Here is a 72,089-nt window from a genome sequence, read left to right as displayed (position 1 = left end):
CCAAGGCGATGGTTGAGGATGAGTGTGAAAAGTTCGTGCCGAGGAGATCGATGAGGACGAGCGCAAAGTGTTCATGTTGTGTGATGCATGGAAAATGGAGTAAATAAATATGCATTCATTGTTCGTTCTCCATGCGTCACTGGTCATGCGTTGTACTAATGGATATGCAATATGCGTCTAAGGATCTATGTGATGACCATGCATTCCTGCCACAAGTTTTCTTGCTCTCTCGCCAAGTATAACGAGATCGCAAGTTTCTACGGGTGATTCGAAGTCGAACTCAGGGATTTGTAGCTAAATATTTTGAAGTAATGTGTTAAGGCGAAGAATAAAAGAATATTGAAGTTTAAGGGCTATGCGTTACTCCTACTCCTAACTAAATAGATTAAGCAATGGAAGTATGATTATAAGAGTTAGAGACATGGCAACTGTTAACGCGTAATAAGATGTATGAAAAAATAGATAAAATGGTGGAGGGGATGACTTCATCGCATCAATAAGCTTGATCGCAAGGGTAACCCCAGCTAGCACAAGTTATGCAATTATGCTACACATAATTGACTAAGACGCATGCAATGCATATGTGATAATGTCGATAGGACTTATGTCTAAGTCTATTCTTGCTCACGCGTTCCCACACATAAACAAAATGACCGCATACCACCGTATTCTACTTTTAGACGTATGCGATGTGACCGTATACTATCATATCCTATCTATAGGGTGCATACGCTGTGTAATAGAAACAGAACTTATTCCTAAGCCTCTATTCTTGCTTATGTGATCTAATCTGACTCTCCCAAGTCTAGATTTTGTTATTAGACTACTCTCTCAAGTATGCCCAAATAATGAATGATGCACTCATAAGACAAGGTAATCACATAAAGCATGGTTGACATAAGATTATTCCTATCCCTAGAAACACTACTTACTTCGCTTAGTGAGTTCAACTACTTACCCTCTCAGGTAGTTAGTTGCTGCTGATTCTGCTCATAGACAAGTGTTACTACAAAATCACACTAAGTAAAGAGGATTTTCTCACAACACGCGCGCAACGCACACCTTTTGATGGTTTGCTGGATGCTTCATATGTCTATGCCGCATGATTAAATATGCGACACTCTAGCAATCTTATTTATTCGTTGCAATGAAAGTAAAGGATAATAAAGTAGAGGTAAATGAAGATGGAATCGAAGGAAATAGAGAAATTCATTAATCATAAAATGTATTAATGTCTTAAGCCAAAATGTAGTACAATACAGAGATAGAAGAGAAATGGAGGGCCAGATGGGCAATGTCTTGCTTCCATCAGATGTGTGTCAAGGTTGTCGGGGGTGCCATGGATGGGCGGTAGAGTAGTCTTTCTCGAGATCTATCTCCAGCGAAGCTCCGGTCGTCACTCGGAATGGTTGGAGGAATGAAGAACTCTCAAAGAATGTCTTCTCATGCTTTTGTCTATGATCACAAGGATCTGCCCTGCGGCAGAAACCTCGGATGATTTCAAGTTGGGCTCTAAGGCTTCTATTTATAAAGCTTGATCGCCGACAACATTAATGGTCCTTCTCTGAATTTCTACTGGTAACGGCATGATGGACCTGCTCTGAATCTCTACTACTAACAGCGTGGTAGGTGAAATATCAACATCAACTTTTGATACTCCCAAGGTATGCGTTCATGCTTGGTTTCCAAAGTATCATCGCATTCCACCACCCTTGCAATAATCCCTCTATTATTGTTATTACTCTGTAGTCGCAACCTCTATGCGATGGATGCATGCGGTTAATGGCCGCAACATCCATGCGTCGAACGTATGCAATCGCCTCTGCGATGGTGAAATTCACCACATGCGATCGATTCCTGCGATAGCTTTAAAAATAGACAATTGGACGCAAAATAACGCTTAATAGTGGGTTAGCTGAGATTTTACATGCTGATCGATGCAAGCTCACTTTTCACATGAATTCTTAGTATAATCATCGCACATTCTATTTATCAGCCCTCATAATTCTAAATAAAAGGCCTATAATAACGTGCATTTCTGCCGTCATCACTGTGTTCGTTGCTGTGTTGCAGTCATGTAGATCGGGCGTTCGAGGTTGCTGTTGTTTGAGCGTTTGCGCGGAGATGTTTCTGCTTATGTGCATAGAGTTTTTCTCATTGTTCATTTGAGATTTTCATGCTGTAATTTCTGTATAATTTGCATAACTGCTTATTTGAAGTCGACTGTAAATATATGTTCATTCATGATTGTAATTTGGAATAGTCTTGTTCCGCTGCTCATGGAAATCTCAATTCCGATTTTCTTCAATTATAATTATGAGATTTGGCAAATGGATGTCAAGACGGCCTTTCTGAATGACAATCTTGAGGAGACCATTTACATGGTGCAACCCGAGGGATTCATAGCCCAAGATCAAGAGTAAAAGGTTTGCAAATTGAATCGGTCCATTTATGGACTGAAACAGACATCTCGATCTTGGAATATACGATTTGATACTGCGATCAAGTCGTATGCCTTTGACCAAAACATTAATGAACCTTGTGTCTACAAGAAGATCATCAACGCTTCAGTAGTCTTCTTAGTGTTGTATGTAGACGATATCCTACTCATTGGGAATGATGTACATCTACTGACTGCAGTTAAGAACTGGTTAGTGACCCAATTCTAAATGAAATATTTGGGAGAGGCTCAGTTTGTTCTAGGTATACAGATCATTTGGGATCGTAAGAACAAAGTGCTAGCACTGTCTTAGACATTGTACATTGACAAGATGTTACTCAAGTACTCGATGCAGGACTCCAAGAGAGGCCTACTGCTGTTCAGGCATGGAGTCACTTTGTCTACGGACATGTGTTCTAAGACGCCTCAAGAGGTTGAGGAGATGAGATGGATCAGTCTAACCCAGACCATTTTAATATTGCTGACCCGTTTACGACGGCTCTCATGTTGGGTTTATGTCCTAAAATCTCACAGTTTGTAAAATGATAAACATTTTCTATTATCAATATACTAGTTATTGATCTCATAAATTGTATGAAAGTCTAAATCCAATAAACTAAGACCCATGACTATTGTATGAGTACTTGAACTTTATGTGGAGACATAAGTGTGAATCGGGTTCGAGTAAATAGTCAAAATGATCTATGGTACATGAATGAGGTTGGGTACCTTATTCTGGTAACGCCATTGGATGTGCCTACTTTGTAGTTGTTACAAAGAGTCGTAAAATAGTACATACGATGTGATCTTAATTTGTACATGTTATGACATATGGAGTGGGGCGTCCTATGCAATGGGTTTGCATAAGATTAGGACCAAGAAATAAGTCACTCTTACATTATAACGCTGTTTACTGTTTAAGACTAACTATTTCACCTAAATGACATAGGTAACTCGATCTTAATCCTGAGCTAACTATGAACTCTTTTTTATTCGGGATTGCTCTTAGATTTGCATAGTTGAAGGTTGGTTCAACAACGCCGGCTCAATAAGTCTCCCATTTCAGGGGTAAGACTCGATAGATAGCTGGGGACATAGAGTGCAAGACGGAGTTCACACCTACCCGATTAAGGGATAGGAGAAAGGTTGTTCTCTCAAGTACTGAATCCAGGTCTTGAACAAGGGACCTCACTCTCTCACTGGGCTGAGAGAGTTTGGTTTGGTGATTGGATCACAAACCAGTTATTCATTAGAGGATCAGTAGGGACTTGAGGAATAAGACGTAATCTCGGGGGTAAAACAGATATTTGACCCAGCCGTTATTACGAACAACCTGTGAAGGGTCGACTTGCTGATTATGGTTAAATTATGTGGACATAATATATCTACAGTGAGGGGAGTGCAACTATGGACTTTAGTGGAATGACCCATTAGTTAACGGGGATTAATTTGGTCTAATGAGTTTAGCCAATTAATCTCGGATCATTGGAGCCCATGATCTGTAGGTCCACGAGGTCCCCCTACTAGCTCGTAACAGAGTAGCTCTAGAATAGCAGGATAAGTTAATTTGAAATGTTCAAATCAGAATTAAGGGAATTAGTAATTATATGAGATATAATTATATGTTTAATTTTTTAATTAAACGAAATAGGAGAATTTATATATTTAAATATGATTTAAATATATAAAGATGGATATGTGTTAAAATTAATTTAATATTTGATATTAAATTAATTAAGTTTTATTTAATAATTAATTTATGAAATTAATTAAATTTTCTTTTTTAAAATCAAAATAGATTTTATAAAATCAAATTTTTATTTTTAGATAAAATTGGTAAATTGATAAACAAAACACACAAAATATGGAGAAGATTGCAGCTGGAGAAGGAGCTTTGAAGAAGTTCTAGTAGAGGTATGTCTTAAAACTCGTTTTTCCTATAGAAGCATGCTTTATATTATGCCAAAATTAGAGAATTTGAGTGCTTAGATGATCCTTATTCTTCTGGTGATGTTGATACAATCCTACATCTCACGGCTACAATGTTTGAGGGTTACCTGCGGAGTATGGGTCTACAGGATCGCCCGCGGCTGGACTAGGGTAAGTGGGAGATTTTCTTGTATTGGGCTTTTATACTCTAGTTTATTATTTTGTACTAGTTATTTGTACACCCCACTTACAGCGACGTTACGACATTCGTGTTCGCAGTTGTTCATGTTGCTGCAGTCGACGCTTCCACTGGGCATTGGTAGATCGTGTTGAGGTTTTTCGCTGCTTTGAGTGCTGAAGTCTGAAGAACGTCTTCAACTAGTATGACACTCTTTCCCTTGTTATTTTGTTGTTCATAGCATGCCGATAATTATTGTTTGTTTGCATAACTATTTGTATGAATGTATAATATTGTATTTCGGTCACTATGATATCGGAGTGATACGAACGCGCTCATGGAACTCTTCGGTAAGAGATCCTTCAAGAAGTGGCAGCAGTAGCTCAGAGTCTGCTGCAAAGGATACTGGTAGTACATGCAAGCACTGTGGGAAGCAGAATCATCCATATTTCAGATGCTGGAGAAGGCTAGATGTGAAGTGTAGAAGATGTCATTTATAGGGGCACATTGAACGATTCTGTAAGGAAGCAAAAACTCAACAGCAAGTAGGAGCACATCTTTTAGTACAGCAAGAAGAAGATCAACTCTTTATAGCTATTTGTTTCTCATCAATCACTCAATGTGATGGTTGGTTGGTTGATAGTGGGTGTACCAATCACATGACAAGTGACAAAGAGTTGTTCAAGGACCTTGACAAGTCATTCAAGTCAAGGGTGAAGATATGAAACGGTGAGTATCTAGAAGTAAAGGGGAAGGGCAGTGTCAATAGAGAGTTGTGCTGGAAGCAAGTTGATTACTGAAGTGTTGTTTGTCCCTGAAATTGATCAAAACTTGTTAAGCATTGGTCAATTAGTAGAGAAGGGATTGAAAGTGTTGTTTGAAGAAGGAAAGTGCCTCATTTCTGATTCCAATAAGAATGAGTTGTTCAAAATAAAGATGCAACACAAGAGCTTCTCGTTGGATCCACTCGAGAAGAAGCAGATAGCTTTCAAGTGTCAAGTGAATGACATTGAGTTATAGCATAAAAGGTTGGGGCATTTTCATCAAAAAGGATATGCACAAGTCTGGGGAATTGATTTTTCTGAGACTTTTACACCAGTTGCAAGAATAGACACAATCAGGTTGCTACTGGCCGTGTCAGCCTAGCATGGATGGAAGGTGTATCAGCTAGATGTGAAGTTAGCATTCCCAAATGAAGTGTTAGAAGATGAGATCTATGTTGAGCCACCAGATGGATTCATCATACCAGGACAGGAGCAGAAGGTTTATTTGTTGAAGAAGGCTCTCTATGGTTGAAGTAAGCTCCTAGGGCATGGTACAACAAGATGGATGATCACTTGTTGAACCTAGGTTTTGTGTGAGTCATTTTCAAGCTCTTAGGAGCAAGTTAGGTGTTTGCAGTATTTGAGTTAGGAGGTGAATGTTAGTAACTCAAAACTGCAAATTAGTTTTTGAGTTGGTCTAGTCAATTCCTAGTCTAGGAAATAGTTGAAATTATTTTTAGTTGTAGTCAAGTCTAAGTTCCTATTTTTGTGGAGTTAGTGGGATTAGTTGCTAACATTGTGGAATCTATTTTTAGATTCAAGATATGTATTTATATGGAGTTTTCTAGAATGAAATACAGACTTCCCATTTTTCTCATTTCCCTCTCATTAGTTAGAACAACACTAATTTCTCCATGTATGTGTACTTGTATTGTTCTTCCTACTCCGCCTTTCAAATAAGGCCCTTTGTTTCTCCATGTATGATTTTTAGGTTCCAATTATGGGTATCTAGTTGCATAACTTTGAAATGTTGTTATTTGTTTAAAAACTTACTTTCAAAAGTTCAAATATTACTTCTCAAACACTTTCATAAGTATTCTAAAATTATTTTTAGAATAAAAATTCTATGGAATTTCATATAAAAATTGGGACTTCGAATCATGTCTTGATGATATAAAACAACGCAGTGATCTAAATTTTCATTCTAAATCATTGTCATACTATTTCATGTCTTAATATCTGTCCAAAATTCTATAAAAAATTATACTTCGATGCATATTTGAAATGTTTAAAAATGTTTAGGGGTAATATTACAACTTTTGAAAATATAGGAGTATTTCTTAAACAAATTGTAATTTCAAGGATATTATTTTTTATAATTTAATATTTATGTTTTATTCTACCCTTAGCTATGAAATCTGTTGTAAAGAGTATTTGATGATTTTTTTTTAGTTAAAATAAGATGAATGGTGTGTTTGGAAAATATTTTCAAGTGTTTAATTTAAAAAAAATAAATCATTTTGGAAGAAATTAGAGTGTTTAGTAATAACTCAAAATAATTTTCCAAGTGTATTTTAATCTTTTTTTAATCCAAAGATTTAAATAAAAATGAGTTTTTTGAAAAATACTTTTTTGTTAAGTCAATCTAATGTACTAACTAATGTATAAATATTAGAAGATATGCATGATATCATTTACAAGATCATTCACGTGAATTGATATCAAGCTAATGCATACTAATTGGTTAGTTAATTGATTTTAATAATATAAGTTTGTAAAATTTCAGTCATATGCCTAATTTTCAATTCTATTTTTAATAGGTCCTTGGCAAATTCGATGTTTTTTTTAAAAAAATTAAAATCACATAATTAAGATCTCGTTTAATAACCATTTAATTTTAGTTATTAGTTTTTGAAAACTAAGTCTATAAACAAATCTTCCACCACTAAATTTATTGTTTTACGTTATCTACTTTCTACTAATGTTTTAAAAAACTAATCCAAAATTTGAAAACTAAATAAAGTAATTTTTAAAATTTTGTTTTTAATTTTAGAATTTGGCTAAGGATTCAACTTTTTTATTTAAGAAAGTTAAATACATTGTAAGAAATTGAATGGAAATAGACTTACTTTTTAAAAATCATAAACCATAATCCAAATGGTTACCAAATAAATTGAGTAGAGAAATTCTATTGAAAACAAAATTCAAATTTATATCTATCATTCACTTTTTAAAAATCTTTAATATGTTGGACACTTTTGAAATTTAGGAATAAAAAAAAGAAAAACACGAAAGTTTAGAAACTAAAGAAACACAACATATTTTCTAATTTTAACATCAATTTTCATCCTTTATTTTAACATAAATTTGATATGTTTTATTAGAAAAATTTCCAAAGTCAAAGGATTTTTATTTTATTTTGTTTTATTTAACAAATTATGAAAAAGGGTAAAAAAATAAAAAACTACAATAGCACAGTTGAAATCTACTCCAAAGTTTATGGGTATTTATGTATTATTTAACATAAAATTGTATTTGTGTGTGTTTATGTATTTTATGCTAAATTGTTATATATTCAACTTTACCTAAAAGTTTCAATATTACTCCTGACTTTTTATAAACTTTCAAAATTACTTTTGGAATAGAAATTCTTTAATCCCTACTTACCAGAAATGAGAATGAAGTCAATTAGAATAAAATTATTCAAACTCATAATGATTTTCCTTCAATGTTTATATATTAGGAGTTACAACTGTATGAAATCATAATCAGAAATTACTTATTGATAGTGTTTACTTTCAAAAGAAGTCAAAATGAAATATAGATGATTAGATGAATTCTCTTTTATGTTTCTAAAAAATTAAAATGCATTAACTCATTGATTTGACTTATTCAATGAGTATTATGAGTCGATTCATGCGGATATTGATGTATGTTAAAAGTTTTGTACATAGAGGCTTATTGTACACCAAAAACTTGAATGATGATGATGCACTTGTCAGGTACGTTAGACTCAGATTATGCTGCTGATCTTGATAAGAGAAGATCTCTGTCATGTTATATGGAAATGTTGTGAGCTGGAGATCTACTCTTCAAAGAGGAGTTGCTTTGTCTTCAATAGAGACAGAACATATGGCTTTGGCAGATGCTGTCGAAGAAGCCATGTGGTTCTATTTTTTAAAACTATAATAATCTGTTTTTCTATTAAATTTTAGTTGATACAGTTGGAGCACCGAGGAGGAGTAAGTGGTGTTGCAAACGAAGTTTTTGAGGTTTGAAATGATAGAATAGGAGAAAATGACATATGATGAAGAAGAAGAGTATGTGGGAGGAAAGACAGAGGGAATAGAGAAGAGAGATACAAAAGTTTGAGGGATTATAATTTTTAGGAGAGAGAAGTAAAAATGATGCAATGTCACGTAACAAAAAAAAAAAAAAAAAAAAATGGTGTGAGCGCCATAAAATAAGAAATAGAAATGAGATTGACATTTTTCAAGAATGAGAGAAATGAGAAATTAGGCTTGCTAAATGTGGAGTTTTGTAGTACCTTTCTATTCACATTCTTGATTTTGGTAAACATTATCAATGAAAATGAGGTGGGTTGCATTTTTTTTTTTTTTTTTAATTCCCAGTCCTTGATTCTCAATCATTGATGGTAACACATACGGTTAAAACCGCGAATATAAGTTGTGATCGAAGATGATTGGTTTGGCCTTGATAGTTTCACCAATGAGATTTAGAATAACTACTCAACTCTTACCCACCAAGACCTATTTTCTAGAAAATTTCCTATACTATGATAGCATTAAAAAAAATTTCACATTACCTTCACTTAGGATATGGTTAGGAGTGATTTTGCCATGGTAAAAATCACTTTTTCTCTTACCAAAATAACTTTTCTTTAAAATTAGGATGTTTGACATGGGCAAAAATTGATTTTAGAAAAATCTAAAATAACTTCAAATTGATTTTAGAGGAATAAGTTAATAAGTGATTTTTGTTAAGTGACTGACCGGGAATCAGTTCTAAAATGGCTTTTTAACTCGGTTTCTGTTAAAATATTGTTGGTTAGCTATTTGTGAAATCATTTTTTTTTAAATTTTAAATACGAAAAAAAAAAAGATAACAGACAATTGTTAATAAAATAAATAATTATATATATTTTGAATTTTTTATATTCCCACCCCAGATTACTTCCTAACTGGAAATGTGAAAACAACATATACCAACCCTCTTATGGCACATGCTGTCCCACTCAACTCTCAAAATCTGGCTATTAAATAACACTCACATGCATTATCATAATAATTCCATAAACACAACTATATCACCTCACAAACTATATACATAACAAAAGATTTACATGAGTTCCCTTATACTAGCCATGTCCCTAATATGAACAAGCTAAACACTTTACTTAAATACAAACATGTCAACCTAAGACTCTTCTTTTCCTCTTTTCTTCAACTTGGACCTTGAGTGGTAGATAGTAGAGCAACTTCTTAGGGAGTCAACCGCTACCTGGAGAAAAGAGAACATTTGAAAAGAATGAGATACTAGTTTAGTGAGTGACTTACATTTATAAAACATGCTCATAAATTGTAAACAACATAAAGAACTCGAGATTTACTTAAAGATATCATCATCATCAAGTCTTAGTTGAGAGAGAGCCCCTTTTGCTCGATCGCTCAATGTTGAAACCTTAATTGACGTAAAATAATCTCAATACAACCAACATTGTATCATAGTACCTACGTGCACATAGTTATATCATGAATATCATCATACCTTAAGTACCAGAGGACACGGACACCTTCACAACCTTCAGTGTTGGGTTTATTCTGAACATCACATCATAAATACATAAAAACATTAAGAAAAACATCTCACTTTTACTTAGTAAACTTAGTAAGTCACTTATTCTTCTTTGAAATTCATCACATAAAACTGTTACCTTTAACTCAAATTACTCATGCTCAAACATCAAATTGTCACATAGCTACCTATGCGTAAAAACGTTTAGGAACATCTTTCTTAAAAACTCTTAAACTCAAAATACGGCGCTTACTTTGAAAACTTTAGCTAAAACCATCATTATAAACTGCGCATTAAAACTTGGGGACAAACATTCATAACTAGCTTAATATTGCTTAGAAAACTCTTTATTAAAACATTAGTTACTCACAGTCTTGGACTATTTTCTCAATGGCTAAAAACTTCTCCTATCCTATTTGTGTCTGTCTTTGAGATAACAACAAGTACCCTAAATTAGTATCTTTACCTCCCTCTGGAGTTTAACTTCATCATCATAACTTAACATTGGACTCAGACACTCCTATCACCCATTAACGCATAATCTTCCCAAATTAATGCTTCCCCCTTAGATCATCACATCTTACATCCTTAACTTAGCTTATTGTTGCTTGAACAACAACTTCCTATTGGGGTTGATGTCCTAATTCTCCCAGAATCTCGTAGTTTGTAAACTTTGTACACATTGTTATGAATAAAATAAGAGTTATTTTATTTGCATTTACTCATATCCAATAAACAAAGATCCGTGGTTATTGTATGTAAACTTAAGCATGTATGTGAGATATACAAATGAATCATGCTTTAAGTGATAACCTAAAAAGTCTGTAGTATACGAATTAAGGAGGAATACCTTATCATGGTGACACTACGGATACGACCCGTTTTGTAGAGATTTACAAGTGTTGTGAACTACTACAGATGGTCTGATCCTGACCATTCATGTGGAGACATGCGAGCGGGGATGTCCTATACAAAGAGTTTGTATAAGACCGAACCACGAGATGTTACCGGACCACGAGATGTTTCATCTCTTTATATAATGTCATTGATACTTGAGACTTACATCTCACTTAAACGACTATAGGTGATATGACCTTACTCCTGAGTGTTTTGGGAACTCCTACCTTTGAGGGTGGTACTTTGATTAGTATGGGTGAGAGTGACCAGATTGCCAGCTCAACAAGCCTATATTTTTAGAGATTTGTCTGATTGGAGTGTTGAGAACTCAATTACACAAAATGAAATTCCCTTCTTCCCCGAAGCAGGGGTAAGTATATGGATTGCTCCCTTGTGGGCTGATTCTAGGTCTTGAACATAGTGGCCACATCCTCTCTTTGGAAGAGAGCACTCAATCATAGTAGGACTATGACTTATGTTCATTAGAGGAATCAATGGTACTTAAGGAGTTAGATGTAACTATAGGGGCAAAATGGTAAATTGGCCCAGTTGTACTTATGAGCAATCTATAAGGGTTATCACACTGTTGATTAGTTGATATGGACACAGAAATATATCTACAGTGAGGAGAGTGCAGTTGTCGATCTTTAGTGAAGTGCCTGACAGTTAACGGATGGTGGATCCCGTGACTAAAGAGTTTAGTCAGTTATTTACATACCGTTGGAGCTTCAAGCTACAGGTTCATAAGGTCCCCTTAGTAGCTCAATGGATTCAAGTTGAGAATCAGTTCTTGGGGTTAGTTTAAAATGTTCAAATTAATAAGAGAAAATTCAATTATATATGATATAATTGGTGTGATGTATGAGATACATCAAGTGGAGGATTAATGTAAATATGATTTACATTAAGTACCATAAAATAGAAAAAGAACTATGGTTTGTATGTTTCATGAGATGAAATATTAAAACTATAGGTTATAAATATAATATGGTAAGTTGGTTATCATATTTATATATAATTATGTGATAATTAAATCTTTTTCTCTAATAACCGATTTAGTGGGAGGTTATTGGTGGTTTTATGGTAACCGTGAGATAAATGAAATTTTTTTCCCCTAAAATTAGAGAGTTGCCACTTTCGGAAAGAACTCACGGAGAAAGCTATCAAGTGAAAGTGTTTCACTAAAAGATAGTTGTGTAAAGACTAAACGATCGTGGGGCATTGACTATACGGTAGTTCATCAACTTATCGTAGCTAAACGATTGAGTGGCTTTGTCTATACGATAGGCTGCCATTTACTACACGATCGAGCATATCGTCTATACGATAGACAGCTTCCTATCTCCCACTTGCTTGATCGTCTACACGATTGTTGTCCTCTGGTCTCTTCCTCAAACCAAGATCATATAGAGCCCACAACTCTTGGATTCTCACACCGAGAATACCAAGGTAACCATTGTGGTGATGTCCTCACTTACCTCGTGAATTGAGTGTGACTCGATTGGTTCGTGGAGGTCGTTCGTTGGGTTCGTGATTGTTGTGTTTGTGTTGTGCACCGGTCGTTGCGTTCGAGCGCTGTTCTTGGAGATAGATCGAGGGATTCGTGAAGAATGTTTCTTCAAAGGTATGCATACTCTATCCTTTGATACTTGTAAACACCGAACCCTACCTTCCCTACCTAAGTATGTTTAACTATGTGATTATAATGTTAGGTAGGTCTACTTATGAGGAATGTTACATTGTAGGGAAAAGTTGAAGAATGAAGGGAAAGAAGAAGGGAAAACTCTAAGTGTTGAGTTAAAACGCCTCGGGTGGAAGAATACTAGTAAGCATAATATGATTATTATATTATTGATACTAAAAGCTGAAGGGAAGTATGGAAATAAATAATTTTGTGATTATATGAAAAAATAAAAAAGGAAAAGAAGAAAAGATGCAAGTCAGTGGAAGGTTTAAGTGGTATGAGGGATCACTCTTTCCCCATTTTTACTGCCGACATACCTTCTCCTCCAAACAGAAACAATTGAGGCACTTCAGCTAGGCATCAAATTGGAGAAGAAGAAGAAGGTTTAGGGTTGAGTGGGGTGTAATGTGAAGAAAACTTGGGGAAAATTCGAAGAAGAATTGAAGCTGGTATGGAAATCGAGTAAATTGGACAGGGTACGATGTTTGAAGGATAACATTCTGTAGGGATGGATTTTGGAGATGAATATTTGAGGTTAGTAAGTTAACTCATTTCTTAACAAATTTTATGAAGGATGTCTGAGCTAAATGTGAAGAGAAACAGGTGAAATTCGAAGAAGAACTGAAGTTGGTCTGGAATTTGAGTAATCTGGACAGGGTGTGATTTTCGAAGGATAACAGGCTGTAGAGATCGAGTCTAAAGCTAAAATTAGGTAAGATAGCTAACTCAATTATAAACAAGTTTGTGGAAGGAAGTTTCTTGAAATGAGTTCTAGATTTTAAGTTATAAATTTTTGAAGTTGAAACATGAATTTGTTGCGTAAGCAGATAGTTAGTTGGGAAGATCAAGCAAACAGCTCACCCAAGGGAGCGAGAGCGAGATAAGGATGGTGTAAATCTCACTAGTCACTCAAATCTCGTTGATTTTCTACCTAGTCTTGCTAGAAATTACACTAAGTCTCGCTAATGAAAATTCTCGCTAGTTATGTGCCTAGTCTCACTGATTTCCATGATAAGTCTCACTCATAAGATGATCTCACTAGTGATGATCTCGTTGGTGAAGATCTCGCTAGTGATGATCTCCTTGGTGATGATCTTGCTAGTGTTGGTCTCGCTAGTGATGATCCCACTAGTAAGGGTCTTGTTAGTAAACAAATTATTTGAGACATCTTGATGAGAATTCTAAGGAATCTAACAAGGAATTATGTTGCTTCAAGCCAAGAAGAGATAGGAGAAGCCTACAAACCGTTAAGAGCCCAGACGAGTAGTGAGTGACTAAAATAACTTAATGTTTTCAATGTTTATGCATAAAAGACCATGTGATTTCAATGATGTTTGATGATAAGTTTATGCATTTTCAAGCAACCAAGTTTTTATTAGTTGCATAACATTTCTTCTCCAGCATGTGTATGTTTTACTGTATGCCAAGGTTATATGTTAATTCATTTTAAATTATATGTTAATTCATTATAAAAGCTAAGTATCTATGATATATTTCTACAAATGTTATGCTAAGGGCTATGATTGAATGATTCTTAATGTATATGTTTTAGCATGATATGTTTAGTAAGCTGGATACTGAAGGTATAGAAGGTATCCAAAAGTACCTAAGGTGTGGACGATAGTTAGAAACTCCACATGTACGTAGGTAGTTCTGAATGAGAGGCCAAAGTAAGGGTCTCCTAAGCCATATACTAGCAACCTGAGGCCGAAGTATGGGTCTCTTTGCCGGATACAGACGTTGGGAGCTAAAGCGATATATGCTTATTTCAACTAAGGTTTAATGATGATGTTTAATGAGTTTTCTTCTCTAAAGCTTTATACTATGACTGTGTTCATGTTTTAAAGGAGGTTGCTTGAAATGTTTTCCAGTATGTTTACATGCCTTATATTAATGAAAAGCATGGTATGTCCTAATTTCTAGTAGTCACTCAATGGGTGAATAACTCACGATTTTCAAATGTTTTTTCTTTCTTTCCCTAGGTAGCAGTCAGATTCCTCGAGATTGATCATGTTGTTGCTTACCACACAAGACCCAGCTAGTTGAAGAGAAACTAGGTTAATTATTGTATATATGTACACATGTTGTAAGAAGTGTCAGGGACATGTCAATGAGTAATGTTAGGGATTTGTTAACATCGGTTTGGGCCCAGTTGTAAATATTTTATCTGTAGATATTGTGTTATGGTTTGTTAAGCATATGATCGTATGGAAGTTAATGTTGAGCCTTCTTGATATGGGCTAATTGTATAAGTTAATATGTTTATCAGATTGGCACTAAAGAAGTTAAGTAAGTAAGTAAATGGGGTAAGTGTTGCCGATAAGGCTAGTAACTACTACCATCACATCTTCTTCCAGGTTGAGAGGGTAATCTAGGAGAGGGTGTGACAATACTCTTGTTAGCATGCTATAATTTCGTTTTGTGCATGACCTGTTAGTTTCCGTTCTTATACTGTAATTATTTATGTTTAACTCGAATGGAATTTGGAACAATCCTTTCGCTGCTCATGGAAATCCTCATATTTGATTTCCTTCACTTCCCACTTTTATGCGAGAATCATCCCCTTATGTGATACCTTAGCCAGACTCATGGACCCTATTGCATACCATCTATTCGCCAGCTACTTGCTTATCCTTTGATTGCAACTGTCTGCTTATTTATCTACAACATCATTCCAGATTTCAACTTCAAATTACATGATTTTTAATCCAACCATGTTCTAACTAAATTTCCTTCTAGAATTTTTTCTCATAAATACTTAAACTTCCTTACCTTAACCTTTGAGCTGTAAATTCCTCTTGAACAAACTGGTAATTCTTCAATCCCTTAAGCTAGCCGAGGGTTCTCCTTTTGAACTCCAAATCGGCACACCACTTCCTCTTAAGAAAGGTAAATTTTAGAAAAATATCTTTTTGACAAACCTATTTATACTTGAGTTTGTATGCAAACTTATCTTAATTAGTTTCCACCTGGCATGTTAATCTTCAATTAGTGCCTCAGAAGCTGCCATTTAGCCCACTTGCGTAAAAGATTAGGTTGAACCTTCCAACTTATCTTCATTGCATAGAGTTTGCGATCACCTAAGCCCCTCCTCTGGTCATCATGTAGTACACCCTTCGATTCACGATCCTCACATAGACCCACACCTTGCCTCAGACACACTTCTCCTCTAGATTGTCCAACTTTTCCCTCGGTTAACTACCTTAGCATACTTCATCGATTACCTTGCTGCATACATCGTCGCATAGCAAATGCAACACTAAACTTGGTTATCTTACAAACTCCCTTCTTAGAGTCTTGGGCGCATGGCATGACATGCCTTCATCGCATCAGTCTCCCTTCTCCCCAAGAGCCTCGACATACATACTTGAGATATTTTCCTTACTTCCATTGGCTTTTCCTCATCCAATCTCCTCCTATTTAGAACTCCCAATTTTTCACTAAGTGTGGTTGTCCATGCGATTACCCGAGATGCACTTCCATACATAGAATATTTCCCTTTTCTTTACCCACCCGTACTTGCGCTCTTCATTCCCTAGTCTTCAACTCTCCAAACTTAATTCACTCCCTAATCACAAAGACTTTAACTAATCAGTAGATTAGGTTTCGAGGTTTATACGATATTTATTATAAACATTCATCTTACTCAAAATATCAATCATGTATATAAAAATTAAACAATAAAATAAATAGAAATATATATTTACCATAATTATTTAATTAAATGATAATTTTTCAAATAGAAAAATATAATTTTGAGTAATTGGGTAACTCTAATTCACTTTTAGAATCAAACATAATAATTCAGAATCACTTTTAAATATTTGAAAATCACTTAAAAAATTTTGAAACCAAACATAAATTTAATTGATTAAAATTCAATTTTACAAAATCAATTGTACCTAAATCTCTTGTTCTAAAATCACTACTCCAACTCCAACTATTCACATATTTTATTTTCTTGCATAACAATTATCATTATTATTTACTCAATTTTAGTAAAAATTAATTTGAGCAACTAAATTTTAGATTTAGTAAAAGTACAAGAACTAAAATTGGACAATTTAAAGTATAGAGACTAAAATTAAACAAACTCCAGAGTATGGGTACCAAAATCATATTTTAACCCAAAAAAAAAAAAAACAATCACTAAAATTTCATAGCAGCCACCTTAACAAAAATTTAAAAGAAGAAAAAAAAACAGTAGCAATTTCTATTTTTCATAAATCTTTTTTAACCTAAATTCTCACTTTCAATATTGAAAATGTATCGTTCATTTTTTAAAGAAAATTTCAAATTGGCACTGCATATGTATATATTTATTTTAATTAATTTCAAAGTTAAAACTACAATATTTTTTTTTTCGTTCCTCACTAGGATATATGTACTATAAAATTCACAACTCATAAGTAAGCATATATTGAGAAAGATTTATTGGATAAGTTAGATAATAAAAGTATCATGGATCGATTACAAAACATGAAAACCTCATCGAGATAGTTGTAATATGTATTAAATTAGTTAATATATGAAATCATGAATTTTTCTTACATATTATTTATAGTTTTTTACATAGTGCCCCCTGTATATAAAATTTTTAGATCTATTATTGTTTCCAAACATACCTTTATTGTGTCCCACATCAAAGTGCTTTTAAAAATAGAGTTGAACTCATTGATATTAATATGAGATCTTTAAATATTTATAAAGACAAGTTTATAATGTAAATAAAGAAAATATGATATTAGAAAATTTCATGTTGGAATAACTTAGTCTTACAAATGGCACATCAAGATGTTGTCGTTTTTAAGTGATGATGTAGAAAAAGTTCATTTTCTTAATAAAGAAAAGAAGAAGAAAAAAAAAATTGATCATGTGAGAATTTTATGGGTAAATAAAATTTAGTCCAAAAAGAGTGTGCGTTTTTTTAAAAAAAGAGAGAGAGAGAGAGAGATTTCTATTTATTTTATTTTTCCATTCACACTTTGAGAACTAGAAAAAAAAAAGGACTTTGACTTTTTTCCTAACCATACATAACTATTCACATTAAACTAATTGTATGTATTACAACTATGAAGCACAGATACTTCATGTGAGTCAAAAAATCAGTATCAGACACGTTCAAATACCGATACTTCTAGATACTTCACAGATACGTATCTAACACACGATTTGACATATCTATATTTTAAGATACTTTCCAGATATATGTCTGACACGCGATTTGACGTATTTATTTCTATGCATATTTTTTTTAAAGAAAAAAGAGACAACTCATCTAATCTTTCAGAATCTAAAATTAGGCAACCTATTTAAAAAACTCACTACTTGAGTCCAAAACTAAATAAAAAAAAAATAAATAACGGACCAAACCATAGACTAGAATCATCTAATTTCTATCTTCACATTTGAGTCCCCACAAAGTCCACCAAAATATAAACCATTTGGATGTTTTCAACAATAAGTTCTTCGTTTATCTTCATACTTTTCTCTCTAATCTTCTTCTTCTTCTTTGCAATATGAGTCACTTTTCTATTGCATTTTATTAACTATTGTACTTCAACATCTTAGATGTTGCTTTTTTTTTTATTGTATTTCAGTGTTTGTATTCTATTTTGTGCTATTGTTATTAACTTATATGCTAAAATTTATCTATATCCTAGATTTTTTTAAAGAAAAAAATGTGTCTTCAACTTATCAGTATCCTTGTTTTTTAAATATATATATATATATATATATATATATATATATATATATTAAAAAATATATAAAAAAAGTGACGTATTCTTAGACACATCCGTATCTTAGTTTTTTAAAAATTGACGAATCGTCGTATCCAATCGTATCTGTATCATGTAGTCGTTTATGTATCTGTGCTTCATAGTGTTACAAGCTCGATTTCAAAATAAAAAATAAAAGAAAATATTGAAAATTAAAGGAAAAATTATATTTTTAGGATTTGTATGGTAAATATTTCGTTTTTAGTTTTTAGATTTTGAAAATTAAGCTTATTTTCTTCTATTTTTTACAATGATTTACTTCTTTATTAAGTACAATAGTTTAATTTTTAGTAAAATTTCATAAACAAAAACAAACTTTTAAAAACTACTATTTTTTTAGTTTTCAAATTTTGGCTTGATAAAAATTAGATAACAAAGGAAGAAATTGGAGATGGAAGTAATGTCTATAGGCTTGATTTTAAAAAAAAAAAAAAAAAAAAAAAAAAAAAAAAAATTAAGGGTCCATTTGTTAACTATTTGGTTTTTTGTTTTTGTTTTTTAAAATTAAGGCTACAGACACTACTTTCACCTCTAAATTTCTTTATTTATTATCAACTTTTTTACTGATGGTTTAAAAAATCAAGCCAACTTTTTAAAACTAAAAAAAGTAGCATTTGAAATTTTGTTTTTGTTTTTGGAATTTGTTTAAAAATTCCACTATTATACTTAAGAAAGATGCAAATCATTATAAGAAATAGAGAGAAAATAAACAGTTTTCAAAAACCAAAAATAACAAAACAAAATAATTATCAAACGAATTTTAGTATTTGAAATTTAGGTTAGGTTGCATAGGGATGTCTTTACAAAAATAATTTTATTCTTAGATTTGTATTTGGTTCTATCTTGATCTTTTTATAATTTTTTTTAACTACTAATGAAAGCCTGACGTGCCACTTATTTTCTATTATTCTCTATCTTTTAAAATAATAATAATAATAAAAAAAATTTAAAACTCATTCTAGATCTAAAATATAATCCGTGGAACATTTGAGATAGCTTACTATCATGGAGTATGAACTTGTGTTCTATGCAACAAATTGATTTGGTTAGAAATAATTTTTGGATTTAGGCCTATAGCAAAAGTTAAGGGAGTGGGAGAGCTTTGTCCCATATTGGAAAATTTAGCAATGTCTAAATGATATAAATACCAAGGCATGCTAGATATGAGTCCAAAATGTGTTGGTGGTGGAAGTAAAACCTATTCACCACATGCACACATGTTGTTCATTGGTGGCCATATTCATGAATATGAAACTTTGGTGGCCAATGTTCTGTTTGAGGGCATGGAGATATGTGAGGTTCTTTAAGAAAATGTAATTTTTTAGAATCTTTCCCCATCTTGGAGCGACTACATAAACCATTTGAAACACAAAAGAAGGATCACAAACTAAAAGATAAGCTGATGGAAAGATTGAAAAGAAGAAATTAATTTGTTATGTCTGCGGGAATCCTAGGCACAAATCCTACCAATGCAATCAAAGACAAGGAAGGCTAAATCGATGACCCATCCCACAGGCTAAGCAACATGGTGGAAAACAAAATTGATTGGATACTTGACACTGGAGCTTCGAGATAGAAAGGCTCTTTTAAAATTACTTTATCCTTAAGTAATGTATTGTATGTACCTTTCTTACGTAGGAACCTCGTGTCTGGGAGTCTATTGAATTGACTTGGGCTTAAGGTTGTACTAGAAGCTGACAAGGTTGTCCTTACAAGAAATGGAGACTTTGTTGGTAAGGGATATCTAGCTGATGGTCTTTTTGTATTGGATATTTTCATTGTTGTGAATGTGATGAATGCAAGTGCTTCTAATTCTGCTTACATAGTTAGTCTCTTGATATTTGGCATTATAGACTAGGTCATGTGAATATTGCATCAATTAAGAAACTTAAGGAATTAAAACTGATTAATGCATTTGAACCACATAAAACTAGTAAATGTCTTGTTTGTCTATACACAAAATTTATCAAGAAACCTTTTTAATCTGTCAAATCTAGAAGTATAGAATTGCTTGAATTAATTCATTCTGCTGATTTTAAAAACACCACGAGTAGAGGCGAAAAAATTAATTTGTTGATGATTTTTCTAGATATACTAAAATCTATTTTTTAAAAAACAAAAGATAAAACTAGTAGTATGTTTTTCAAATATAAAGTATAAGTAAAAAATCAATTAGATAAGATGATTAAAAGATTAAGGTCAGATAGAGATGGTGAATACATTCCCTTAAAGAATTTTGTGAATCAAATGACATTATTCATGAATTTACTGCACCTTATTCACTACAACAAAATGATATAGCAGAACGTAAAAATAAAACTCTTAAGAAAATGATGAATGTTATGTTGTTAAGTTCTGGATTGTCTGATAATATGTTGGGAGAAGTTGTGCTCTCTGCCTGTTTTATTCTTAGCAGGGTACCTCACAAAAAATGGATAAAACACCTCATGAACTTTGGAAAGACTATGCACCTAATCTCACTTACTTGAGGGTTTGGGGATGCTTGGCTAGGGTACCATATCTTGCATTCAGGAAACCTAAAACTTTTGATTGTGTGTTTATTGGTTATGCTCAAAATAGTGTTGCATATAAATTTATGTGCTTGAATGATATATCCATATATGAATATAGGGAAGCAGAATTCTTTGAGAATGTTTTCCATTGAAAAGGGAAAAAATTGAATCTATTGGAACATCTAATTATGAGAATGTATCTGTTTCTATGCCTTCTTTGTCTAATAGTATGCATGAAACTGAAAATAATAATGGTTTAGTGTTATGCATGAAACTGGAAATAATATAGCTTTTGGTAGTATGCTTGAAACTGAACATGTTAGCACTTTTGATAAAATGCATGATATAAAACCTAGAAGAAGTAAAAGACAGAGAACTGAGAAAAATTTTGGTCCTTATTTTTTTACTATCTTTTTAGTTGAGAGGCCAAATGATATTAACTATTAGTTTGCGTATATGTATCTAATAGATGAGGATCTTAAAACTTACCAAGAAACCTTAAGTTCGATAGACTCCAACTTATGGAAGGAAGCCATTAAGAGTGACTGGATTCTCTAACCATGAACCAAACTTGGGACTTAGTAGATCTCCCTAAAAGTAGTAAATCTATTAAGTGCAAGTGGATTTTCAAAAGGAAAACAAGGCTAGATGGTTCAATTGAAGGATACAAGGCTAGATGAGTAGTAGTAGGGTATGCACAAAAACAAGGTATTGACTACTTTGATACGTAGTCTCCTGTAATAAAAAATAGCTATGATTAAAGCCTTGATTGCACTAGTTGCCATCCATGGACTTCTAATTTACTAAGGATGTAAAACAATATTTCTCAATGGTGATCTACAAGAAGAGATTTATATAATATAGCCTGAAGACTTTACAGTTGCCGGTTAGGAAAATAAAGCATATAAACTTAAAAAATCTCTTTATAGTCTTAAGAAAACTTTCAAACAATGGTATGAAAAATTTAATGATACTTTTATAAAAAAAACGGGTTTAAGGTGAACTCCTCTGATACGTGTGTTTATTCGCAGTTGTTTGGAGCCGAGTGTTGATGAAAATTCGGAATGCAATTATGTGTTGTGCATGTCTTATGTTATGCGTTTGTACCACTAGAAGAAATTCGGGCTTTAATGTCGGTTGAAAAAAGTGAAATCAGATGTATAATGTCGGTTTAAAAAGAAGGATCTTTAATGTCGGTTTTAAACCGACATTGAAGATGGGTTTTAATGTCGGTTTAAAACCGACATTAAAGGTGTATTGTTTTTTTTTTTCTTATTTTATTAAATAATATATCCCTAAATTGCGTGCTCCGTCTCTTCTTTACACCCAAACCCTTCTCTGTCGCGCCGTCACTAAACCTTACCTCGCCCAATCCCTAAACCTTTCCCTCACCGTCCGCAAATCGTTATCAGTTTTCTTCCCTCACCGTCCGTCGATCGTTCTTCACGCCATCGATCTCCTTCACGCTGTCACTCGCCGTCGAATTTGCTGTATTCTTCGTTAATGAAGTGACTGTAAAAAATCTGTACTTTTGTCAAATTTACTGCTATTTTTTAACATAGTTGTTGTTTCTTCTAGTTTATAGCTTAATTAACCCACTTTTAGCTTGAACTCCCAAATGCACATCCATCTTGATATTTTAGGTAGTTTCTTTTGACTTAATGTGGGTTGCGAAGAAGTTAAGTTGGTTGAAACAAGGTGTTTGAAATAGAAAAATGGTGTTAATATTATTGGTTGAACAATTTCAGGAAAAATGGAGATTGGGGAAGCTTACAACCTAAACAGTTCTCGCCCTTGACTGTGAGTGACTACTTTCCTTGAAAATAAACCTTTGCAGTTTTACCTGATTTTATGAGCATGACTTGTTTTTAGAGTAATTAAATTGTAGTTTTGATGACAGTTGCCTATCATTGATTCATGGGCATTTATGGTAGTTTTAATATTATGATTCGTTGGAAATTTATATGAAAAATATGTTTTAGCTTGAATTTATTGATGAAAATGTTTTGAAAATCCTGTTTTAGCTTGATTTTCATGGAATGGTTCGGTGTGAAATTCTATTCATAAAGGTTTATGGAAAGTGATGGTTTATGCTGGTTTGTGAAAGATTGTTTTCAAACTACTAGATCTTATACTCATGGTGATTTTACCCTTATGCTATGAGAATGTGTTTAGCGCCACCTAAGTGAGTAGGAGATTACCAGAGATGAAAAAGGCCAGAGTAACCGAGAAATCCAGAGATACCTGGCCATGTGGTGAGGAGATATGATTTAGGTCTTTAGGACCCACCGTAGCACACATAAGAAAATAGAGGACTATGGAGCTCCTATGGAGTAATTGTTTTGATATGTAGTATGTAATATTTTTCCTATTGTTAATGAAGTTGGATCCTTTGTAACTACTAACTTTGGGTCAAGAACTATGGAGTAACTACTAACTCAGTCGCATATTCCTTTTTGTAAGTTATCCACCATATGTTATAATCTTTGCTAAGGTATGTTAGTTTCGAGATTCTAGTTTAATGGTTTGAGATTATAGCTTAATTATGTGATAGCTCTAAAAAAGAGTTATTATTCCTTGATATTGACTCATACAAAATCTAAGGACACGGTTTATTGTGATATTTGTTTGGATTGATATTTGTTTGATTCAATACTTGATTTTGAGGAAGTTTTTCATTTGTTAGGTTCAAGTTTGACGTGTAAGGCTAAATTTGGATTCTTGGGGATTTGGAATGAAGATAGGAAGATTGCATTGGACGTATTTTAAGAAGGTTGACAAGTGGAGAAGGTGCACCTGATACAAAAAGGACTTCATAACAACATTAATAACAAAGACAAGGTAATATTTATAAGATGCTTATCTTAAAAGTCTAGTTGTTCTAAATTTGTTGATGTTGCATATTTTACAATCATAATTTTATGCTTTTAAATTTTTCCTTGTTATTGTTTTTTTTTTTTTTTTAGTATCTTAAGTTGCATATTTTATAATCATGGATAAATCATGGATGAAAATGAATAGAATGTTATCTGAGATGGTTTAGGGGTCGAGGTGTTTATTAAAAATGGTCTACAACATTCAAATATACCGAATGTTATGAGTTATCCATGTTTGAAGTGTGTTAATGCAAAGACTCTAGATGTGAACAAAATAAGAGAACACTTATTTTTTAATGATATAGATCAAATTTATCAGACATAGATTTTTCATGGTGAATCATTACCGATTAAGAGAAACAATGAAAATGTGTCTACTAGTGAAAGAGATGAAGTTGATGAGGATGATGTTGATGTTGATGACACAATTGGAATGTTTGAAGCTGCATACAATAACTATTTTAGTGGAAAATCCGATAATTTTGAAGAATTAGATGATGCGAAGAAACCATTGTACCCAAATTGTTAAATCTTTTTCAAAATATCTATATTGGTAAAGTTATATAATTTAAAAGCTAAATTTGGATGGAGTGATAAAAGTTTCACTGAGTTGTTGGAATTAATTCATGACATATTACCTAGTCCTAATGAAATTCCAACTTCTACTTATGAAGCAAAAAAGATGTTGGGTACTCTTGGAATGAAGTACGAGAAGATTCATGCATGTAGAAATGATTGTTGCTTGTTTAGAAAAGAACTTTCTAATGTAAATGTATGCCCCATTTGTGATACGTCAAGATGGAAGCTTCAAAAAAATTTAAACGAAAGGGCTAAGAATATCCCAACAAAAGTCATGTGGTATTTCCCCCCAATTCCAAGATTTGAAAGAATGTTTCAAAGTAAAGAAACAACAAGTTTATTGACGTGGCATGCTAAAAAAAAAAAAAAGAAACGATGGTTTATTAAAACATCCCAAAGATGCCCTATCGTGAAAAAAAAATAGACAATTTGTGGCCAGAGTTTGGGTCAGAACCTAGAAATCTTCGTCTTACTCTTTTGACAAATGGGGTAAATCCACATGGAGATCTTAGTAGTAGATATAGTTGTTGGCCAGTGATGTTAGTGACGTACAATCTACCTCCATGGTTGTGCATGAAGCGAAAATTTTTTAAGTTGATTGCACTAATATCTGGTCCTAAACAACCGGGAAATGACATAGATATTTATTTTGCTCCGTTAGTAAATGACTTGAAAAAAACTTTAGAAAGATGGGGTAGAATGTTTTTATGTTTTGGATTCTCCATGGTTGTAATCAATCTACAAGAAAATTGTATTTATGTTTTAGATTCTCTTCGAAGCAAGGTTCAAGAGGATTTTCATGGAGTTATAAATATGTAAGTGTAATTGAATTTTCTTAGCTCTTAATTGAAGTATTTATATTTAACTAATGTTTTTAAACTATTTAGTAGATTGAAAATATGGCAAACCAAGCACGATCTCCAACACTATTCGGTCTTCTCCAAAATGGAAACCTGTAAAGGTAAATTTGTATTCATTTTTAACAATTTATGTTCATTCAACTTCTTTATAACAATTTAACAATTGTTTTCAACTTCTTTATATGCAGTGCCCTCGTCAATTAGATTCTGTAGGATGCGGGTACTATGTGAAAAAGTATATACACGAAATAATCCATAATCCTATTACTCCCATTACTAGCCTCGTACGTAAATTATTTATTTTTTATATAGTGCTAGCTTTAATTTAATAAATGGACGTAAACTTATGTTGAATTTATCTTTTTTCTTTCCTTTTTGTAGTTTAATACAAAAGATGCATATACGCAAGGAGAGATCGCGTAATTCGGACCCAATGGGCAAGTTTTATTGGCCGATTTGTGTAAGGATGTAATTCTTGTTTTTTTGTCTCAATAGAATGTAAATACTAGCTTAGAATGAATGTAAATTTATCTAACCATGATCTTTGTGAATGGAATTAGTACTAATATGATATTTGTGAATGAGAGAAATGATGACTTGGTGTAAGTATTCTATGAAAGTCTGGTTCTGGTATTGTGATTCTTGTTTGTGGATAAATTCATAGGTGGAAGACATGATCTGTTTATTATTGGAAGCTGTATTCATGGTATTGTAATTTTGGTATTGTGATTCTTGTTTATCCATGGAATTAGTACTAATTGATATTTGTGAATGAGAGAAATGATGGCTTGGTGTAAGTATTCTATGAAAGTCTGGTTCTGGTATTATGATTCTTGTTTGTGGATAAATTCATAGGTGGAAGACATGATCTATTTATTATTGGAAGCTGTATTCATAGTATTGTGATTCTTGTTTATTTATGGAATTAGTACTAATTGATATTTGTGAATGAGAGAAATGATGGCTTTGGTGTAAGCTGTATTCTATGAAAGTCTGGTCCTGGTATTGTTTTGCAAATTTTGGTGGATAAATTCATAGGTGGAAGACAAATATTGATGAATATATGTAATGGATTGGAAATATTGATTCTTGTTTGTGGATAAATTCATAGGTGGAAGACAAATATTGATGGGCTCGCCATGCAATTTTTTTTATACTTTTTAATATAAAACAATGATGGATATTTCCTGACCCAACACGAGACATATAATGTCATTTTTAACTTATTTGACCAAAAAAATGGATTCGACAACGGAATTAAAAAAAAACGGACAGATTCGGGCTTCAATGTCGGTTAAGAATTAGAAAAAAAAAGGGGGGCAACCGACATTAAAGACCTTTAATCACTAAAGACCTTTAATGTCAGTTGCAAGACCTTCAATGTTGAGACTTTCAATGTCGGTTGCGATCGACATTGAAGGTCTTTAATGTCGGTTGCAACTGACATTAAAGGTCTTTAATGTCGATTGCAACCAACATTGAAGGTTGCCCGGTGTTATTGAAGGCCTTTAATGTCGGTTTAAAACCGACATTAAAGACCTTTAATAACACTATCTTTAATGTCGGTTGCCAACTGACATTAAAGCACGAATTTTTTCTAGTTTACCCATGCGTCGATGGTCATGCGTTGAGAAGGAAAGTATGCGTTGATCTCATATGCAATGACCATGCGTTCCTATCACAAGTTTTCTCGCATTCTCGCCAAGTATAATGAGAACGCAAGTTTCTTGGGTGATCCGAGGTCTAATAAAGGGACTTGTAACTCAATAATGCTTATGAAGCAATGCGTTTAAGGCGATGAATAAAAGTAAAAAGAAGAAGTTAATGGATTACACACTACTCCTACTTCTAACTAAACAGATTGAGTAATGGAAGACTTGCGATGAGAATTGGTAGATATGCAACAATTGTTAATGCATAGTAATGTTTATTATCTTAAATCGCTCGAGTAATCTCAGCTCGTCACACTAACGAATCGCACACCTCTCGGTGGTCAGCCGCATGACTATATCTCTATAGTGCATGGTTTCGTCGAGCATAAGACCATGCCTATCTCTAGGAACAATGCATACTTTGCTTTAGTACGTTCCATCTCTTACCTTCTCAGACAGTTAGATGCGGCTAATTAACTTATAGACAAGCATTGCAACAGCCCATCAATAAGCGTTGCTACAACCTCTCACCAAGCAAAGAAAATTAAGTCACTATACTTGCACAACGCATACCTTTCAATGGGTTGCTACATACGTCCTATCTCTAGGCTACACGATTGAGTATGCGATTGCCTTTGATAAATAAACGATGAAGGTAAACGATGATAAAGATAAAGAAGATGAAGAAGATGGCGTTGAAGGAATTTAGAGATGTATTGATTACAAAATGTAAGTATCTTAAGCCCAAAATGTAATACAATATAGAGATCATAAAGGAAATGTAAGGCTATGTGCCAAGGCTACTGGTGGTGCTATGGATGGATGGTGGAGACATCTCTCTTGAGCTCTAACTCCGGTGAAAGCTCAGGTCCTCACTCGAAATGGGTTGTGGAGGTGAAGAATCCTCAAAGAAAATCTCGCTCATGCTCTCATTTGTGACCGCAAGCATCTGCCTTAAGGCAGAAGCTCGGATACCTTGAATTGAAGGTCCAAAGGGATATTTATAGAGTTTAAACACTGACAACAATCATGATTGCGTTCTGTCTTACTGCTGCCTTTGTCACAGTATGGACAATGTCACATCATCTTATCTTGTTGATACTCCTAAAATATGCGTTCGAGCTTATTTCAATTGAAGTATCAACGCATTCCACCCATCTTGCGATCGCCCTTTTATTATGGTTATCACTTTGTAGCCACAATCTCCAAGCGATGAACGCATTCGATCGATAGCCGCAACATCTATGCAATGAACTTATGCGATGGATACCCGCAACATCCCTGTGATGAATGTATGCAATCATCGCATGCGATCGTTTATGCGATAGCTCGGCTTCACCGAATGCGACTATCTTTGCGGTTGCCTGGCTTCAGCGTATGCATTTGATTTTGCAATTACCTGTTTCCAGCGCATGTGTTTGATTCCTGCGATAGCTACAAAAATAGACAATTTGACACAGAATAACGTATAATATTGGGGTTAGTGAGGATTTTAGGTGTTGATCGACGCAAAACTCAATTTTTCACAAATTCTAAGTACTATCACCGCATTTTCTACTTGTCAGCCCTCATAATTTTAAATAAAAGGCTTATAATAATTGGAATTTCTGCCAGTTATCACCGAGTGTATGACTATATGTTTATATGTTGATGATATGCTTATCTTTGGAACAAACATAGAGACAATAAGTAATACCAAGTTGTTATTATTGTTGCATTTTGAAATGAAAGATTTAAAGGAAGTTGACGTAATATTTGGTATTAAAATAAGAAAAATCAAAAATGGATTTTCTCTATGTCAACTACACTACATTGAAATTTTTTTAAAGAGATTTGGCTGTTTTGATGATCCTCTTGTAAGAATTCCTTATGATGCTAGTGTAAGTCTTAAGAAAAATAAAGGAGATAGTATGTCTTAGTCTGAATATGTAAAGATTATAGGTAGTGTTATATTTCTAGTGAACTATACTAGACCTGATATTGCATATGCTGTGAATAGATTGAGTAGATATACACATATTCCTGATAAGGATCATTGGGCCGTTCTTCATTGTCTGTTGAGATATTTTAAGGACACAATAGACTACTGTTTCCATTTCAACAAATTACATGTTGTATTAGAAGGTTATTATGATGCAAACTGGGAACTGATAATGATGAGGTCAGTTCTACTAGTAGATATGTATTTTTACTCGAAGGAGGAACAATATTGTGGAAGTTTGCAAAACAAACTTGCAGAGCTAGATCCCCCATGGAATCTGAATTTATTGCTCTAGAATTAGCAGGACAAGAGGCTGAGTGACTTAGAAGTCTACTAGGGGATGTACCATTGTAGGGGGCATCAGTACTGATCTCTGTACACTGTGATTCGCAGGCTTCCATAGGTTTTGCCAAGAATAGTGTATATAATGGCAAAAGAAGACATATAGGTCTTAGACATGGAGCTGTGAAACAACTGTTAAAGGGAGGAGTTATTTCCTTGGAATATATGAGGTTTGAGAAGAATTTGACCGATCCTTTAACCAAAGGCTTAACAAGGAAAATAATTTTAGAATCCTCAGTGAACATGGGGCTTAAACCCTTATAATGATCTATAGCCTTTTGTCTAGGTGGTCTACTGTGATAGACTTCATCGTCCATAGCCCATTGTCTGGGTGGTTTGTTGTGATAGACTTGATGGTCTATAGCCTGTTGTGTGGGTGGTCCTAGAATGGACTTGATGGATAATACTAAAATCTTTTAGTAATCCATAATCTTTTCTTTGGGTGATTCTAATATAAACTTGATGGAATATGATGAAATCTTCATAGCTTAGTATTTTGTGGTTTGTCTTTGATAGACTTGATGAAGATGGTTTTGACACAAACTAGATGACGACATCTTCATAGCTCAGTTTTGATAGGTTTATTTCTAACAAACTTGATGAAGCATTTGACGTGATAGTGAAGGTGTAGTCGCCTTCTATAAAAGAGTTTAAAGGTCTCTTTCTAGAGCTTTCACGGTGACCCACGGTTTATGTGTATGGCCATAATAAACACACTCTATATCGCAAAATCAAGAAAATGACTAGAAGTAAAACGTGTTGTGGGGGCCTGATCCAGTGTTATTGAAAGATCAAGAAGTATCTCACTCTCTCTAACTGTTGGGTTTTATGCCCTAAAACTCGTAGATAGTAAGTGTGATGAATTGACCATCGTCAATAAAGAGTTATAGATATTAATTTCAATAAATGTATTGTGTTGTTTTCTATTTTGTCTTAATAACCCTAAATCCAATAAACTAACATCCAAAACTGTCTTATGAGTCTTGAACTATATGCGGAGATATACAAGGATCTATGTTTAAAATACAATCTAAAAGGTCTATAATATAGGGATAAGGCTAGTTACCCTATCCTGGTGACACTATGGATATGACCCACTTTGTATTTGATATGAACACAATGATCCAACATGTTCGTGTAGGTGACACGTATGTGGAGGCATCCTATGCAATGAATTTTCATAAGACCGAACCACAAAATAGTAACTACTAGATGTAACACCGTTAACTAGTTAGATTCCTATTTCAATAAAATGACCTAGGCAACTCAGTCTTAATCCTGAGTATATTATGAACTCCTGTTCACGAGGGATTGTCGTTTGATTTGTATGGGTGAGGATGGCCAATTCGCTGACTCAATATGCCTACCATTTTGAGGACAAGACTGAGTGGGGAGCTAAGAACATAATAATACAAGATGAAATTCACTCATTCCCGTTTTCAGGGTAAGTAGATAAGTGTTCTCTTAAGTGGTGTCTCTGGGATTTAAACAAAGAGCCCTACCTTCTCATTGGCCTAATAGGGGTTTCTGTTTATTGGTTGGACGATAAACATGTTGATTATTAGAGGAGCACTGGTGTTGCCCACAGTTAATAATATTGATTAACTTGGTTAATGAGTTTAGCCAATTAATCTTATATCGTTGCAGCTTCTGATCTACAGGTCCACTTATTAGCTCACTAAAGGATATTAAATATGGATGATTTGAATTATTCAAATTAATTTGAGGAAATTGTATGTTAAGATGATTAATATGTAATTGATTATGGATATGATCTATAATTAAAATTAAATTGGAAAGAAACATTTGAATAAGATTCAAATAATTAATTCAAGTGAATTAGATTCACAAAGAATTAATTAATAGAGTGGTGTTGCACATGTTCATATGATGTTTATGAAATTAAATATATATCTAACATCCCACACCTTTTTATTTATTTATTAATAATGTAAAATTTTTCCCTTTTCAATATTTGTCCTTAGTTGAAGGGCGTGTTTAGAATTCTGAATTTAAAGTATAAATGCGAGGATTTAAGTATTGTCGTGGAATTTATTCACAAATTTTTTTTCAATTTTCAAATGCAATTTAAAAAGTTATGGCAGGAATTAATTATTTTTGGAAAAAGGAAAGGGATTAAATAGTATAAAGTGGGTTAAGGAAAGGATTTAATTAGAAATATACTATTTTCCTTTATTATTATTATTATTAGTTTTTTTAAAATAAAAGGGTACCCCCCCCCCCATCTCCCTCACAGCCGCCTCACTTGTCTGCCGCCAGCCACGAATCCCAGCCGCTCGCATCTCTTTCTCTTTCGGCAACCCTCGTTCTTCGCTCCCGTCTCGCCAACCGGTCAAGCCGCGCCACCTCCGATCGACATCTCAGACCTAGTCACGCGCGTGCCGCTCTTTTTCGTGCACCGCTGCGTCTCCCCAAAGTAGTCCGTGTCGGATCTAGGGATTTGACCGCACTGCTTGTCTCGCCCTTCGCTCACGATGGTTCTCGCCAATCGATCAAGTCACGCCACCTCCGATCGACGTCTTAGATCCAGCTCCCCCGCGTCCACCACCCTAGCCGCTTCGCTACCAGCTGTCGTCGCCCTACCACGTCAGGTCCGTTTTGGTCTTTGTTAGATCTATTGGGGTAAGGTTGTGTCGGTTCGTTCGTTCTCTTGGCCATTGATATTGTGTTTCAGTGTTATGACTTGTCTTTATTGAATTTTGTTTCAAGCTTAAGTCGTCAGGGAGTTTGGAAGTCAAAGGAGGTACCGTCGTGGAAGGTGGAAGTGTTTTTCTTTCTTTGAGTAAGTTCTTGATAGTTTGAACTTGGACCTGAAGTATTACAATTATGGCTTCAACTGAAATTTGAGAGTTGTTTTGTTGTTAGGACCGCTACCTTGGTTTGCCGTCATAGTTTGGTGGTCTAAAATTTTTTATCTGTAGAGTATCGACTCGAGGTAAGTAATTTTATCACTGGAACTGCCCACGGGCCAAACTCTAGTCGTATGCTAGCATGATAAGTGTATGTTATGGTAAATGTTAGCATGTTGATTGACAGTATGACTTAAATCAAAGTATGTTCTGGCACAAATTCTGATTTATTTACATACACACCTAAGTGATTGATTGTTAGTATGTGATAGTATGTGTTTTCATATGTCGATGTCTAATCTGCTGGCGTTGAGGCATACTTGTATGTTGTGGATTTATGATATAAGTTATACATGGATGATGTATAATATGTTGTTAAGAATTATGGGTATGTGATGCAGCCATGGTATTAAGGATTTTTATGTATGCTTTAGAACCGTACAATGTTAAATCTTAGCACGTTAGGACTATATGAATATCCTCATTGATTAGTTAGATGCTCACCAGTTTGTGTTTCCTTCAGGATTCACCAGTTTGTGTTTCCTTCGGGATTCACCAGTTTTGTGTTTCCTTTGGGATTCACCAATTTTGTGGGCATACTTAACTACAATAGGATAGGACTCAGACTCTTATATGTTACATGTAATTATGTGCCATATGTTGGTATCTAAAGGACATAGATGCCTAGCCTGACCCCAGTGGTGGGGTTACTTACTGAGTATTTTATACTCATTCTTTCTTATGTTGATGTTTCAGGTAAGGGTAGAGATGCACCGGCGATGGCGCAGCAGAATTCATGATCGAGCCACTGGGACTAGTCGTTACGCTTCCGCATCATGAGATTTAGAGTTCTTTTCATGTTTCCCTTAATATTTAGTTTTGATGTTTGAAACTTATTATTAAGAATTATTTTTCATATGTACTTATTAACCTTTGTGATTTATGGGTACCTTATTATTGTTTTTAACATTTGCATTTAATAAATGTCTTTTGAACTTCTCTTGTTTTTAATTAGCATTTATTTCAAATGACTGAGCGTCGTTTTAAATTCTTTGCATGCATTTATTTTAGTAACGGCCTTACCTAAGTCCTAGGGGGTCGAGTCGTTACAATATATATGTTAAATTGGATTTAATGTATAAATAGTTATTTAATTGATGTGCTAATTAATTAAATAAGTGTTATTTAATTAATTGTGTACAAGGAAAAATTGGAAAAAGACTAGGAGAAGTAGTTGACCCTTCTCTATATGAAGTCCTCCTTAGGTCCTTTTGTGGATACATACAGAACACAACAGAGTTGCAAGCATGAATTGTGTAGTTTTTCTATAGCCACAAAAGAAATCCTCTCTACTCTCCCTAAAGTTTTCCTACCACCCTCTTCCAATAGTTGGATACCATCTATCCTTCTATTGGAATCTTTGAAAGTAACAAGGTTACTCTTGTGGTTGTGTTCAAGATTGGTCGAGGAAATGTTCGTGTTCAAGATCGTTGGAGGAGTCATTCGTTGGAACATCGAGATGATTGTTCTAAGAGCTTGGAAATTTGCAAAGGTAAGAATTGTTCTATCCTTTCCTTACATCATGCTATTTACATGTTTGTTTTACGTATATTATATTTTCGTTTACTGTTTTTATTTAAGTAAAAATCAATTTGCAATATGCAAGGTGTTCACAACGCTTCCATTGTGGGATCCGATCCCTTCGATTGGTATCAGAGCCAATTTCTTGCATCTTTGTTCTTCGTATTTTTTGAACAAAAATGAGTTTAGAGGCGAGTTATTAAATCTTCATTTTGAATAAATGTTTCCAAAATTGGATGTTTTTAATTTTGGCACATAGGTCACTTTTAATATGATTAAATTGTAAGGGCTCGTTTTATTTTTTGGGTAATTTAATTCTTGTTTCGAGTCTGTAAGTCCGTGTTCATCGAAGGAGAAATGGTTGCTGAAGAGATTGGAAGAAACGGAGGTGTTCGGGGTAAGTTCGGAGACAAAAACGAGTAGAACAGAAGCATTCTACCATTCAGCGTCGTGACGCTGCTATCGTAGAGTTGCAACACTAAAAGACAAGGCGCAACGCATCGGATTTGTAGCGTTGTAATACTGCTCTTCATCGTTGCAGCGCCCAAATTTTGATGGAGTCATGGCGGCACATGTGAGGAGGATGCAACTAAAGTTTTTAACCTAATTGTGTTTTTGTATTTTTTTAATTAATACTAATTAGTTAAATTGATATAATATTTATATTAATTCAATTAATTAATTTTGTATTAGGGTGCAAAAAATCGGACCAATTTTTTATGGTTAAATTAATTTAATTATGCATTGGATGTATATTTAGATTAATATTTGAATTCATATTACATATTGTATGTCATTTAGATTAAAAAAAATACCCACTTCAAGATAAACATGTACATGCATCATACTTAAATATAAGGGTTATAGTTTATGGATGCATGATTAAATTAGCATTCTCATGCATCATGATATAAGTGTTATGTTATAGTGATGTATGATTACACTAAGTATGTTCATGCATCATGCTATATATTAAAATTGTTATTATAAATAGTGGTATGATGTATGTGAATGCTTATGGTTTATGTAAGTGTTATATTTATCAAATGAAAATGGAATTTGCATTGAGCATGACATTACTTAGATAAATATAATTGTTGTATTTAATTGATGTCATTATATGCAAATTTTATAGGTTTTAATAAAGCATTAAAATATAATTGTTATAGTTTTAATGAGATATATTAAAATTTATAATCAAGAGTTGTATGCAAACATAGGTCCAAATTAATTTTAAATAGTTCAAAATTGATCAACCTAGTTTAAAAGAAAAATAGGGAAGAAAATGTTGTCTTCTCCAACAAGAAAAAGTTCATCAAAGGTTTGACCTTTGGAACTAAATTTGTGCCTCCCTCTTCATCTGGTGTGAAGAAGTAGAAAAAGAAGAATGGTGGAAAGGGGAATAAAGCCACTACTGCTGTTGCTACCCAAAAGGGAAAGAATGTCAAAGTTACAAAAGGAACCTGTTACCATTGCAACCAAGATGGACATGAAAAATGAATTGCCCAAAATATTTGGCTGAGAAAAAGAAAGAAAAAGAAGGTAAATATGATTTACTGATTCTGGAAACGTGTTTGGTAGAAAATGATAATCATACCTGGATACTTGTTTCAAGAGCCACTAACCACGTTTGTACTTCTTTGTAGGAAACTAGTTCCTAGAAACTGCTGGCAGTAGAAGAAATGACTCTACGAGTTGGAATAGGAGAGGTTTTCTTGGTGGTTGTAGTTGGGAGTTTGAAGTTGTTTTTTGAATCAGAGTTTAAGTTGTTAGACAATGTTTACTATGTTCCTAAATTTAAAAGGAACTTGATTTTAGTTTTTGTTAAAACACTCTTTTAATGTATCTTTTATTCGAGATAAAACGTTTGTCTCAAAAAATGGTATTGATATTTTTTCTGCAACAAACGAAAGCAACTTATATATACTAAGACCGTTAATATCTAAAATGCTCCAAAATATTGAAATGTTCAACATTGCAACCACTAAAACTAAGAAGAGAAGAATTTCTCCTAAAGATAATGCTCATCTTTGGAATTTAAGACTAGATCACATTAATCTCAATAGGATTGAGAGGTTGGTTAAGAATGAACTTCTAAACTAGTTAGAAGAAAATTCTTCACCTGTATGTGAATCTTGTCTAGAGGAAAAAAAAAATGATAAAACGACCTTTTATTGGAAAAGGTTATAGAGCGAAATAACCCTTTGAGCTTATACATTCAGACCGTTGTGGTCCGATGAATGTAAAAGCTAGAATAGAATTTGCATATTTTGTCACTTTTATGGATGATTATTATTCAAGATATGGGCATATTTATCTAATGCAACATGCAGCATAAGTCTGACACACTTGAAAAGCTCAACGAGTATAAGCCTAAAAGGTCTATAGTATAGGGATAAGGCTGGGTACCTTATCCAGGTGACACTATAGATACAAACCACTTTATATTTGATACAACCCTAATGATCCAACGCATTTGTGTAGGTGAACGCAAGTGAGGGTATCCTATTTAATGAGTTTGCATAAGATCGGACCGCGAAATAATAACCACTAGATGTAACACCGTTAGCTAATTAGGTTCTTATTTCAGTAGGATGACCTAGGCAACTTAGTCTTAATCTTGAGTATATTATGAACTTTTGTTCATGAGGGATTGTCATTTGATTTGTATGAGTGAGGTTGGCTAGTTCGCCGACTCAATGTGTCTACCATTTCGGGACAAGATCGAGGGAGAGTTGGGAACATAATAATACAAGATTCACTCATTCACATCTTCAGGGCAATTAGATGGATGTTCCTTTAAGTGGTGTCTCCGTGACTTGAACAAGGGGTCCTACCCTCTCATTGGCTCGATAGGTGTTTCCATTTATTGGTTGGACAATAAACAAGTTGTTCATTAGAGGAGCACTGGTACTTAACGAAGTCGGAGGTACCCCAAGAGTAAAACGATAATTTGATCCAATTAGAGTTATGAACATTCATGAAGGACTAATTTACTGTTATTGGTCTATATTTGTGGACACAGAAATATATCTGTAATGAGAAGGGTGTAGTTATGGGTCTTTAATGGAATGCACCCACAATTAACGAATATTGATTAACTTGGTTAATGAGTTTAGCCAATTAATCTCATATCATTGGAGCTTCTGATCTAAAAGTCCACCAGGTCCCTTTGTTAGCTTACTAAAGGATATTAAAGAGGGACAATTTGAATTGTTAAAATCAATTTGTGAAAATTGTATATTAATATGATTAATATGTAATTGGTTATGGATATGATCTATAATTCAAATTAAATTAGAAAGAAACATTCGAATAAGATTCAAATTCACAAAGAATTAAGTAATGAAGATGTGTTGCACATATACATATGATGTTTATGATATTAAATAGAAATATGTTAAATTGGATTTAATGTATAAATAGTTATTTAATTAATGTGCTAATTAATTTATTTAATTAATTATGCTAAAATGTTATTTATTTAATTGTGCACAAGGAAAAATTGGAAAAAGACTAGGAGAATGGGTTGACTCTTCTCTATAAAAAGTCTTTCTTATGACTTTTTTTGGGATACACACATAATACAACATAGTTTCAAGCATTCATTGTGTAATTTTTCCTAAGCCACAAAAGAAATCCTATCTACTCTCCCAAAATTTTTTCCTCTTCACCCTCTTCCAATAGTTTGATACCACCTATCATTCTATTGAGATATTTGAGAATAACAAGATTACTCTCGTGGTTGTGTTCAAGATTGTCCGAGGAAATGTTTGTGCTCAAGATCGTTGGAGGAGTCGTTCGTTGGAACATCGGGAGGATCGTTCTTGGAGCTTGGGAATCTACAAAGGTCAGAATGGTTCTATCATTTCCCTACAACATACTATTTACATGTTTGTTCTACATATATTCTATTTTTGTTTATGTCAAAATTGATTTGCAGGATGCAAGGCGTTCATAATGCTTTCGTTGCGGGATTCGATCCTTTCACTAACAAGGTTGTTTCCTTGCTTCACTATGCATCAATTCAAATCGTTAGATATTGATATTTAAGTTTGATCTCCTTTCTTTGGTAAGAACAATTTCTTCAAATTTTTTGTTTTGTTTTGTTTTACTTGTTAACTTTTCCGTAATAATCATTTGTGGGGGATTGTTGGAAATGACTTTTAGGCTTACGCCCATAGCAAAAGTTAAGAGAGTGGGAGAACTTTATTCCACATTGGAAAATTTAGCAATGCCTAAAGGTATAAATACCAAGGCATGCTAGATGTGAGTCCAAAGTGTGTTAGTGGTAGAAGTATAACCTTTTCACCACACGCGCACGTTGCTGTCCGTCCGGAAGGTCTAAACGGGTTCGGGTAACTGCGCATGCGCAAAAAAGAACTAAATTTTTATTACTTATTCGTTTAGTTTTTTTTAGTTGATTTATTAAAAAATGAAATGTTTTAATATTAAAAGAGTTTTGTATATGACCGTTTTCTCCTCTCCAAACCCTAATCGTTTCCATTCTTTTTCTTCTTAACACGTTCATCAGATATGAGAGAAATACAGATCTGTATGCGTTCCTTTCATTGATATTATTCTCATTTGTTCTAAACAACTTTTCTTCCAATTCTAGTCCATTTCGGTGAGTGCATGCTTGAACTGGAGGTCGTGTTAACCTTGGGGAGCAATTGTCATAGCGATTAGCACCGAGGTCGCGCTGTAATTGCTTTCAGGACAGTGGTTCCTCCACGACGCATCAACTTTTCGTGGCACATGTTCTAACATATTTCTATAATTCAAAATTCTACATATGTCCATAATGCTCTTTGGAACCCTTCGTGACTTTGTTTGTTTGTTTGTTTGTTTGTTTTTTTACCCAAAAGCTGATAAGAACAATGAAAGCTTAGTTATCTCCACAATGGTAAAATAGTATGACATTGTCTACTTTGGACATAAATCCTCGTGACTTTACATTTAGAACTACCAAAAAGGTTTCATATCAATGAAGATAATTGTCCTTACTTATATACGCATAACCACTTCGTATTATTTCCTATCCAATGTGAAACTTTATATACACTCTCGATAAAAGGTCTCATACTAATGAAGATAATTGCTTTCACTATATATCATGAATCTTTTCCTTCTCTAGCTAATGTGAATTTTTGTTTCCACCTAACGAGTTGAGCCTTTATCTCTATGGTAAAAATTTTAAAGTTGAGTATCAATTTATTTTGTAAACGTATTTGATCTTTTAACAATTTATTGATCTATATATGTAAAAAAAACCTAATTAAATCTTAACAAAATTTTGCACCGTAAAGTCTACGTTTTACATATATTAAAATATAGGAGTTGGATTTTACATATTATAGTTCATGGTAGTTCATGGGCTACGTCGTTATTAAACTTGAAATTAAAATTCATAAATTAAAGATTTTTTTTTTCAAATATAGGAAAATGAGTCAACTTATTTATAAATATAGCAAAATATCACTGTCTATCGGTGATAGAATCTACCCGTGTGTATCATTGGTACATTGACATTTTGCTACATTTGAAAATATTTCCAATAGTTTTACTATTTAAAATCATTACTAAAAACTAAATTGTTACGAATTTGAAACTATATATACGAAATTTTTGTACACCTAATAGTTGAGTCCTCAATTAAAATGTATGGACTAAAATTGTTTTTATCTTTTTAAACATAATTAAATTTCTCCCAAAATATAAGGACTAAAAATGTTTTTTTTAACCTCTTTTTAAACATAACTAAATTTCTCCCAAAATATAAGTTATAAGGGTAATTGAAATGGATAGCATTTTTAGAGATAATAACCAAATGTATAGCAATATTTTAAAAAGCTTGCAAATATAGCAAAATCTATCCTAATATGATCTATCATTGATAAACACTACCAACAATATGGCCTATCACGGATAGATTATTTACATTTTGCTATATTTATATTAAAAAAAAAATACATTATACTATATATATTATTATATTGGGGTTGATTGCTATATTTCAACCGTCCCATAATTTAAACCCTCAAACAATTTTAGTAAAAAAGAACCCTCAAACAATTCCAACTACAAAATCCAACCATCTAATACATTATTGACAAAATTAGACTTTTGATTTTATCTTACAATTTTAATTTTCTTATATTTTTCAAAGGCACGCGATATATGTACCGTTGAATTCTTGACTTTCTTTCCGAAAAAGAAATTCAAGACTTTCTACGTATACATTTAAATAATAATCATAATAAAAACATGTGAAACAAAGAAACTTGGTAGAATGGAATAGAATCCTAAATATGTATATAAATATCAAGTCACAAGAAATTATTATTTAGAAGGAACTTTGATTAGAAACAAAATAGATGAAATTATGGTTTTAAAAAAAAACATATAAATAAATTGAACAAGTGGTCATAATATTTTAATTTCATTTTGACCTCTAATTATTTTTTAAAAAAAAATCCACAATACGCAAATGTAGTTATTTTAATTTTTTATTTTTTTAAATGTCCACTCGTGTACTTAAAAAGAAAACAAAAATCAATCCCTATCTTTATTTATATTAATATATACCAAAATGAATATAGTTTAATTGATATAATATTTGTACTATTAATTTCAAAGTTAGAGTTTCGATTCTCCCAAATCTTTGATCCAATTAATGAGAATAAAAAGTAATTTACTTTTTTCTCTTAGGATTGATTCACTCAGTTATCAGATCTCCACTTTTTCAGCTGTTAGCTAATACTTTGAGTTTAATTTGGGAGTACTATTTTCTAAGGCACACAACTATTAGAAAGAAGATAAAGAATTATAACAAAATAATTATGTCAAAATTCGCTATCATTTTCAACGTAGCATTAAAAGATTTCAAGTTGGAAATATAACTGATATGATATTCCATAATTTGGTAGAAATCTCTAAATTTGAAAGATAATTTATTTGATCTTCCGATCTAAGCCTCGAATATCTTGTGTTCGATTGTGAGTTTGTTTGTTGTAATCTCTTAGATTTGTCTTTTCATTGGTTTTTTATTATGAGTTAGAAATTCTCTAATGTGTTTTACCACGAGAGACTTTTGTTGCTTAAGATTTGTAAACCTAAGGATGTGAAATTTCCAACGTCTTTATCAACTTGAGAGTAGAAATTTTGGTCAAACAATTTATATATATAATTCTTTTAATAGGAGGACATTTTAATAGTCGGTTATATGAACAAATAGAAACATATTTTATGTAGAAGTTGAAAGCGGAAAAAGACATGAAATTGCGCGTTTCCACCGAGTAATATTTAAAGCATCTGCAAAGTTGCCAGTCATATCCAAACCAAATTTCTCTCTCCTTCTCCCCATCTTCAAATGTCATTCAACTCTCTTTCTTTTCCATTTCAAACTACTTTCAGTTTACACGGATTCCCCAATCCAACTCCAACCCACCTTCATTTCTCTCTTCCCCATCTTCTTCTAATCGCTTTCTTTTTCTCCTTCTGCTCAACTCTGCCGTTTTTGCAACTTCCTCTGCTGCAGCTTTCTGGGTTTCGTTCTTATGCAGCTTCTTTCCCGCCATTTCTTCCTCCTGGTATGCTTCTCTTTCCCTATCTACGTCGTTTTTGGTTTAAGCTCAGATGGGTTGGCTTTATTGTCTCTTCAAAGCCGCTGGACTACCCACACCCCTTTTCTCCCTGTTTGGAATGCTTCTGATTCCACTCCCTGTTCTTGGGCTGGGATTGAATGTGATCAAAACCTTCGTGTCATCACCTTCAATCTCTCTTATTATGGGGTTTCGGGTCAGCTTGGACCCGAAATTGCACGTTTGACCCACTTACGTACCATTGATTTGACCACCAATGGTTTCTATGGTGAAATTCCTTATGGGATAGGTAACTGCAGCCATTTAGAGTTCTTGGATCTCTCCCTGAACCAATTTGATGGAGAAATTCCTCAGTCATTAACGCTCCTTAGGAACTTGACGTTTTTGAATTTCCATGACAATGTTCTAACTGGTGCAATACCCGACTTGTTATTTCAAAATCTTAATTTGCAGTATGTGTATTTTAGTGAAAACAATCTCAACGGTTCTATCCCTTCAAATGTGGGGAATTTGAGGCAAGTAATTCATTTGTATCTGTATGGAAATGAGTTTTCTGGTATCATACCTTCTTCCATAGGGAATTGTAGCCAATTGCAGGATCTTTATTTGGATCACAACCAGTTGGTGGGAATATTGCCCAATAGTCTTAACAATCTTGATAATCTTGTTAATCTGGGTGTAAGCCACAACAATCTTGAGGGTCCGGTTCCTTTGGGTTCAAGCAGTTGCAAGAGTCTAAAATATATAGATTTATCTTTCAATGGTTATACAGGAGGCATACCAGCTGGGCTAGGCAACTGTAGTCGCCTAACAACCTTAATCATTGTCAATTCAAGTCTGACAGGTCATATTCCTTCCTCCTTTGGCCGTCTAAGTAACCTTTCTCTTCTTGATCTCTCTAGAAATCAACTATCTGGTAATATACCTACCGAATTCGGGGCTTGCAAATCCTTGAAAGAACTGAATCTGTACGTCAACCAACTTAAGGGACATATCCCTAGTGAATTAGGTTTGCTAAGTGGTTTAGAGACCCTTCAATTGTTTTCGAACCGATTGACTGGTGAGATTCCAATTAGCATCTGGAAGATCGCAAGTCTCCAACATATTCTTGTGTACGACAACAATCTTTCTGGGGAACTGCCCTTGATAATAACTGAACTGAAGCACCTCAAAAATATTTCTGTGTTCAACAACCATTTTTCTGGTGTCATACCTCAAAGTTTGGGACTTAACAGTAGCTTAGTGCAAGTGGAGTTCACCAATAACCAGTTCACTGGTCAAATTCCACCTAATTTATGCTCTGGAAAGACATTAAGGGTGTTAAACTTAGGTTTGAACCAATTTCAAGGAAACGTACCTTCCGATATAGGAACTTGTTTGACTCTTCAGAGATTGATTTTGAAAAAGAATAATCTAACAGGGGTTCTGCCGGAATTTATGAGAAATCACAATCTTCGATTCCTGGATGCCAGTGAAAATAACATCAATGGAACAATTCCCTCAAGTTTGGGAAATTGCATCAATCTCACGTCCATTAATTTTTCCAGCAACAAACTTAAAGGCCTTATACCTAATGGGTTGGGAAATCTTGTAAATCTTCAAAGTTTGAGTTTGTCTCACAACTTCTTGGAAGGACCTTTGCCATCTTCCCTCTCAAATTGTACCGAACTTGATAAGTTTGACGTAGGATTCAATTTATTGAATGGTTCTGTACCTCATAGTTTGGCCAGCTGGAAAGTTATATCCACATTGATAATAAAAGAGAATCGATTTACGGGAGGCATCCCCAATGTATTATCAGAATTTGAAAGCCTTTCACTGCTAGATCTTGGTGGCAATTTGTTTGGAGGTGAAATCCCTTCATCTATTGGAGCTTTGAAGAATTTGTTTTATTCCCTGAATCTTAGTAACAATGGGTTAACTGGCCAACTACCTTCTGAGCTAGCGAGTTTGGTCATGCTACAGGAGTTGGATATATCTCACAATATTTTGACTGGAAGTTTAACTGTTCTTGGCGAACTAAGTTCAACATTAATTGAGCTTAACATTTCAGATAATTTCTTCACGGGTCCTGTGCCACAAACATTAATGAAGTTACTGAATTCTCATCCCTCATCGTTCTTCGGTAACCCTGGGCTGTGCATTATCTGTGATGAAATAGCTGGCTTAAGTTGCAATAGAAATAATAGTATCAATCCTTGTGCTGCTCATTCAAACTCCCGTGGTAGCTCTCGTCTTGGAAATGTACAGATTGCAATGGTAGCTCTCGGATCCTCACTGTTTATTATTCTTCTGCTTCTTGGGTTGGTTTATAAGTTTGTTTATAGCAGAAGAAACAAGAAAAACATTGAAACTGCTGCTGAAGTAGGAACAACTTCCTTGCTTGAAAAGGTAATGGAGGCCACTGATAATCTAGATGAGCGTTTCATCATTGGGAGAGGAGCACATGGAGTTGTTTATAAGGTCTCCCTGGATTCAAATAGAACATTTGCAGTAAAGAAGCTTACATTTGTAGGACGTAAAGGGGGAAATCAGAATATGGTTAAAGAAATTAGAACTGTTGGCAACATCAAGCACCGAAACTTGATCACTTTGGAAGACTTTTGGTTAGGAAAAGACCATGGTCTATTGCTTTACAGATACTATCCAAATGGGAGCCTTTATGATGTGTTGCATGAGATGAATCCAGCTCCAACTCTAACATGGAAACTTCGCTATGACATAGCAATCGGTATTGCTCATGGATTGGCGTATCTCCATTACGATTGTGATCCTCCCATAATACACCGAGACATCAAACCACAGAATATACTTCTAGATTCGGAGATGGAGCCTCATATCGCCGATTTTGGTCTTGCAAAGCTGTTGGATCAAACTTCTGAATCAGCAACTTCATCTTCTTTTGCGGGTACAATTGGCTACATTGCACCAGGTATCATTCTACACATTTATTGCAAATTAGCTCTGCATGCTCATGTGTTTTTTCCTTTTTTTTTCTTTGGCTGGATTGAACTGTGTTATGATATGTTATGTGCTTGTGACAGAGAATGCGTTTTCAGCAGCAAAGAGCAAAGCCTCAGATGTATACAGTTATGGGGTGGTTTTACTCGAGCTGGTAACGGGAAAGAAGCCATCAGATCCATCATTTATGGAGGTCGGGAATATCATGGCTTGGATTCGGTCGTTTTGGAACGAGACAGATGAAATAGATAGAATTGTTGATCCAAGGCTTGTGGAAGACCTTATTAATTTTGATCATAGAGAGCAGATGAAGCAGGTGCTTCATGTGGCTTTGAGATGCACAGAAAAGGAGCCTAATAAGAGACCTACAATGAGAGATATTGTCAACCACTTGATCGATTCAAAGACGAGTCATTACAGGAAATGTGACTAACCTTGCTTCTTCTTTCTACCTCAACATTTTTGATAGATGCTCAAATTTGATCATGTATTATTAGAATATTATATTAGTCAATATAATTTGTTTGATATTGTTATGTTCTGGCTGTGAGGATTAGATTTTTTAGCGGTGGTTAGAGCTTGTTTTATCCAGGTATATTTCAGTGAAGGAAAGATTTTACTTCAGGAACAAGGCTTGGTTTTTATTGATGGCACTACTAAACTATTAACTGATGATCATTTGAATGACTAGATAAGAAGTAAAATTTTGACTTTATTGAACAATCAACGGTTGATGCTAGATTTGCTATTTTTTTTTCCCATTGATATATATGCAATTCTTCTAAGAGGGAATTTAACAGTCTAATCTTATTTTTTCTATAGTGTTTAGGGATGATGTAAGAATTTGTGTAGAGAAAATTTCATAAAGAAAGAGAGAGTGGTTGAGAGTGGGAATAGAATTATAATTGACCTTGAGGTTAGAGGATTTCAATTGCTAGTATTTTTATTTCCTATTATGTTCACACTTTGAAATCCAAGAGAAAGTCTTCCATTATAAGGAAATTTGTTTATTATATTGGTGATGTGTGCCAATTTATGAACATCAATTAACTTAGATGAGGTGTTCCTAGAGGGAGGGGGAGACATCATAAAGTTGAACTCTTGATACAACACAACATTTTCTTTGAAGCTAATATGTAAAACTATGGTTTGTGTACTTTTAAAATTATATCCATTTAATCTATACAATTTAAAATATGTAATAATTTGGTCTCTTTGAAAAATTCCATCAAGGTGAAACATCAATTTTATAGGTTAAATCAAAGTCTATATTTTATTTGATCTCTGGACATTTAAAAGTGTAAAAAAAAAACTCTTATTAATCCTCCACTCATTTCTACTATAGTTGTTGCATACCATTGCCTTTCGACGACAACTATCACTGGTGATAACTACCTTTGGCAATCACCACTAATAGTCATCTCTAGCGACAACCACTGATGGCAAACTCCGATGATTAGGCCTGGCAACTGAATGGATTGAATCCCACAGTGGAAGTGAGTGATCGCCTTTTACTTTGATTTTGTTTTTAGAATTTAACAGCACAAAAAAGAACATACAGTAAAATACATTATGCTAAATTCATAGATTAAGCATTAAAAAAAGATAAAGTTATAGGGAAGAAGAACTCACGTTTGAAGAATATTTCTTCAGATCTTTAGCAATTCTTCGTCCTTTATAGTTGAACTTCCATGGACAGTATTGTGAGGGTCTTTCCTGCTATTCTTTGACCAGCATCGATTTGTGAGAACCGCCTTTTGAAAGAGGTAGAGAATTTTTTGTTGTTGAAGAGAGTTTTTACATAGAAAACAATTTCCCTACAAAAACCTTGAGAGAGATGCATGGGGAGTAAAGAAAAAACTTCTAGAGCATAGTGGTCAAATTATACATCTTTAATTAAAATGCAAAACCTCTTTTTACGTTTTAACATGAAAAAGTTATCATATTTCCTCTCTCCCACTCCCTTAATTAATTTAGATTAAGTAACAAGTATATTTGAATCATATTCAAATGCATCTATCTCTCATAAACTATAGTTGTAATATAAATCTCATTCATATTAAACTTTAATCTATAGTTTTAATATAAATCTCATTCATATTAAACTTTAATCTATAGTTTTAATATGAATCCAATTTATATTAATAATTATGTGAATCTTATGTAAATACAATAAATCTCCTTTTATTATAAGTTTAATTTTGAATCTTATTCAAAATTAATTGAGACTTGAATCTGAGTCTAGAGGGATTGGAAGACAGATTTACCACTGGACTAGCTAGTGATTTTGATATTATGTCAGTTTTATATATATAAAGAGCATAAAGTTGAGTGGGTGGACCCATACTAAATTTGCCCTTGCGGATACCCTTTGTTCAAGACTGGAATCAGCACTTATCTACTATCCTAAAGGCAAGACGGAGAAAGTTTCATCTATTTATATTCCTAGCTCCCCACTCGGACAAGTCCCAAAATGGTAGGCTTATTGAGTCGGCGACTCGAGCTGTTTTCACCCATACAAATCAAAGGACAACCCTCATAGACAGTAGTCTATAGCTCACTCAAGATTGAGATCAATTTACATATGGTCATTCTATGAAATATTAATCTATTCAATCAACGGTGTTACAAAGAGAGATTAAAATATTTCGCAGTCTAGTTTTACATACTACCTTCACTTGCATGTTTTCACATAAATGATTTGGATTACATATTTTGTAACGATTACAAAGTGGGTTGTATTCATAGTGTTACTAGGATAAAGTAGTAATAAAGCACCCAACCTTATCCATATACTCTAGACCCTTTAGGTTATTACTTGAACATGATCCACTTGCATGTCCATTACATACGGTTCAAATCTCATTAAATAATCTTGTATTTTTCCCTTAATGGATAATTCATTATTATATATTTAAAATAATCAACTATTATGTCAAATAAATAACTATGAGGTTTTAGGGCATAAATTCCAATAATAACTACTTGCATCAATTGTCTCCGATCGTCAACTCCAACGATCAGCTGCATCGATTATCTCCAATGACCAACTCTAACAACTAACTCTAAAGACCAATTAGATTGATCATATATGTTTAAAAAAACAAACAAACAAAAAGACTTGGCAATTGATTTTTTTTTTAAATATAACTTTGAAATTATTAGTTCATAGTGTTTAATAATTGTCATTTATAACAACTTAACATTAATAAAAAATACTTTGATTATATAGCAAATCAAACAAACTTGTGTATAAAATTATTTTAAAGAAAGTGTAACCAAACATATGAAAATGTTTACATTAAACGGGTTTTAAAAAAAAGTATTTAAATAAAAATGACATTTTGAATTTTTTTTCTTCCTATACCCTAAGTTTAGGAATATAAACTTTTTGTTAACCTGTGTAGTTAACCATTAAGGTAAAATTGAAGACTTAAATTTCTTCTTTGCATTTGGTGTAACATGTGTATGAATGTTTCTGAACAATATATAATAGTATAAAATTATCTTTTTGTGTTCAGATTCAAATTTCAAATCTTATGGTGAATAGTTCATTTTTTTTATCAGCTGAACTATATTCATATTGATTTTAGGATAATTATTACAATCTAATAATAACGGCTTACAATAACAAAAATTACCAAAAGTCAGGGAATAGAAAATAATTTTCTTATTTTTTTCGAGGAAATAATTTTTATTTCACAGTTAAATAAAAGTATAAAAAAATTCAACCATCTAATACATTATCAACGAAATCATGTTTGAACAATTATATTAATTTTTGTTTCCTCTTACATGTATTATTTTTCAAAGGCATGTGATATATACCATTCAATTCTTGACAAGAAAATCTTGACTTTCTACGTGTAGACAAGATGATGATAATAATAATAATAATACAACCAAAGTTGAAGCTTAATTTTTAGTTTTTTAAAATATCAAGTCTTAGGAAATAATCATTTAAAAAAAACTTTAATTAAAATAAATAAATGAAGCAAGTGTGTGAATATAATAAAGACAAAAAAAAAAAGTTTCAATTTTCGGTAAGCTTTTAAGATTTAGAGTAAAATCTGATATATAATTTAAGCAACCTATAAATTTTTGTAATTGATTTTTATTGGTAATTTTATCTAGAAATTTGTTAGCAAATTCTATCGATTTTTTAATGAGTTTTATTTTTTCGTGAAGAATATCGTATCCTAAAAATCTTATTGTTATTATTTTTTTTTTTTGAAATAGTTTTATTTTAAGTAGAGAAACAGCTAAACCATTTTGTTTAATTATTTTGTAAAATATTTTTAAATGTTTAAAATGTTATTCTATGAATTGTGAAAAGATTAAAACATCATCATATAAACAATTGTAAATTCCTTATATGAGTTAAAAATATCATTCATTATATTTTGAAATTGGTTTTTTTTAGTCTAAATAGCATTATATTGATATTTAGCCCTTCATTTTAATTTATCTTGACCAATTAGTGTATATATTTACATATTAATATAAGCATACATTGAAATCAATACTTTTTTCTTTTTTCTTATTTTTTGGTCTATTTTAAGGAAACATAGAATCACATTGAGATAAGTAGAAATTAATTGATTGGAAAAATTAAGGCTAAATTATAAAAAATGTCTAAGAACTTTGTATTTTTGTCAAAAATATTCCTGAACTTTTAAATGTTTCAAAACTACCCTTAAACTTTAAAAAATGAAGTTAAAAAAAGAATACCCTTGTTGTTAATTTTGGATGGAAACCATTAAAGTTTTATTTGAAAAATACCTTTGAACTTTCAAAAGTTTCAAAAATACCTTTAACTTAAAAAATAGTTAAGAAAATACCTTCATCATTAGTATATGAACAAAAACCGTTAATATCTCGTTGCAAAAATAACTTTAAAATTTAAAAAATTTAAAAATGCTCCTACCATTAATATGGTGTTCAATTTTAAAACAAATTATACAGATATCTTCACAGTTTTTTTTCCATATGGATACTTTCATTTTTCTCTTAATTTTTCAATTCTTAGCTTGCACAATTTTTTTCAACGGCCAAAATTATAAGTTAAAACATAATATCCCACAAAATCTCACAAATTACCAAAATTAAAATTTCCTCTTAAAACATACCAAAATGATAAAATAGTCAAGTAAAAAAAATGTACTAGGTTATTAACACAATTCAACGACTAACATATAATTTATTAAAACATTTAAGTTCTAAAATCCCTTGATGCTTCCTTTATCTCTTTTTTGAATCTTACGATTTACTTATTTTAAATAAACAAATACCAAACGATTAACAAAAGAAGGGAGTACAAGGGTATTGAAGAAGAGATGGTATCAACAATTTGTCTATATAACAGTAAGGGTGTTTCTGATATTTTTTCTTTTTTAAGTTTAGGATATTTTTGAAACTTTTGAAAGTTTAAGTATATTTTTTACAGAAAATACTAACGGTTTCCATCCAAAACTAATTTCGGAAGTTTAAGAATATTTTTGAAACTTCAAGAGTATTTTTTTACACAAAGTACTAAACTTTAGGAGTATTTTCTATAATTTAGCCTAAAATTAATTTAGGAATAAATTTCAAAAGAAATCTTATCTCTTATGAAATTTTAAGGGTTTAATTGATAAAATATTAACAAAGTCATAATTTTTACACAATGTTTATTAATGTGAAGAAAGATGTCAATTGATTCATTTACAAAAATTTATAATTTAAATTAAGACAATTATTAATTTAAGAATTTAATTCATACAATAGTGAGATATAAATGGATAGTTTTCAAAGAAAAAAAAAATGAAAGGATATCTTTGAAAATGAAGAAACTAATACGAAACACCATGAAAGTCAATGATAAACAATATTTCAAAATTTTGAACCCATCATGGATAAATGGAAATATGTTCATAAGAGCATAGGAGTTCAAAGTAGAAAACTACCATAAATTTTGCGTCCACATTGATGGAGACTTCAAAAGACCATGAAAAGTCGTCCAAATTAACTCAAAATCCAAATTTTTCCACTAAACTGACCTCTTTTTTCACGTTTTCTTTTACTTTTTAGAGATGTCAAATATACAGTTTGCCCTCATTTTAAATGAATCACTTTTCTATTTTTTCTCTATTAGTTTTTTTCTTATTTTACCCATAAATTATCTAAGTTTAAATTTTGTGAGACCATTTAAATGTAAAAATGCTTTTAACCTTTTGTTCAATCTATAAAAATGGTTCGAAAGGACACAAATAATTGTGTGAAAATGAGTGGTCATTTAACTAAAATGAAGTTGTATCAAAAGAAATGTGACAAAAACAAAATCAATGCTTGCGTAACAAAAGGTGTATGATCGCTAAGCTCAAGCTTAACAATCCCACAACTCTCGCTTTTGCGATTTTATCTTGATTATATCTTCGTCAATGCAATTTTGTTTTATCTAATTGACTCGTTTCCATACGTTTTTTTGTGTTCTTTTCAATCATGCTTGTAAACTCTAAAAAAAAAAAATTGACTTTAATACTCCAAAAGCCAAATTTATCTAAGTTTCTGAGTACTCATGCACCTAAACTTGACGATCACTCATATTTTGTTGCACAAACATTGATTTTGTTTTTGTCACCACTCATTTTCATACAATTTTTTGTATTTTCTCCAATCATACTTATAAACGAAACAAAATGATAAAGTATCTTTATTTTTTAATAGCCTCTCAAAGTTTAAATTCGGATCATTTCTGATATTTTACGTTATGATAATATAAAAAGAAACACAAAGAGGAGAGATAGTAAAGTGGTTCATTTGAAATTGAGAGCAAGGTGAGGACTCCACATCTCAAAAAGGTAAATAAATAAATAAATAAATAAATAAATAAAATGTCTTTAAAAAAGGTCAATTTGAAGAATTTTTAATGTTTATGGTTAGTTACGAAAAAACTTGTACAAATACGATTTCAACTTGAAATGGTTGCGTGTCCCATCCGATTCTTGAGCTGCCACCACCGCCACCCACTTTCCAATAGCATTCAAACTGTTTCATTTTCAGTTCCAACTTTCAATTACCCAAATCAAACTCAAACCAATCCCTAATTTCTTTCTTTCTTTGTATCCTCCATCACAAACTGCTGGATTTGTAACTTCTTTGTGCTGCAATTCATGTGGGTTTGGTTGTTATGCATCTTCTTTCCCGCCTTTTCTTCCTACTTGTATGCTTCTCTTTCCCTATCTATACAGTTTCTGGTTTAAACTCAGATGGGTTGGCTTTATTATCACTTAAAACGCGATGGACTTCCAAATCTTCTCTCCTCCATCATTGGAATCCCTCTGATTCCACTCCCTGTTCATGGCCTGGGATTCTGTGTGATGAAACCCTTCGTGTCATCACCTTCAATCTCTCTAACCGTGGCATTTCGGGTCAGCTTGGACCCGAAATTGCTCGTTTGATCCACTTGCGTACCATTGATTTGACTACCAACGCTTTCTCTGGTGAAATTCCTTATGGGATAGCTAACTGTAGCCATTTGGAGTACTTGGATCTCTCCTCGAACCAATTTGGTGGAGAAATTCCTCAATCCTGAACTCACCTTCGAAACTTGACGTTTGTGAACTTCCATGCCAATGTTCTAACGGGTCATATACCGGACTCGTTATTTCAAAATCTGAATTTGCATCAACTGTATCTTAGTGAAAACAATCTCAATAGTTCTATTCCTTCAAATGTGGGGAATTTGAGGCAGGTATTGCATTTGTATCTGTATGGAAATCAGTTGTCTGGTACCATACCTTCTTCCATTGGGAATTGTAGTCAATTGGTGCATCTTTATTTGGATCACAACCAATTAGTGGGAATATTGCCCAATAGTCTTAACAATCTTGATAATCTTGTTAATCTGGGTGTAAGCCACAACAATCTTGAGGGTCCAATTCCTTTGGGTTCAGGCAATTGCAAGAGTCTAGAATATATAGATTTGTCTTTCAATGGTTATACAGGAAGTATACCAGCTGGGCTAGGCAAGTGTAGTCGCCTAACGACCTTAATCATTGTCAATTCAAGTCTAACAGGTCATATTCCTTCCTCCTTTGGCCGCCTAAGTAACCTTTCGCTTCTGGATCTCTCTAGAAATCAACTGTCTGGTAATATACCTCCTGAACTTGGGGCTTGCAAATCCTTGAGAGAACTGAATTTGTATGTCAACCAACTTGAGGGACATATCCCTAGTGAATTAGGTTTGCTAAGTGGTTTAGAGACCCTTCAATTGTTTTCGAACCGATTGACTGGTGAGATTCCAATTAGCATCTGGAAGATTGCAAGTCTCCAACATATTCTTGTGTACGAAAACAACCTTTCTGGTGAACTACCCTTGATAATCACTGAACTCAAGCACCTCAAAAATATTTCTTTGTTCGAAAACCATTTTTCTGGTGTCATACCTCAAAGTTTGGGACTCAGCAGTAGCTTAGTGCAAGTGGAGTTCACCAATAACCAGTTCACCGGTCAACTTCCACCTAATTTATGCTCTGGAAAGACATTAAGGATGTTAAACTTAGGTTTCAATCAATTTCAAGGAAATGTACCTTCCGATATAGGAACTTGTTTGACTCTTCAGAGATTGATTTTGAAAAGGAATAATCTAACAGGGGTTCTGCCGGAATTTATGAGAAATCACAGTCTTCGATTCATGGATGCCAGTGAAAATGACCTGCATGGAAAAATTCCCTCAAGTTTGGGAAATTGCATCAATCTCACCTCAATTAATTTGTCAAGGAACAAGCTTACAGGTCTTATGCCGAATGAGTTGGGAAATCTCGTGAATATTCAGAGTTTGAGCTTGTCTCACAACTTCTTGGAAGGACCTTTGCCATCATCCCTCTCAAATTGTATCGAGTTGAATAATTTTGATGTAGGATTCAATTTACTGAATGGTTCTGCATCTCGTACTTTGGCCGGCTGGAAAGTTATATCCACATTGATATTAAAAGAGAATCAATTTACAGGAGGCATTCCGAAAGTATTATCAGAACTTGAAAGCCTTTCAGTGCTAGATCTTGGTGGCAATTTGTTTGGAGGAGAAATCCCTTCATCTATTGGAGGTTGGAAGAATATGTTCTATTCCCTGAATCTCAGTGACAATGGGTTAACTGGCCAAATACCTTCTGAGCTGAAGAATCTGGTCATGGTAGAGAGGTTAGATTTGTCTCACAATAATTTGACTGGAAGTATAAGAGTTCTTGGTGAACTAAGTTCATTGTTAGTCGAGTTTAACATTTCAGATAATTTCTTCACGGGTCCTGTGCCACAGTCATTAATGAAGTTTCTGAATTCTCGTCCCTCATCGTTCTTAGGTAATCCTGGGCTTTGCATGAGCTGTGATGAACTAGATGCCTTAAGTTGCAATGTAAGTAGCATTATCAAACTTTGTGCTAGCCATTCGAGCTCTCGTGGTAGCTCTCGTCTTAACAATATTCAAATTGCAATGGTAGCTCTTGGATCTTCACTCTTTATTGTCTTTTTGCTTCTTGGGTTGGTTTATAAATTTGTTTACATCAGAAGAAACAAGGAAAAAACTGACACCTCTGCCCAAGTAGGAACAACTTCTTTGCTTGTCCACCAGGTAATAGAGGCCACTGATAATTTAGATGAGCGTTTCATCATTGGGAGAGGAGCACATGGAGTTGTTTACAAGGCTTCCCTGGATTCGGTGAGAGCTTTTGCCGTAAAGAAGCTTACATTTGGAGGATGTAAAGGGGGAAGCCAGAGTATGATTAGAGAAATTCAAACCGTTGGTAACATCAAACACCGAAACCTGATCGCTTTGGAAGATTTTTGGTTGGGAAAAGACTATGGTCTACTACTTTACAGATACCAACCTAATGGGAGCCTTGATGATGTGTTGCATCAGATGAATCCTGCTCCAGCTCTAACATGGGAAGTTCGTCACAATATAGCCATTGGTATTGCACATGGATTGACATATCTTCATTATGATTGCGATCCTCCTATAATACACCGAGACATTAAACCGCAGAATATACTTCTAGATTCGGAGATGGAACCTCATATTACTGATTTTGGTCTTGCAAAGCTGCTGGACCAAACTTCTGCACCAACGGCTTCTTCTTCTTTTGCAGGAACAATTGGCTACATTGCACCAGGTATCATTCTACACATACATTAGGAATTAGCTCTTCATTCTCATGTTTTTGTTTTGAAGTATCAAATTATGTGGTGATGTGTGTTATGGGCTTGTGATAGAGAATGCATTCTCAGCAGCAAAGAGCAAAGCTTCCGATGTTTACAGTTTCGGAGTGCTTTTACTCGAGCTGATAACAAGAAAGAAGCCATCAGATCTATCATTTATGGAGGTGGGGAGTATCATGGCTTGGGTTCGTTCGGGTTGGAATGAGACAGAAGAAATAGACAATATTGTTGATCCAATGCTTGTGGAAGAACTTGTAGATTCTGATCGAAGGGAGCAGATTAAGAAGGTGGTTTTGGTGGCTTTGAGATGCACAGAAAAGGATCCTAACAAGAGACCTATGATGAGAGATGTTGTGAACCACTTGATTGATTCGAAGACAAGTCATTAAATCAAATACTTACCTTGTTTTTCTTTCCTTCTCTCCATAGCTGTTTTCATTAATGCTCAAATTTGATTATGTAATGAGCATTTCTTTCACGTATATTTAATCTCCTAGTTTTTGGCATATACATACTTCAAGGCTTATTTTACAATGATTGAATCCATATGACTCTAAGTTCCCTAGCAAAAAGTATTCCCCAATACATATATAACATTCATCTCCTATAGCAAGGTCTTGATTATTCTACTTTTTTCCTTTACATTCCTGATTTAATCAGGATACTTCCAGAAGTATAGAGATTAAACGATTATTATTAAAAGAGTGCAAAATATCAATTAATCCTCGAACCCACTTACTAACGAATATATCGACATTCTTCACCTAAGACAAAGATTTGTAGAATAGTTAAGAAACTAAACATGAATTCCCAGGAGGAAGCAATGCTGCACTACCAAAAAAAAAAAAAGTTCTAGTGAAAATGAATACAGACGAATAAAGTTTTTATCATTTGATTCTTTGTAGCTGTAGTTTACATCTGAAAACAATGAAGTGTCACACAGTTCCCACCAATTTGTTATTAATATTCATAAGAACCCAATTAGCTTGGTGAACGAAACAACTAAGTAATGGAAAAAGATCAACAACAAATTTATAACTGTAGAAGGTACTCTGTAGTACACATAATAACTACAAAAAGAGGGGCGAAAAGGGGAATAAAGAATAAAGGCAGCATAGAATTGCCACTTGTTTGTGGACACTAACATATAACAATAGATCCCTCTTTCTAGAAAGAGCAAGATATATCAAAGGTCTAAATAAAAATGAACAGTAAAAGAAAAGAAAAGAAAATGGCAACGAGTTCGAATGGCCGCAAAAGAGGGCAATACAGTGGGTGGTTGAAGCAAAATTTTAATAGTAAAAACTCCAAATATTATTTCATCAAATTTGAATGTTCATGAGCCTCCCTTCTGTTTCAAAGTGATCTTATCCCCAAGACTGAGAGCAATACCTTGAGTCTTGCTTCTTATCCTGATGTACCCACTCAACTTGTTGTCTACTTGCTTTTCAATGCTCACATTCACCAAAGCATCTTCTCCAAAAACACTCTTTGCATATAGGTTAGCAGCAAGAAAACCACATTCACCTTCTAATGCCGATCTGATGCCCAATAACAAATGAGAAAATTAAATTCAAGTAAGCACATATACCCACCTCCCCAAAAGAGGAGAATAATAATTCGGTGGAAAAAGAGAATAAATCCAGCATGTAACTAATATTTAAAAAACCCTATAATATGACATGAAAATCGCTATCTTCCAGTTTTCTCATCATCTTTCACACCATGGAGTATATTCACAATTCATAGATGGTTAATAGCAGAAGCAAAGCAAGGAATGGATATGGAATGGGAAGAATAATCAGGTAAATCACATTTGAGACAGCTGATACCAAACAGTCAAGTTGCAACAGAGCAAGTTCCAGCAGAAAGAAAATTTTAAATTAGAAGGGATTGCAGTAGAAGTACCAGGCTACAACTAAACAGTCCTATAGTGCAGGTGTCCTGTCCACATACGCATAAAACATCCAAAGGTAAAAGATAAAATACTAGACCAAAGGATCTTACATTGGTGTCAGGCACTTCATATTCGTTGACTTCATAATATGATTTAGAAACTCCTTCTCGTCTTGAATTATTGTATTCACAGCAACCTGCAGTCGTAAAGAACCAAAATCAAAATTTATTGAATCGAATTACAATTATTTAATATCTGTAAATAGGAAAAGAAAGTTCAAGTTAAAAATCTATCTCTACAACACAAGTAATGGTGGAAGTCTTACTAAAGGATGGATACTTAAAATTAAAAGAAAAGGGAGAAACAAATTTGCACAATTATGGGGGTCTCATATGGAGTGGATCGTATCCCAAAAAGATCGAATTCTTCACTTAGGAACTAAGCTGTTCCAGCATCAATACTCACTCGGGATGTCCTTCAGAGAAAATACCCCTAGATCAGCATTTCTCCGGAATGCTGTCCTTCATATATGAGGAATATAGAAACTCAAATTCACCCATTTAGTAGCTGTCCTTTTGCAAATGATTTCTGGAGCTTTGACTTATCTATCTTTGGCTGAAATTTCATCCGTGCAGGTGAAATCTTCTCCCTACTATCTATTTTGTATTTTGCTTGGTGACCCCTTCAAAGACGACAAAAGGCCCTTTGGCTAAACTTCATGAGGGCTTTGATATGGAGTAATATGGCCTGATGCAATAATCACATCTTCAACAACAAGCAGCAAGACTCTCCGTCCTTTATTGACTCTCAATTACTATTTTAGCTTTGTCATGGAGAAAGTTAAAACAACCTTTTTGTAACTACAATTTATCTACTCATATCACAGAGAGTGGGATTTGAGGCTTAGAAGGAATCTTAAAGATGATGATATTGATGAATGCACTTCTCTTTCCCACATTCTTACATCTATTACTTTAAAAAAGCCTGTGGCTGACCTTGTGCTGGGAGGGATTTTCAAAGGAAAATTAAGTTCTTTTTATGGAAATCAGTCAGGGTAGCATTAATACGTCAGATCACCTCCAAAGGCAAACGCCTTATTTCACTCTCCCTCCTTCATGGTTATTATGAGCAAATCAAGCTCAGAATCTCATTGCCATCTTTTTGGTTCTTGCTTCTTTGCTCACATACTACTTAATTTCATTGTGAAAAGTCATGGCTGATATTTGATTGTGCCTGGCACGTGGCACCATATTTGCTCTTTTATCACTGACTTTTGAAGGACATCCCTTTAATGAAGATGGACAAACTTTATGGCTGGCCTTTAATCGTTCCTCTTTTGGTCTTTTCGGTGTGAAAGAATGGGAGGAATAGAATCCGTCAACACTCATTCCTTTTTTTTTTTTTTTGAGGACTTTCTCGATTAAGTTTTGTTTGATGCTCTTTCTTGGTGTAAATGTTCACAACCTTTTAAGAATTATGGTCTCTCTTCTTTGATTTATAATGGGCCATCCTTCTTGTAAGTTGTAACAGCCACCATTGGGGGTAATTTCATTTATATTTCAGTTTCTCCCTATTGAAAAAAACATGGTAGTTTAAAATGAATGTTATCAAGAACGAAGTGTACGTACCTTGTTTTCCCACTCAAACTCAGCCCACATTGCTCTAAATGCCACATCAGTGCAGGATGCAGGAGAAATATAATCCATGATATCTATGTGGATATCATTTAGAACTATGACTGTTCTCTCTAGCACATTAGAAGAAGTCTCATATACAATGTTACCAAAAATTACTCCTGTTTCAGTAGAAGAAACCTTGATGTTAGCCTTTATTTGTTTACTTGACTCCGGAGCAAGGGTATAGTTTTGAGGGCGTTCAACAAGTTTCAGGTCACCCATAGTGGCCAACTCTAGGCACAAATTCTGAAGAGTCTCTTTGGTTCTGTTAATCACTGTAACGTCAAGAACAATGTCATAATGATGAACAGTGACATAAGCTTCTGCATAAACAGGATCACTGAATCCAGTTAGTTGAAGAATGCGGTTGAGTTTGTTGGCATCATCCCCCTCCTTTGTAAACTCTCCAGTAGCACGCTTTAGATCATCTTGGACCTCATCTTCCAGTTCTAGCTGACTCATACCCTGAAAAATGATGCTCATAGAGTTAATGAAACAAGTGAAACCAAGAAAACCAATGATTTAGAAAATAAAAACTTGAATGCTTCTAGTATAATAACCACAGTAACTTGTTTGATCGGGAGAATTGGGACAGGAGAGTTGAGACCATCAGAAACTCGGAAATAATCATTCTCGGAGCCCCTACCTACTAAGATTGTACCATAATTTATGTCTAGAAATGGGTTTTACCATCTTATATAAATTCTTTACCATGAAAAAAAGAATAATGGAATTCAATTGCATTCAATCTCAACTCCGGGCAAAAGAAACCAGTTGGAGCGGGAAAAAGAAGAAACTTAATGATGACATGGCATTAGTATCCTATCATGAGGAGTAAACTACTCACAAATCTATGCATAATGCTAAAATTGTCAAATAAAATTCTTAAAAATGATCCGTGAAAAGCTGACATATTGTAATGAGTTCCGTACTCCATTCCTTTCAAGAAACAGAAGTTATGAAAGGGTTTCTAGAAACTTCCAGTTTAATTTTGCCTTCTTCCTATAAACATTAGCTCGAAGCATGCTTAAAAAATTGAAGCACAACTTATTGGTATTCATAGCTGCTTCATCCAATGCAAATTGATTTCAAACACATTCTAAGTCATTGCATGTCAACATTATAATACAGAACAAGGAAAACGAAAGAAAGAATGAAATGTTGTTGAAACATTTAGGTCCGTTTGGTAACACTTTTGTTTTTTGTTTTTGTTTTTGAAAATTAAGCCTATGGACACTACTACTTTCAAATTTCTTCCTTAGTTATCTATTTTCCACCAATGGTTTAAAAAACCAAACCAAATTTTGAGAACTAAAAAAAGTAGCTTTTAAAAAATTGTTTTTGTTTTTTGAATTTGACTAAGAATTCAACTATTGTACTTAAGAAATATATAAATCATGGTAAGAAATGTGGATGATATAGGCTTAATTTTTAAAAACAAACTGATTACCAAACGGGGTTTTAATAATCCACAAGAGAACATGAGATATTACATCCAAAGAAAGTTAATGTAAAAGATACCAAAAGAAATTATATTAAACTCTACACCTCAAGGACCAAAAAAAAAAAAAAATAGAAGAATAAAACGTCATAAATAAGTTTTTTTTGAAAAACAATATTCAGGAGACAACACGAATGATCTTCATCCAAAGCAAATTGAGATCAAATATATTAAAAGTTATTATACTGAACTCTTACCAACCATGATACGAATAACAATAGATAATTTGAGCCTATAGTAAACTAAGAAATATGCAGGAGACAACAGGTGAAATGTTTATTACCTTCCTGCTTTTTAAGTGGTAAAAATCAATTAGATCATCGGGCTGTGCATGGGATATTTGAGCCCTGGCTTTTATCTCTTCAGTTTCATGGCGCTGCTTTTCAGCCAGCATTTTCACAAAGCTTTGTCTGCAAGATTGCAACCATATCTTCCTCACTTCATCACCAGTATTGCTTAGCAGTCTAATACAGAGGACAATCCTATCACGTGAATCATTATCAATTGGATGCGGAAGAAATGAAGATTCACCAAGTTGCAACATAGAAACCATGATCAATAATGCCTGAGTGAAGGTCCTATTCACTTCAACTTTGGAAGGCTGAACCTCCTCTAGCCTCAAAACAAGCTTCGTAAGCGTGCAAGCCACAACTGCCCCAAGGAAAAAGTCGCCAGAAAGAATTAAGGATCTCAAATTTCCAATAGAGGATAGAGATCCTTGAACAAGGGTTGGTGGGGACATTGCAGTTTCAAGTGCAGCACTTTGGGTTGCATAGGTTCCATCTGCAAGAATGGCAGGCCTTCTAGAGGATACTGTGGTTGAGCTTACTTGTGAACTTTTTGCAGACTCTGGTGCCTCTCCTTCCTCTGAAGCTGTGTAGAAAGGAAGGTCACCAAGACAATTTTTTATGGTAGAGATTCCACTCTCAACTTCAGAGAGCGAGAGACAGTACTCTCCAATGATCCAAAGCGCACAAGAACACACCCTCGCAGCACGAATCTGATAGAATGTATCCAACAGTCGTGTGATGATAGAAACTCGCAACTTGGGATTTGTCTCAATGATCTCACGTACAAAAACAACAACATCCATTGCTGAAGCTACGTTGGTATCACTCAAGAAATCCATCAAGAGATGTACCACTGTGCTGGCGACCTCAGGGAACTTAATTGCACAAGTATGAATAGCCTGCACCAGCATTTGCCTATATTCCCCATTCTTCTCATGCTCTCCACTTTGAGTCTTCACCACCTCCTTCTTCAGCAACATAACGACTTCGTCAATATTCCTAGGAGTGATCAATTCAAGGGCAATATCGATAGTTTTCCTCCTAATATCAAGATTTGGGCTGGAAAGTGCTCGAAGCACATCCATTACTAGTTCGACCATTATCTCCCTATGAGATGCCTTAAGCTCATTGAGCCTATCAAGAACAATAAGTTTAACGTTATTATCACTTTGGGACAGCAAAAGCTGGCAGTAAGTATTTGCAGCGGCTCTAATAGCCGTGGGAGCTGAGGAAAGAGACACAAGAGTTCCAGCACACTCATAAATGACGGCAGTTGATGGGGCATTCAACAAAGAGATAATGATCTTAATATATTTGCCTTTCTCGGCCTTATTGGCCCGACAAACCTTCCTAATTAATTCTAAGACAACCATCTGAAGCTGCTCCCCCCAATCAGTCATCCTTTCGATGTTAGTAAAGAGGTAGTTGATGGCCCTTTCTTGAGCACAATTGAAGAGCATAAGAAAAGCATTTCTCTTACTGGAATTGTCCTGCTCGGAGGTCAAGAACTTTTCGATGATCTCAGGAGCACTATCCAGTAATTGCTCTCCTTGAGGAAGTTTGTAAACGGACATAACAGCAAGCACCGCATTCCGACGAACAAATGGGTGACGATGCTCCAAATTGGTGAGAATGGAAGGGATCAGCGGCTCGATGATCTCAGTCTCATTCAGACGGCAGAGAAATCGCAGGGTAACCCCACGAATATACTCGTTAGGATGCTGAAGGTTGTTGCGTAGGTTCTGGCAAATAAGGATCATCTCCGGCAGAACTTTACCTCGGGAATCGGTCTTGTCGATGATCTCCAAATAAAGAAGAAGGAGCTTCTGGATGGTGTGGTCATCAGAAGGTAGAACATAGCGTATAATTGTGATGAAAAGTTGAGGAATGGTTTCCCCATTGAGCAACAGCATAATCGCTTTTTTCAATGCTTCAATCTTGGAATCAATGTCATTCCCTTCCAAAGCTTCCTTGATCTCATTGGCCATGGCTGGGGTGCCCTTGTCGAAGTGCACCAACAGAGTGCACGACTTCTCCATATCTGCTTCCCTTTTCGGTTTGAGATCTGAAGAAAATGAAAATAGGGGAAGATAATTGAGACGAAACAGAGATTGAATTGAGAAAAATCAGATCTAGGTTGGAAGGGAAAGGGAGAATTGAAGAAAGTACCTGATTTGCTATGGAGGTTGGTCAAGGAAATTAGATCTCGAGAAGCTTGATGCGTTTGGTTGATGTGAGCGACTCTCAACCTGAAGAGAGGAAATGCAGATCTGGTCGTTTCAAACTTTCAAGGACTAAGCTCTGCTCTATAACTGTGAACAAACCAGACCGATAAAATAATCGGACATGAGAAACGTCGGCTTCGTCGTGGACCGTGGGCTTTGAAATTCGCTTCTTAGGCCCATTTCAAAGGAATTCTGTAAAGCCCAACCCATTTCATATGTATCCCAATAGTTCTAAAAAGGCTCAACCCGCTTCTTCTCTGGATAATCATCCTACGTTCCCTAATTTTATTTTGATTGGGAAGTGCAATTGTATTAGTGATTATTTTTTCAAGAGAAAATTGCAATAGATGCCCAAAATTGGAGGCATAATTTGAAAAATCATTAATTTTAGATTTCACTGCAAACTCATCCTAAAACAACTAAAATACATGATAATGTCGTTCTCCATATTTTCATTGTGAATTTAAACATAATCAAGTATTTCTTTTAGTAATATACTCATGAAACAAAAAATCACTAAATTCATTTGATTCCTTGCTAGAATAAGAAGTAGATTTTATATAAGATGCCAAGCAAGTTCTAATTCAACTATGACTTGATGGGCCACGAGTCAAGGGTTGATGATAACACTCCAAAAGTACTATTATACGACTCTAATTTAAAATAATTATTGTTAATTGCATTTTGAATTCTCTATCGTAATTACCTTTAATCATTTGGGCATTGATTGATTGTGAAAATCACAAAGAGATTTAAATTCAACACTAGTATAAAAAAGGATTGATCCACTCCACGGAGAAGATGTCAAAATTAGGCTTTTTGGATAATTTGAAGGGTAAACTACAATGATACTCACTATTAACCAATTTTATATTATTATTTGAGGTATATGCATGGATGAAGTTTTTTATTTTTCCAATTTCTTGCTTTGGTCTTTCATTCTATATAGTATTCACATGACTATGAAATTTCAAAATATTTTGGATTTTTCAATATTTCTAATATTATATTTTCTAATTTTCACTTTTATTTCTAAGTATAGTTTAGTCGATAAGATAATAGTAATTTTTTCGAAATAATAAATTTAAATTGTCACTTGCACCGAAAGTTGAAATATTAAAAGATTACAAAAATAGGTTTATCGTAATTATTTTTCTTTAAATAAAAACATATCGTAATTAGTTGAGACAAATATAATCTTTTATGTTTAGATTTTTATCTACTCAAAGAGGATATACCTCTACATTTTTTTAGCCAAAAGGCATAACTCTATTTTTTTAGTTTTTAGTTCAACAATGGTAAGAGTGAGAGATCAAACCATCTTTATAACGATGGTTTGTGTCTTATGGTATCCAAGGATCCGTTTGAGATTGATTTTGAAAGATATGAAATTTATTTTAAAATAATTCTAACCCTTTTAAGACTTTGATAAAACTAATTATATACTACTTTTTTAGAATCACTTTTTCATTTATTTTATGTGTATATTTGGGTAATTAGCAGCTTTTGAGAATTAGTTGAAAAATTTGTTGCCTCCATTAACAAACTTTCAAAATCCCAATTTGATCCTCATATATATTTTCTTCCGTTGTGATGCCAACATTCTTACGGGAAAAATACATTTGATCTTCATGTGATTGCAAAATAAGGAGAATTTAAGAATTAGTGTGGTACTTATCACAACAACCTTGGTGTTTAAGTCGGTAATAAGTATTTTAGTTCTAGCAAGAATTTTAGAGATGAGAATGAACTTTCTTTTTCTGAAGTCATAATGATGTATTTATATGAAATTCCTGACCTAATTAGGACATTCGGATCAGAGTTTTAAAGTCAAATTAATTTTATCTTCGAATCAAATAGGTTCAAACATGCATTTGGCATGTCCCATTGAACAAATAGGGATGCTCAACCTTGGTCTCAAGGTTGAGTTGGTCGATAGGCGTAAATGTGTGGGAAAATTCACCGAGTATGGCACGTTCATTAAACCAAGTTGAGCAGGTTATTTTGAGCTTTTGGTCTAATCTTTCTTCTTCTTCAGACCCTGGGATATGGTTTTTGGCTCGAGTTTTGTCATTTCCTTGATTTGACAGTATGTAGCTTGCACAAAGTCGATTATACCCTCAACTCCAAATCTACTCATCACATATGCCACTTGTTTTATGATCAACATATTACCCACCTTTAATTACATAGGTATTATTTCAACATTTTTGGGTTATAATTTACTACTCTTCTTTTCATTCTTTTTTCTTTTTGAAAAAATGTTACTACTCTCTTTTCTTCTAACAACTTCTAGTGTTAAATTAATTTTGTAACAATAAGTATGATTTTTGAATTATGTAACGGTCAAACAAAAGTTGTAAGAGCAAGATTTACAGTATCAGCTTTTATTTTTTAACCACATTTTTTTATGTTAAAAATATATAAAAAAATATTTAAAAATATTTACACTTTATAAAAAAAAAAATACTAAAAGTATAAACACCCTTAGAATTTTTTTGCTATAATGTGTAAATTTTTAGGAGATTTTTTTATTCATAAGAATTTCCCTTAAAATTAATGTTAGATATTGTTTGTTATAATAATTTCAAGTATTAAAAAAGTATTTAAAACAATATAATACATGTTATTATAGTTAAATTGCAACACTTTAGTATTAATTTATGAAATATTGTGAACTATTTTTTTCATTTCAAACTTGAAACTTACAAAAGCTTATTTTCATTTTAATGCTATTTTTTCTAAAAGCATGGTTGAAAATAATTGCTTTAAAAGCTACCTACAACAATTTCAAACTAATTCTAAATTATGTTAGGTCAAGAAAGTCATAACTTGTTTATACAAGATATATTTAAAATTGATTTTAGTTGAAATTACTACCTCTGCTGAACCATATTGGTTTCCTTATATTTGAAACATTTTTATTGACCGTCTTCTATTATTATTATTTTCCTAAAAAAGAAATTTAACCTAAAATTTGTCAACATGGTATATTGTTTTTAAGCTAGTAACTTTCATCTTTATTGTATATATAAAAAATATATTATTATTTCTATTGTTACTGTTTCAATTATTGGCTGTGATTATGCAAATGGATATAACCTTATTTAAACAAAGTTTATTTTCTCACATGAAAAAGCAAATTCCATTCTTTTAGGTCTTGTTTGGTAACCATTTGATTTTTTATTTTTGTTTTTAAAAACTAAACCTATTTCATCTAAATTTATTACTATGATTTGTATTTTTGTTAAGTATAATGGTTGAATTATTAGTCAAATTCCAAAAACAAAAACAACATTTTGAAAACTATTTTTTTAGTTTTTAAATTAAACCATTGGTGAAGTAAATAACAAATGAAGAAATTTCGAGATGGAAATAGTGTTCATAGGCTTAATTTTCAAAAACAAAAATAAAAAATAAAATGGTTACCAAATGATTTAGTTTTCAAATTTTCATTTTTTTAAAAAAAAAAATTCTTAGACACTCTCGATTGAACGAACTCGTAAAAAGTTATATTATTCAATGAAACTATCACATTAATGAAGAAGTATATTATTCAACGAGACCATCATAATAATGTAGTTGATAGTTTTACATCATTAGATGCATGAAAGCAAAAAGGTAATGAAATTTCGAATTTGCATCTAAGGTTATTAAAGGAGAGATACAAATTTTAGTATCTAAGTCCAAAGGATTGAATTATAACTTTTTAATTTGATTTAATTAAAAAAGATTTTTATTGCCCACTCTCCTTCCCCTATGTAAACCCACCAAAACCTTTCAACTCCAAAATTAAAGGTTAACTTTTTCTTTCTCTATTAGTCATAGCATATACTATATAAGAATTGAATTAGGCTCATTTTTACAATTAAATACTAATACTAATAATATTAACAATTCTCAATTTTATTCAAGCCATGAAGGAAGCTTATTTTATTACAACACACTAGGTAATTAATATGGGAAATACATTTCATTTCAAACCAAGACATTGATACATCAAGGATGCATATTTTAAGTTCATAAGATTAATAGAGTCTCTTAATTAAGCTATTACACATCTTAACAAAATTCTTAATCACAAAGAGTAAAGATGAGGAGGAAGTCTTGGGTCAGCAACAGCATCAAGTGGGAATTTCTTAGGAGTAGAAAGACCAAAAATTTCTTCCAAATTCAAATCTTCCTTCTCCATATCCCCAGGCAATTTCCAAGAAAACCCATGCAATAAATTAGCCAAACTTGACTGAATAACCTTTAAACCAAGACTATACCCAGGGCACATTCTCCTTCCAGACCCAAATGGCAGAAGCTCAAAATCTTGACCTTTCACATCAATACTATTTTCCATGAACCTTTCTGGGTCAAATGCATATGGATTTTTCCACACTGTTGGGTCTCTCCCAATGGTCCATACATTCACAAGCACCCTGGTGCCTTTGGCTATGTCATACCCTGCAATTTGGCAATCCTCTCGACACATTCTTGGCACTAACATTGGTGCTACAGGGTGCAGCCTCATTGTCTCTTTTGCAATTGCATTAATGTATGGTAGGTTAACAATGTCTTTCTCTTCTACCCATCTTTCCCTTCCGATCACTCTGTCTAGCTCTTCAGTTGCCTTGTCGAAGATCTCTGGTTGTTTTAAAAGTTCTGATATTGCCCACTCTATTGTTACTGCTGAACTCTCTGTTCCTCCTGCTATTAGATCCTGAAACGGTGAATGATTTGATTATAAGTTAACGACTTTTAATTTTGGGTCAAATAAGTCTTTGGACTCAAACTTAAATTTTCAATTTTGTATCCGTTAAGTTGTTGACTTTCTTGTTTTAAAAAGAAATCTTATAACTGCTAGATATAAAATTTAAATTTTCATTTGGGAATTACTTGAGTAAACGCCTTGACTCCATGCCTTTCAAGTTTGACTTCAAGATTAGGATCATCAGCCTGTTGCAACAAAACATCCACCATATCTTTAGCCACATAATTCTCAACTCCCTTTCTCCTTTCATTATGTTCATCCAACACATGTTCAAGAAACCTATCGAACTTCTTGCTCAACGCCTTCATTCTCTTCACATAACCCTGCAAATCCAAGAAATCAATCCATGGAATTGAATCCCCAATGTTAAGCACACCACTCAGCAAGAACAACTCATCCAACATTTTCTTGAACTCATCTGGACTAACAATCGCATTCTCTGACTCATCCGTATACTTCCTTCCCAACACCATCCGACTTATCACATTCAAACTCACTGTAGACAAGTAATCCTTAAGCTTGATCACTTGACCACGGGACTTGTAAATATCTTTAAGCAGAGCATTCATTTCCTCCTTGCGTATATACTCATAAGAATCAAGTCGTCTAGCACTGAAAAGCTCCATCAAACACATCTTCCGAGCTTGGCGCCAGTAAGGACCGTATTGAGACCAAGTAATGTCGGAATAGTTATAGGTGGTGTACTTTCCAGCGGCGGTTTTGGGACGGGACACGAAGTTGAGATCATGCGTTTTGAGGAAAATCTTTGCCATTTCGACAGAGGATCCGACCACAACAGGGAATGACCCGAAACGAAGATGCATAATGGGGCCGTATTTTTTGGAGAGTTGATGAATGGATTGGTGGGGCAGAGAGCCAATCAAGTTGAGATTTCCGATCAACGGCCACGGCCTCGGTCCCGGTGGGAGATTGAGTTTGCGGCGACAGAGGCGGCGGGAGAGGAGGAGGAGGGCGAGAGTGGCCATCCAAGCAGCTGCATAAGAAACCCAAGAAGGAAGTTGCATTTCCATGGTGAGTAAGAAAACAGAGAAGTGAAGAGTGGAAGAGGAGAATGAGATGTTCGGTGATGGTGAAAACGCAACGAATAGCTATAAATAGAAATGGAAATTAGGTAGAAACCAAGTTCAATTGTAAATTTTGTGTAAATTGTTGAGTAGTTGCAAGTTATTTTCTCGACTTTGAGTAGAAATCAACCATTATTCTTATCTCATTAATTTCTCTGAACTTTCAGCAGAAATTCTTTTGAAACACGACCACGAAACTTGATTTGGAACCGAAGTAGAGAGGACAGAGGATCGAAATTTCTCTATCGTTCAAATGATTAAACAAAACAAAAGAGGGGAAAAAACAGATAAGTTATAGCTAAACTTTCTTCTATCATTTAAAATTCTATTAAGCCCTAATTTAAATCTAAACTAATTAAGTGTAACTTTTGAATTTAACTTTATTTCTAGTATACTTACAAAAGGCCTTCATATGAATCACAATTCACAATTTGTCACTGGTTTCTTTTTACTTATCTTGTATTTGAAATAATAGATTTAATTGCAAATTTAACCCTTAAGTTTCAAAAAAATTAAAATTTAGTCCACATAATCTTAAAAACTAGAATTTAATATTTATCTTATAAATAGTCTCAATGGTTTACTAACATTTTTATAAATAGTCCTGACCATATGAACTATTTATGAGGATCTTATCAAATCATAGAGACTATTTAGTGGTAGATCTCTTTAACGCATGATAATCAATTCAGTCCTTTATCTTATTGTAATTTTTTCTGTTAAATTTAAATATCGATTGATGTACGATTCAGTCGACGTAATTTTAAAAACAGTCGATCGCCAATCAAATTATCAATATACGTTAGACAATAATTTCTTAAGAGAGATTAATTTGTTGTGGGGTAAAACTATAGTCGATACCCGTATCCAAAGGAAAGAATGAGCTAGAGGAGACCCTTGAAGCACATGTCATTATAAAAGGAAAAGAAGCCCTTGAACAATAGAACAAATGTGTCAAGCGTAAGTCCTGTTACATAGAAGAAAATAATTGAATCCAGGCTAGCTATTGTCCCAACTACGTTATTACCTTGACATCTCCATCTTTGACAGTGCCATTATTAGTATACAAGCTCCAACTACATGACAGACAAAGGAGCATGTAAATAGATCAAGTGTCATCACCCATATAATTATCCAATTAATTCATGTTTTGCGCTACTGAACACTTCATTTAATTGACTTAGTATGAGAGTATATGTAGCACGACACTATACTACACTGGTGCGACTCTTTATACAGGTAAACTCAACCTAAATACTATATTGTCATTGAGCGAGCTAATGATATTTACGCAATCAATAAAATTGTTTTTTTTAAAAAAAAATAAAATACTAAACTTCTAAAACAAGATTGTTAGAAAGTAAAATTAAGATGGAGTAAATTGAATGAAAGAAATAAAAGATTAGAAAGAAACATTGATTGGAGAGGAAGAAATTAAAAATGAGATTGGATGGCACATGGGACATGGGGCATGCCAATGTGAATAATATTCAAGCTACCAATATCATCTCATTAATAATTTCTTCGAAGTTGCAGCTGAGAATCTCGTGAACCACAAAACCTTTGATTTGATATCGAGACGGGACAAAACCATATGGGACATTTCAATGTGAAAATATTCGGGTCGTTACACTAATATTACCATAATTTCTCAGAAAGGTTCAAAACAAAAATGCCTTTTGTAATAGTGAAACACAAAATTTCCTGGAAATGCAACCATAAAACAAATTGTACACGTTCATTTCACTTGATACTTTATTGGTTACTGTACGTAAGGGATTTCTCAGCGGAAAAAAGAAAAAAAATTAGGTAGAAGAAAAAAATAGGTAGAAAATGGATAAGAGGTAGATATACAAGTTATTATCTCTTTATGGAGAATAATTAGGGAAATTAAGAGGAAAATATATTAGCTTGAAATGAAATTCATGTAAATAGATAAACTTTGCGTTCATGCGTTTACAAAACTTATTATCTTGAAAATTATAAAATCTAACATCTTTGAATGCAGAATTCTTGTGAAAAGAAGAAAAAATCAGTGGTGGATAAAGAGATCAAATCAACTTCAATCTTGTGTGCAAAGAACCATGTGTTGAGTAGAAACACGAAGAAAGGAAAACGAAAAATGCATGAGCGGTGGATGTCAAATCAAAGTACAAGTTGGTAGCTGATTTAAAGCAGTCACAACAAAACCAATGAATATGTGACTGTTGGGATTGGTGTCCTAAATCTCTCTTGTATTCTCTTAATTTGCAAACTCTGTATAAAAAATTGTTATTAATAAAATAATTATTATTTTATGAGCATATACTCAATCCAATAAACGAAGATCCTAGGTTATTTTATATAATTTAAATATGTATATAGAGACATACGGGTAAATCATGTTTAAATGATAACCTAAACGGTCTATAGTAGATGGATAAGGCTGGATCCTAGTGACACTATGGATACTGTCTGCTTTGTAGATGTTACAGGTGTTGTAAAGTGTTATTAATGATCTGATCCTAATCATTCATGTGGAGACATGCATCTGATCCTGGTCGTGTTCCCAAAAATCCTTTGAATAAAATACCCCTGCTCACATGTCTCCATATGAATGATCAAGATCATATTATTTGTAGCACCTTACAACAATTGTAACATCTACAAAGCAGGTCATACTCATAATGTTACCAAGATAAGGTATCCAGTCTTATCCATCTATTACAGACCATTTAGGTTATCACTTAAACATGATCCACCAGTATGTCTCTACATACATGCTTAAGCTACAAAATAATCTCGAATGTTAGTTTATTGGTTTGTGGATAAAATGCAACTAAATGTCAAATAAAACATCATATATTTTATTAGATAAATAAGATGTTTGTACAATACAATTACAAACTATAGGATCCTATGAGATTTAGGGAACCAATCCCAACAATCTCCCACTTGACCTAAAGCTAGTGGGGTGTACAATATAAAAGTCAAACTAATATATAAAGTACACAAACAATAAACTAGGGCATACACACCCAATACAAATCTCATATTTGCCCTAGTCTAAACGTGGCCTGTCCCATAGACCCATACTCTACAGATGACGCTCAAACACCTTAGCAGTGAGGACCTTTGTAAATGGATCAACAACGTTGTGCTTCGAAGCTATCTGCATGACGATCACGTCCTCTTGATGCACAATCTCTCGGATGAGATGTTACTTTTGCTTTATGTGCTTCCCCCACTTGTGACTCTTAGGCTCCCTGAAATTAGCGACAACACCACTATTATCACAATAAAGCGTGATGGACTTTGACATATCTGGAACCACTTCCAGATCAGTCAGAAATTTTCTAGGCGATAGCTTCCTTAGTAGCTTCACAAGCATTTTGTCAATATACGATGCTTGAAATAGAGCTAGCATTTTGTTCTTTCAATCTCTAAAGATTTGAATTCCCAAAACAAACCGAGCCTCTCCCAAATCTTTCATTTGGAATTGGGTTGCTAGCCAGTTCTTAACTTTAGCCAGTAGCTCTACATCATTCCTAATGAGTAGGATATCGTCTACATACAACATTAGAAAAACTACTGAACTGTTGATAATCCTTTTGTATACACAAGGCTCATCAACATTCTGATCAAAGCCATAAGATTTGATCGCAGTATCAAATCTTATATTCCAAGATCGAGAAGCTTGCTTCAATCCATAAATGGACCGATTAAGCCTACAAACCTTTTGCTCTTGACCTTGGATTATGAATCCCTCTGGTTGCTCCATATAAATGGTCTCCTCCAGATTGTCATTCAGAAAAGTAGTCTTGACGTCTATTTGCCAGATCTCATAGTCATAATATGAGGCAATGGATAGGAGGATCAGGATAGACTTTAACATGGCAACAAGTGAGAAAGTATCCTCATAGTCGACCTCCTCAACCTGGGTATAACCTTTTGCCACTAATCTAGCCTTGAAAGTTTGCACCTTTCTATCAGCACCCTGTTTTATCTTGTAGATCCATTTGTAACCTATAGGTTTTATCCCATCGGGTTGATCTACAAGATCCCAAACTGAATTGAAGTACATAGACTCCATTTTGAGATCCATAGCTTTGATCTATTCATCTTTGTTGATATCCTCCATTGCCTTCTTGTAAGACAATGAATCCTCAGCGTCTCT

At 33.6% G+C, this 72,089-nt stretch overlaps 4 protein-coding genes across 4 annotated transcripts; 2 read left to right on the top strand and 2 right to left on the bottom strand.

Annotated features, from left to right (window-relative positions):
- Positions 1 to 41,063: 41,063 nt before the first annotated feature.
- LOC120089310 (uncharacterized) lies at positions 41,064 to 44,937 on the top strand. Its single transcript, XM_039046746.2, has 2 exons — positions 41,064 to 44,277; positions 44,390 to 44,937. The coding sequence occupies exons 1-2, from the start codon at positions 41,301 to 41,303 to the stop codon at positions 44,737 to 44,739; spliced, it is 3,327 nt and encodes a 1,108-aa protein (XP_038902674.1). The 5' UTR covers positions 41,064 to 41,300; the 3' UTR covers positions 44,740 to 44,937.
- Positions 44,938 to 51,271: 6,334 nt separating this feature from the next.
- LOC120083975 (leucine-rich repeat receptor-like protein kinase PEPR1) lies at positions 51,272 to 55,072 on the top strand. The gene is made up of 2 exons (XM_039039881.2): positions 51,272 to 54,454; positions 54,555 to 55,072. Exons 1-2 carry the CDS (start codon positions 52,837 to 52,839, stop codon positions 54,887 to 54,889), a joined length of 1,953 nt encoding a protein of 650 aa, XP_038895809.2. The 5' UTR covers positions 51,272 to 52,836; the 3' UTR covers positions 54,890 to 55,072.
- Positions 55,073 to 55,507: 435 nt separating this feature from the next.
- LOC120072755 (coatomer subunit beta-1-like) lies at positions 55,508 to 62,217 on the bottom strand. The gene is made up of 5 exons (XM_039025237.2): positions 62,034 to 62,217; positions 59,858 to 61,929; positions 58,026 to 58,538; positions 56,508 to 56,593; positions 55,508 to 56,041 (listed from the first exon to the last, which is right to left on the bottom strand). The coding sequence occupies exons 2-5, from the start codon at positions 61,901 to 61,903 to the stop codon at positions 55,837 to 55,839; spliced, it is 2,850 nt and encodes a 949-aa protein (XP_038881165.1). The 5' UTR covers positions 61,904 to 61,929; positions 62,034 to 62,217; the 3' UTR covers positions 55,508 to 55,836.
- Positions 62,218 to 65,993: 3,776 nt separating this feature from the next.
- LOC120069982 (trimethyltridecatetraene synthase-like) lies at positions 65,994 to 68,217 on the bottom strand. Its single transcript, XM_039021832.2, has 2 exons — positions 66,974 to 68,217; positions 65,994 to 66,797 (listed from the first exon to the last, which is right to left on the bottom strand). Exons 1-2 carry the CDS (start codon positions 67,877 to 67,879, stop codon positions 66,168 to 66,170), a joined length of 1,536 nt encoding a protein of 511 aa, XP_038877760.1. The 5' UTR covers positions 67,880 to 68,217; the 3' UTR covers positions 65,994 to 66,167.
- Between the last annotated feature and the right edge of the window lie 3,872 nt (positions 68,218 to 72,089).

The sequence above is a fragment of the Benincasa hispida genome, chromosome 1, assembly GCF_027475165.1.
Source record: "Benincasa hispida cultivar pf3 chromosome 1, pf3_genome.v1.1, whole genome shotgun sequence".
Lineage (NCBI taxonomy): Eukaryota > Viridiplantae > Streptophyta > Magnoliopsida > Cucurbitales > Cucurbitaceae > Benincasa > Benincasa hispida.
Note: the sequence above shows the minus strand (reverse complement) of the source record. Positions and strands in the feature narration are given on the sequence as shown.

What these genes read in the sequence shown, in the direction of transcription:
- LOC120083975 (XM_039039881.2), top strand. Translation starts at nt 52,837, where the DNA reads ATGTTAAACTTAGGTTTCAATCAATTTCAAGGAAATGTACCTTCCGAT. An exon ending in AATTGGCTACATTGCACCAG is followed by an intron (nt 54,455 to 54,554) that starts GTATCATTCTAC and finishes GGCTTGTGATAG; the next exon opens with AGAATGCATTCTCAGCAGCA.
- LOC120072755 (XM_039025237.2), bottom strand. Translation starts at nt 61,903, where the DNA reads ATGGAGAAGTCGTGCACTCTGTTGGTGCACTTCGACAAGGGCACCCCA. An exon ending in ACCACTTAAAAAGCAGGAAG is followed by an intron (nt 58,539 to 59,857) that starts GTAATAAACATT and finishes ATCATTTTTCAG; the next exon opens with GGTATGAGTCAGCTAGAACT. An exon ending in ATGAAGTGCCTGACACCAAT is followed by an intron (nt 56,042 to 56,507) that starts GTAAGATCCTTT and finishes ATTGGGCATCAG; the next exon opens with ATCGGCATTAGAAGGTGAAT.
- LOC120069982 (XM_039021832.2), bottom strand. Translation starts at nt 67,879, where the DNA reads ATGGAAATGCAACTTCCTTCTTGGGTTTCTTATGCAGCTGCTTGGATG. An exon ending in GAGTCAAGGCGTTTACTCAA is followed by an intron (nt 66,798 to 66,973) that starts GTAATTCCCAAA and finishes TCACCGTTTCAG; the next exon opens with GATCTAATAGCAGGAGGAAC.
- LOC120089310 (XM_039046746.2), top strand. Translation starts at nt 41,301, where the DNA reads ATGCAGCTTCTTTCCCGCCATTTCTTCCTCCTGGTATGCTTCTCTTTC. An exon ending in AATTGGCTACATTGCACCAG is followed by an intron (nt 44,278 to 44,389) that starts GTATCATTCTAC and finishes TGCTTGTGACAG; the next exon opens with AGAATGCGTTTTCAGCAGCA.